At 34.2% G+C, this 72089-nt stretch overlaps 1 protein-coding gene across 1 annotated transcript; it reads left to right on the top strand.

The window, feature by feature from the left end:
* The first annotated feature begins 23775 nt into the window (after positions 1 to 23775).
* Positions 23776 to 29818, top strand: LOC101889722 (putative mediator of RNA polymerase II transcription subunit 26). Its single transcript, XM_059124841.1, has 3 exons — positions 23776 to 24678; positions 28355 to 29149; positions 29810 to 29818. The coding sequence occupies exons 1-3, from the start codon at positions 23776 to 23778 to the stop codon at positions 29816 to 29818; spliced, it is 1707 nt and encodes a 568-aa protein (XP_058980824.1).
* The last annotated feature ends 42271 nt before the right edge of the window (positions 29819 to 72089 follow it).

The following is a 72089-nucleotide window of genomic DNA, read 5'->3' as shown; positions in this document are numbered from 1 at the left end:
CTCGAAAAATATCGTTGTAAAAATATATTAATATACTCAATAAAATTGTTTCCGTAAAAAAAATCGTGTCTGTGATTTTAATATATATAAACATGTTTTTGCAAGAACTAAATAATTGTGATATATCTCTTGATGGTGTTAGTACAAGTGGTTTTCATTTTCCAGTAAAAAATTCTGGCAGTGATGTTGTAATTCTGGCAGTGATGGAAGTGGCAAGCTATCGAAGAAATCCCAAAACAAAATGAAGCAAAAAATTAATAATTTGAATAAAGTACTTCGTGAACCTCAATTTAAAAATATTATTAGTGAAGATGGTAGTGTTTTGCCTCCATCTTCAGTTATGTATAAAAATATAAGTGATTCTCTAGACTGTGACAATAAATCCCGATGATTAGAGTTGTATGATGAGACGTAATCTTTTGGTTTGGAAAAGGCAATCGTTGGTATGGGGATATCCTGTTCTACAATCCGCTCCTCTTTTCTTCTAGCCATACCTCCCCATGCAGCTTCTTTAATAGTTTTTTCTATTTCTTTCAAGTGTTTTGCTATAAATTTATCAGCACGAAGAGGCAGACCAATATTTCGAAACTGTCGGTGCTTCAAGTCGTTAAAATATGACTCCACTCTAGCCGATGTTGCATTTACGTTACCGCGTTTTCTAACACTTCGCATTATTTCCGTGAATATAGGAAAGTATGGCAATAGGATTTTTATTTTTTTTGCGAATTCGGGCAACATGTATCCATTGACATCATCATCGATATCCGTTATTTGCTTTTTGGACTTTTCTTCAATTTCTGCATAGGTATGTGCGATGTGATTATATAGATTCGGTGATTCCGCTTGCTCCTCAAATTCAATGTCCATTTCTTTGTTTTCTCATGATACACATTGCTCTTATATACAGAGCGCGAACGCCACCTTGGTGTTTCGAAGAACATTTCCATCTGGCAATAATATTGGTGAAGTGGCATATATCCAAGCGTAATAAACACGGCGGAAATATTTTTGAATTACCCTTAATTATTTCGAAACATGTTTCAACATAATGTCGTAAGCTGTTTGATTTTGAATAAACGCGAGCCGCGGCACCCAAAAGCGCTTTGTCAAAATCACAAATAATTTCGTTTGGAATCGGTGTTTTATTTAGTTCCATTTGGCACAATCTTTGGAATTCCAAAAACCAGTTCATTATTGTAACTGTTGTTTTGACCGTAATAAGCATTTTACACACAGGGACCGTACGTTTGTTGATTTCTATAACCGATTGAAATAAAAATATATGAGAAGAATGTTCTCTGTTCGGTAGTGTTATTGATTTTACTACACTTCCCGTTGCGTCTGTAATAAGAGTTTCATAAAATTTAGAGAATAAAACCATTTGTTCTCTCGACCAATAAAAAACTGTAAATGGATCCAGTCCTATGTTGTGTATTTTTCCAGAGTACTCCATAGTATATTTTAAATTGTACACTCCCTCTATAGCGCTTGTTCCAGAAATTTTAAATAGTCTATCTGAAGCTTCTCTTTTAGCTTTTCCCAATATATAGTTTTTAAAAAGATTTGGCGGGCTGTTATCGCCTATTGTTTGAATAAGGCGATGCGCTTAATTTCGCCGATATTGAGAAGGCAACAAATTTTTATCTAGCAAATTATTACCAACAGCTTTTCGCAAAGTACCGCGAATGGACCTTTTTTTTAAATGCCTTACATCGCAATCAAAATCGGAAATGATACATTCCATTTTAATTGGTTCGTTGTCTAAAGGTTCCGTAAAAATTTTACCCTCAAACCTACATGGACACTCTGAACATTGACCATTTACTGACAAAAAAAAACCGGATGAAGACACTTGCGAACTTTTAAAACTTAACGCGCACGGGATTTTAGTATAGTTATGAATTTCTTCATAAAGTACGTGGGTCCACGAATTACTTTTCAAAGATCTAATGACGCGAGAACCGGTTCGGAAATTATGTGCTTTGATTTCTGGTTTCATACTTGGCCAAATTTCTGTAAGATCTATTGTAAATCTGAAACAATTATTGGATGTGGAATCAAGAGAGGTATTTGTCGGGAACGATGAGTTGCTAGGAATCTCTATATTAAAAAAGTCCAATAATTCTGAATAAACATTGTATCGGTTCAATTTAAGTATAGTATATATATATTTAGGTTCCAATTTATTGTCACAGTCTAGAGAATCACATTTCTCAAAAAAAAAAAAGATCCAGAACTTACTTTCGAAATGGATTGGCGTACCTCCCAAAAATTTAGAATTTATATGCCCATATCTATTGATCGATTACAGATACAGTCTACAAATTTAGAATGAATGAGGATTTGATCAGAAAATATATTTACCAAATTATATTGAAATCGGTTCAGATTTGGATATAGTTCCATTACATATGTTTTCGGCCGATTTCATGTATTTGATGCATTAAACACGCTGTGTACGCCACATTTCAAGGAAATTTGCAATATGTGATGGATTTGATCTAGCAAGTAAACAAGCAGTAAGTTCGGCAGTGCCGAACTTTGAATACCCTCCCTCAAAAAAAAAAAAAAAAATAAATAAATAAATAAAATCCATTAAAAATTCTGTTAAAATCTTTAAAATATATAATATCGAAAGGTAGGAAGGCCGATATATGAGGGGATATATAATACTGTGGACCTATATAGACAAATCTATGTCTAGGGGTAAAGTACTCACTAGGAACTCCCTGTGTGGATTTTCAGAGAATTCCATTGGGAAATGTTGCTAAAGTCATCAAAATGTATGTGTAAATGTGTATTTTCAGACAATACTATTGGAAAATATAGCTAAAATCATGTGAGCACAATTCAGCACAACTTGCAGATTTCAAAAATTACACATATTACAAATGTTATTCATTTTTTTAATTTTTAGCGAGTAACGAGTAAAGGTGGAAATTCGTTATGTGTGGACGAAAAATTGTGCTAAGTGAGCACAACTCAGCACAATTTACCGCATCTCGACATTTGAATTTTTACAAAAATTACAGCAATATTTCTGAAAAATACTGTTTTTTTTCGAAATTGCCATATCTTGAAAACGGTTGAAAATATTGAGAAAAAATAAACGGCACAAGTTAGCACAAATCAAGCGCGACCCAGCACAACTTTAATTTTTTCGAAATTCGAAAATTGCAATTCTGACATACTTTCGAAATTATCGTTCTTTTTTTCGAAATTGGTAAGAGATATCGAAAAAAATTTTAACGGCACAAATGGGCACAAACGACGACTCAGCACAACTTTAATTTTTTCGAAATTCAAAAATTGCAATTCCAACGGACACCACATACATTATTTACCGAATTTGTTTCAAAATTGGTATTCAAAGTTCGTAATGGATACAACAGCATTAGACATAAAATGGGCCATGTAGGTCCACGTCTTCGTATAGCCCCCATATAACGGTACCCCTGATGTTCGGTATTTCGATGATTTTAGCGACATTATTTACAGGATTTATTTCAAATTTTGTATTTGAAGTTCGTAATGTATACTACAGCCCATGCCAGAAAATTGTCTGTGCAGGCTTATGACAAAGTTATGACAGAAAATTGACTGTGCGGGTACACATCTTCGTAAGCCCCATATAATGGTACCTCACGATATTCGGTATTTTAATGATTTTAGCGACATAATTCACCGGAATTGTTTCAAATTTGGGGTTTGAAATTCGTTATGCATGCTACAGCCGTTTTTAATGCTACACAGTTTTTATACCCTCCACCATAGTATGAAGGGTATATTAAGTTCGTCATTCCGTTTGTAACTCATCGAAATAATCATTTTAGACCCAACAAAGTATATATATTCTTGATCAGTGTAAAATTCTAAGACGACTTAGCCCTGTCCGCCTGTCCGTCTGTCCGTCTAATCACGCTACAGTCTAAACGAATTAAGATAGGAAGCTAAAATTTTGCACAAATCTCTCTTTTGTCTGCTGGCAGGTCTAGTTCGAAGATGGGCTATATCGGTCCACGATATCGTATAGCCCCCATATAACGGTACCCCCGATATTCGGTATTTTGATGATGTTAGCCACATTTTTCAATGGAATTGTCTCAAATTCCACAAAAGGAGTCCCTTGTGAGCATTTTACTCCTTGAGAGAGAATTGTCTATACAGGTCCACGATATCGTACATCCCCCATATAACGGTACCCCCCGATATTCGGTATTTTGTTGATGTCACCCACATTTTTCAACGGAATTGTCTGAAAATCCACACAAGGAGTTCCTTGTGGGTACTTTATACCTCGGCAGAGAATTATCTATATAGGTCCACGATATCGTATAGCGGCCATATAACGGTACCCCCCGATATTCGGTATTTTGATGATTTTAGCCACATTTTTCAACAGAATTGTGTGAAAATCCACACAAGGAGTTTCTTGTGGGTACTTTATACTTCGGCAGAGAATTATCTATATAGGTCCACAAAATCGAATAGTCCCCATATAACGGTGCCCCAGATATTTGGTATTTTGATGATTTTATCCACATTTTTAATGGAATTGTCTGAAATTCCACAAAAGAAGTCCCTTGTGGACATTTCTCAAAAAGAATTGTCTATAAAGGTCCACGATATCGTATATCCCTCATATAACTGTACCACCCGATATAAGGTATTTTTATGATTGTCTGAAAATCCACACAAGGATTTCTTTGTGGGTACTCTATGCCTCGGCAAATTATCTATGTAGGTCCACGATATCGTACATCCCCCATATAACGGTACCCCCCGATATTCGGTATTTTGATGTTTTTGGCCATATTTTTCAACGGAATGGTCACAAGGGGTTCTTTGTGAGCACTTTACCTTTGCTTTTTTACATGTTTTTATTCAAGTTTTGCATTTGAATATTGTAATGGTTTATGATAAACATCGTATATACCCTAATATATCGACTAAATTGGTTTTTTTTTAAGATTTCAACAGAAGTTTTAAGGGATGTTATTTGTTTGGAAATTGCGAAAATCGTTCTAAATGGTGGGGGTATTCAAAGCTCGGCCAGGCCGAACTTACAAATTCCTTATACCCTCCACCATAGTATGGAGGGTATATTAAGTTTTTCATTCCGTTTGTTACACCTATGACAGAAAAATGACTGTGCAGTCCACGTCTTCGTATAGCCATCTTATAATGGTACCTCACGATATTCGGTTCTTTGATGATTTTATCGACATTATTCACCGGAGTTCTTTCAAATTTGGTATTTAAAGTTTGTAATGGGTACTACAGCCTGATACAGAAAATTGTCTCTGCAGTTCCACATTTTAGCGACAATATTCGCCGGAATTGTTTTATATTTGGTATTTGAGGTTCGTAATAAATACTACAGCCTAATACAGAAAATTGTCTGTGCAGGTCCACGTCTTCATAAAACCCTCATATAATGGTAGCCCCCGATATTCGGTACATCGTTGATTTTAGCGACATTACTCACTGGAATTGTCTCAAATTTGTTATTTGACGTTCGTAATGGATACTACAGCCTATGACAGAAAATTATCTGTTCCAGCCCACGTCTTCATATCGTCCCAATGTAACGGTACCTCCCTATATTCAGAATTTTCATGATTTTAGCTACATAATTCACCGAATTTTTATACCCACGACTAAATTGGTTTTTTTTAGATTTCAACGGAAGTTTTAAGGGATTTTATTTGTTTGGAAATAGCGAAAATCGTTCTAAATGGTGGGGGTATTCAAAGCTCCGCCAGGCCGATCTTACAAATTTCTTATACCCTCCACCATAGTATGGAGGGTATATTAAGTTTCTCATTCCGTTTGTTACACCTATGACAGAAAAATGACTGTGCAGTCCACGTCTTCGTATAGCCCCCTTATAATGGTACCTCACGATATTCGGTTCTTTGATGATTTTATCGACATTATTCACCGGAGTTCTTTCAAATTTGGTATTTAAAGTTTGTAATGGGTACTACAGCCTGACACAGAAAATTGTCTCTGCAGGTCCACATTTTAGCGACAATATTCGCCGGAATTGTTTTATATTTGGTATTTGAGGTTCGTAATGAATACTACAGCCTAATACAGAATTGTCAGTGCAGGTCCACGTCTTCATAAAACCCCCATATAACGGTAGCCCCCGATATTCGGTACATCGTTGATTTTAGCGACATTACTCACTGGAATTGTCTCAAATTTGTTATTTGACGTTCGTAATGGATACTACAGCCTATGACAGAAAATTATCTGTTCCAGCCCACGTCTTCATATCGTTCCAGTGTAACGGTACCTCCCTATATTCAGAATTTTCATGATTTTAGCTACATAATTCACCGAATTTTTATACCCTCCGCTATAGTAGTAATACCTCGAAATATACCTTTTAGACCCCACAAGGTATATATATTCCTGATCAGTATAAAATTCAATGTCGATTTAACAATGTCCCTCCGTCTATCCGTGTCTCCGACTGTGGAAATCACTCTAGTAACTAAAAACACTAAATCTAAAAGTTTTATTTGATTTGCCAAAGGTTTCATTTCGGTTGCAAAAGGTTTCACTTCGAACGCAAAAGATTTCATTTCCGTAGCAAAAGGTTTCATTTCCACTCTAAAAGGTTTAATTTCCATTCCCATGAGTTTCATGTCAATTGCAAAAGGTTTCATTTAATCTGAAAATGCTATATTTGTTTTTCGTACTTTCTCTAACATGGCGATAATATTGGGTTATGCAAAGAATAAATATAGTCGGAAATTGATTTCGCACAATAATATGTTTAAATATATTTATTTAAAAAGTATATTTCGTATATAGAATCAGAATGAGGAATATATATATATATATATATATATATATATATATATATATATATATATATATATATATATATATATATATATATATATATATATATATATATATATATATATATACTATATATATATATATATATATATATATATATATATATATATATACTATATATATATATATATATATATATATATATATATATATATATATATATATACATATATATATATACTATATATTCTAGCGTTGGGTACCGTTACATTGGGACTATATGAAGACGTGGGCTGGAACAGATAATTTTCTGTCATTGGTTGTTGTATCCATTACGAACGTCAAATAACAAATTTGAGACAGTTCCGGTGAATAATGTCGCTCAATAAAGTACCGAATATCGGGAGGTACCGTTATATTGCGGCTCTACGAAGACATGGACATGCACAAAACACTTTTCTGTCTTAGGATTTAGTATCCTTTTTAATTTCAAATACCAAATTTGAAACGATTTCGCTAAATAATGTCGCTAAAATCATCAAAATACCGAATATCGGGGGCTACCGTTATATGGGGGCTATATGAGGACGTGGACCTACATTTCTCATTTTTTGACTTAGGATTACGAATCCATTACGAACTTCAAATACCAAATTTGAAACGATTCCGGTAAACAATGTCGCTAAAATCATCAAAATATCGAATATCGGTGGGTACCGTTATATGGGGGTTTTATGAAGACGTGGACGTGTACAGACAATTTTCTGTATTAGGCTGTAGTATCCATTTTGAACTTCAAGTACCAAATTTGAGATAATTCCGGTGAATAATGTCGCTAAATCATCAATATACCGCATATCGGGAGGTGCCATTACATGGGGGCTATACGAAGATGTGGGTCTCAAAAAACACTCTCATTTGTTTTAAATATCATAATAATCAACAATATCGTCATTTACAACTGATTCAAAATGTTAATTTAGCAGAAAATGTTAAAACATTTTTTTAAGTGTCAAATACGTTTTAGCTTGCCAGAACTAAATCAAAAACTATGAATTTCTAAGGCAAGAAATATATTAAATTAAATTTATTAAATTTTAAATTAAATTTATTTGTTTTTAATCCTTCTCATATAACACACTTCTTTAATACATTCTTTTTAAATGATGTCTGTAAAAAAACAAATTCCATACTATGGAGGGTATATTAATTTTGTCATTCCGTTTGTAACTCCTCGAAATACTCATGTCAGACCCAACAAAGTATATATATTCTTGATCAGCGTAAAATTCTAAGACGATTTAGCATTGTCCGTCTATCTGTCTGTGTGCCTGTCTGTTTGTCTGTCTGTCTGTTGTAATCACGCTATCTTTCGAATAAATTGAGATAGATGGCTAAAATTTTGCACACATGTTTATTTTTCCAGTAGGCAGGTTAAGTTCGTAAATGGGCCATGTAGGTCCACGTTTTCATATAGCTCCCATAAAACGGTAACTCCCCTATATTCGGTATTTTGATGATTTTAGCGACATTATTTACCGGAATTGTTTCAAATATGGTATTTGAAGTTTCAAATGGATACTACACCCTAAGATAGAAAATTGTCTGTGCAAGTCTATGTCTTCGTATAGCCCCACATAACGGTACATCCCGATATTCGGTATTTTATTGATTTTAGCGACATTATTTACTGGAATTCTTCATCTTTGGTATTTGAAGTTCGTAATAGATACTACAGCATAAAACAGAAAATGGGCCACGTAGGTCCACGTAGGTCGTCTTCGTATATTCCCATATAACTGTACCCCACGATATTCGGTATTTTGATGATTTTAGCGTCATTATATACCGGAATTGTTTCAAATTTGGTATTTGAAGTTCGTATGCTACATCCTAGGACAGAATGAGCCATGTAGGTCCACGTTTTCGTATAGCCCACATATAACGGTACCTCCCGATATTGAGTATTTTGATAATTTTAGAGACATTATTTACCGGAACTATTTCAAATTTGGTATTTGAATTTCGTGATGAATACTACAGCCTATGACAGAAAATTGTCTGTGCAGGTCCACGTCTTCGTATAGACCCATATAGCGATACCCCCCGATATTTGGTATTTTGATGATTTTAGCGACATTATTTACCGGAACTATTTCAAATTTGGTATTTGAATTTCGTAATGAATACTACAGCCTATGACAGAAAATTGTCTGTGCGGCACCACGGAAAGAGTTGAAATCGTTCGATTTAAATTGGGATCCATTGTCGCTCACAATATGTTCGGGCACCCAAAAAATATGAAAAATGTCTTTGAGAAGGAATTCTTGAATGGGCTTCGATGCAAACTGTCAACGGAAATAACCAATGAAATTTGGTAAGATGGTCCAAAACTATTAACAAGCCAATGTAACCACTCTTTGACCTTGGGTATGGACCTAGAATATCCACAAACATCCGTTGGAATGGTCGTACAATTGTCACTGGTTTTCCCATTTCCGGACGAAGAATAGTATTTGGGTGTTTGGACCCTTTGCATATTTCGCACTGCTCTACATATTATCGGACGTCGGATACTAAACCAGGCCAGTAAAAATTTCGCCGAATCAGATCGACGGTCTTACCCATTCCGCCATGTGCAGAGATTGGTGAAATATGGGCTCTAGAAATAACTGATTTTCTTAAATGAGAGGTACCCATAGTTTCCAAGATTTTTCTTCTTGGGAAGGGTCTCCATGCCATGCTGTAAGTACGCTAGTAGACAGACTCTCGCAGCCAATGCCTGAAGAGGAATTGGTGGAAATACTATTGAGAAATTTAAGGCCAGAAATACGCCATGAACTCATTTATGTTCCCGTATTTACCATTGCTCATCTACGCAATTTAGTTCAAAAACGCGAACATAAATGAGTTCATGGCGTATTTCTGGCCTTAAATTTCTCAATAGTATTTCCACCAATTCCTCTTCAGGCATTGGCTGCGAGAGTCTGTATACTAGCGTACTTACAGCATCGTAGAACATTTCAAATGTCTCTCCAGGTTTCATTTTCCTCGATCGAATTTCTTCCTTGATGTCAAAACCCGATGCGTCGGAAAGAGTTGAAATCGTTCGATTTAAATTGGGATCCATTGTCGCTCACAATATGTTCGGGCACCCCAAAAATATGAAAAATGTCTTTGAGACGGAATTCTTGAATGGGCTTCGATGCAAACTTTTTCAACGGACATAACCAATGAAATTTGGTAAGATGGTCAAAAACTATTAACAAGCCAATGTAACCACTCTTTGACCTTGGGTATGGACCTAGAATATCCACAAACATCCGTTGGAATGGTCGTACAATTGTCTCTGGTTTTCCCATTTCCGGGCGAAGAATAGTATTTGGGTGTTTGGACCCTTTGCATACTTCGCACTGCTCTACAGATCGACGGTCTTACCCATTCCGCCATGTGCAGAGATTGGTGAAATATGCTCTCTAGAAATCTGCATCCAAATCTTAAAAAAATTTAGAAGATAAGTGTTGTTAGAGTTATTAGTACGTGAAATAACGACATAAAATATAATTAACTAATTAATTGAAGGCGAAATTGCGTCACATATTCCACATTTCGTTGAAATTGGAATTATCAATATTAGTGATAATGCATTGTGGGTTATTATTTTTTGTTTGAACTTGAGTTCTATTATGATGCTAGTACTCTTATAGCATTTTCAGATTAAATGAAACCTTTTGCAATTGAAATAAAACTTTTTGCAACGGAAATGAAACCCATTGCAGTGGGAGTGAAACTTTTTGCAGCGGAAATGAAACCTTTTGCAACCGAAATTAAACTTTTTCCAAATCAATAGCAAAACTGCTCTATCTCCATAATCAATAAAAATGCGAAGCGGGAATCCTTTATTAGGTAAGATTAATAGTATATTATAACTATAAAACATTGTAGTAAAGGATAATTTCGCATTTCAGTCCTGCCCATACCTAAAGGCCAAAATATGTTTAATTTCTCTTTTTAGCATTAAGCATTTGGAATTTAATAATAAGGAAATATTTTATATCAAATCAATAAAAAACCATTATTTATTACAATAATTGAAAATTTAAGAAATAATATAAAAATTTAGATGTTAATAATCAATAAAAATTCTTCTTTAACTATATATCAGTTATAATTAGTTGATTTAATTTTAAACCTACTGAAAACCTACTAAAAATGTTTTGTTATTTTTCCCTCTATAAATCTAAAAGTTTTATTTGATTTGCAAAAGGTTTTATTTCCACTGCAAAAGGTTTCAGTTCCACTGCATAGGGTTTCATTTCCGCTGCAAAAAGTTTCATTTCAATTGCAAAAGGTTTCATTTGATCTGAAAATGCTATTAGCAGCGGAAATGAAACCTTTTGCAACCGAAATAATACTTTTTGCAAAGCAAATGAAACTTTTAGATTTATAGAAGGAAAGATTACCAAAAATTTTAATTTTTAGTAGGTTTAAAATTAAATCAACTAATTATAACTAAGATATAGTTAAAGAGGAATTTTTTATTGATCATTAAAACCTATATTTTTATAACATTATTTCTTAAATTTTCAGCTTCCATAAAAAGTTTAAAAATGTTTTTAAGGTATTTCCTCCAAAAGACCTGAATTATACACCTTTTTTAACCTCCTCCATGGAAAGGAGGGTATATTAAATATGCCATTCCGTTTGTAATACCTCTAAATATTCGTCGCAGACCCAATAAAGTTTATACAATCATGATCGAAGTTGATTTAATGATGTCCACCCGTCTGTCTATCTCTATTGAGATTTGATGAAGAGCTTTGAAAATTGGCACAACATTGTATTGTGTCTAGGATGTTTGGTATTGAAATTCATAATCTCCATAATCCATAAAGCTGTGAAGCTGGAATCCTTTATTAGGTAAGATGAATAGCATACTTTTACTATAAAATATTGAAGTAAAGCTTAATTTCGCATTTCAGTCCTGCCCATACCTATAAAGGCCCAAATTTGTTTAAATTTCTATTTTTAGCGTTAAGCATTTGGAATCTAATACTATGGAAATATTTTATATCAAATCAAAAAAAAAAAACCATTTGTTATTACAATAACTAAAAATTTAAGAAATAATAAAAAAATGTAGATTTTTATAATCAATAAAAATTCCTCTTTATCAATATATTAGATATAATTAATTGATTTAATTGTAAAACTTCTAAATATAACAAGCTAAAACGCAGTAAGTTCGGCCGGGCCGAACTTTTAATACCCTCCACCATTTGCAACGAATTTGGAAATTTTCAAAAAATAATATCCTTAAAAAATTCTGTTAAAATTTTAAAAATACCAAATATAGCCGTTATATTGGGGTCTATACGACGTGGACATACATATGCATTGTTTGTCATAAGCCATTACCATATTCAAATTCGAAACTGGACCCACACCGACAATTTTCTGTCACAGACTGTAGTTCCCATAACGAACTTCAAATAACAAATTTTAAACAATTCCGGTTAATAATGTCGCTAAAATCATCAAAATACCGAACATAGCGAGGTGCCGTTATATGGGGGCTATACGAAGATGTGGACCTGCACAGACAATTTTCAGTCTTAGGGTGTAGTATCCATTTGGAACTTCAAATACCATATTTTAAACAATTCCGGTTAATAATGTCGCTAAAATCATCAAAATACCGAACATAGCGAGGTGCCGTTATATGGGGGCTATACGAAGATGTGGACCTGCACAGACAATTTTCAGTCTTAGGGTGTAGTATCCATTTGGAACTTCAAATACCAAATTTGAAACAATTCCAGTGAATAATGTCGCTAAAATCATCAAAATACCGAATATAGGGAGGTACCGTTATATTGGCGCTATACGAAGACGTGGACCTGCAAAGACAATTTTCTGTCTTAGGGTGTAGTATCCATTTGGAACTTCAAATACCAGATTTGAAACAATTCCCGTGAATAATGTCACTAAAATCATCAAAATACCGAATATCGGGAGGTACCGTTATATGGGGGCTATACGAAGACATAGACTTGCACAGACAATTTTCTATCTTAGGGTGTAGTATCTATTTGGAACTTCAAATACCAAATTTGAACCAATTCCGGTGAATAACGTCGCTAAAATCATCAAAATACCGAATATAGGGAGGTACCGTTATATTGGGGCTATACGAAGACGTGGACCTGCAAAAACAATTTTCTGTCTTAGGGTGTAGTATCTATTTGGAACTTCAAATACCAGATTTGAAACAATTCCCGTGAATAATGTCGCTAAAATCATCAAAATACCAAATATCGGGAGGTACCGTTATATGGGGGCTATACGAAGACATAGACTTGCACAGACAATTTTCTATCTTAGGGTGTAGTATCCATTTGGAACTTCAAATACCAAAATTGAAACAATTCCGGTGAATAACGTCGCTAAAATCATCAAAATACCGAATATAGGGGGTTACCGTTATATGGGAGCTATATGAAAACGTGGACCTACATGGCCATTTACGAACTTAACCTGCCTACTGGAAAATAAACATGTGTGCAAAATTTTAGCCATCTATCTCAATTTATTCGAAAGATAGCGTGATTACAACAGACAGACAGACAGACAGACGGACATCGCTAAATCGACTTAGAATTTTACGCTGATCAAGAATATATATACTTTGTTGGATCTGACATGAGTATTTCGAGGAGTTACAAACGGAATGACAAAGTTAATATACCCTCCATAGTATGGTAGAGGGTATAAAAAAGTTTTGCTTTTTTCCTTCGATAAATTTAAAAGTTTCATTTGATTTGCAAAAAGATTTATTGCGGTTGCATTTCATTTCATATCCGCTGCAAAAGGTTTCATTTCCACTGCAAAAAGTTTCATTTAATGTGAAAATGATATATATGGTTGTATTGCATTACTTCAAAAGATTCATGTGTAAATTTATTATTTCAATACTTCTACTGTGGTTAGAGATAGTTAGCATGTTTTAATACAGTCTTTTATCGTACAATTTAGTCTTGTTTGGCAATTTTTTATGCGCATTTACGGTTTGGTTCATGTTTTTACATAATGATATTTCATTAATTTATAGCATTGGATATACAATTATCCTGAATTTATTTTACATTTTTATACCCTCCACCATACTATGGAGGGTATATTAATTTTGTCATTCCGTTTGTAACTACACGAAATACTCATGTCAGACCCAACAAAGTATATATATTCTTGATCAGCGTAAAATTCTAAGACGATTTAGCAATGTCCGTCTGTCTGTGTGTCTGTCTGTCCGTCTGTCTGTCTGTTGTAATCACGCTATCTTTCGAACAAATTGAGATAGAAGGCTAAAATTTTGCACACATGAATATTTTGTCAGTAGGCAGGTAAAGTTCGTAAATGGGTAATGTAGGTCCAATTTATCATATAGGCCCCATATAACCGTACCTCCCGATATTCAGTATTTTGATGATTTTAGCGACATTATTCGCCGGAATCGTTTCAAATTTGGCATTTGAAGTTCGTAATGAATACTACAGCCTAAGACTGAAAATTATCTGTGCAGGTCCACGTCTTCGTGTAGCCCCCATTTAACGGTACCCCCGATATTCGGTATTTTGATGATTTTAGCGATATTGTTTACCGGAATCGTTTCAAATTTGGTATTTGAAGTTCGTAATGGATTCGTAATCCTAAGTCCAAAAATGAGCCATTTAGGTCCACGTCCTCATATAGCCCCCATATAACGCTAGCCCCCGATATTCGGTATTTTGATGATTTTAGCGACATTATTTAGCGAAATCGTTCCAAATTTGGTATTTGAAGTTCGTAATAGATATTGCAGCATAACACAGAAAATGGGCCATGTAGGTCCAAGTCTTCGTATAGCCCCCATATAACGGTACCATATACGGCATTTTAATGATTTTAGCTACATTATAAACAGATTTTTCTTCAAGTTTCGCATTTAAATATTGTAATAACTTATGACAAAAGTCGACTATGCAGGCCCACGTCGTCGTATAAGCATTCGGCATTCTTAAGATATTAACAGAATTTTTAACGGATTTTATTTTTTGGAAATTCCCAAATTTGTACCAAATTGTACCGTCTGTCCGTCTTCGGATAGCTCCCATATAACTGTACCTCCCGATATTCGGTATTTTGATGATTTTAGCTACATTATTTACCGGAATTGTTTCAAATTTGGTATTTAAAGTTTTTAATAGATACTACAGCATAAAACAGAAAATGGGCAATGTAGGTCCACGTCTTCGTATAGCCCCCATGTAACGGTACCCCCCGATATTCGGTATTTTGATCATTTTAGCCACATTATTTACCGGAATTGCTTCAATTTTGGTATTTGAAGTTCATAATGGATACTACATCCTACGACAGAAAATAAGCCATGTAGGTCTACGTCTTCGTATAGCCCCCATATAACGGTACCCCCCAATATTCAGTATTTTGATGATTTTAGCGACATTATTTACCGGAATGGTTTCAAATTTGGTATTTGAAGTTCGTAATGAATACTACAGCCTATCACAGAAAATTGTCTGTGCAGAACCACGCCTTCGTATAGCCTCCATATAACGGTACCCCCGATCTTCGGTATTTTCATGATTTTAGCGAACCTATTTACCGGAATTGTTTCAAATTTCGCATTTGAAGTTCGTAATGAATACTACAGTCTATGACAGAAAATTGTCTGTGCAGGTCCACGTCTTCGTATAGCCCCCATATAACGGTACACCCCGATATTCGGGATTTTGATGATTTTGGCGACATTATTTATCGGAATTGTTTCAAATTTCGCATTTGAAGTTCGTGAAGTTCGATATAACAGCCTATGAAAAAAATTTTCTGTGCAGATCCACGTTTTATAACCACCTTGGTACCTCCCTATATCCGAGGATTTTGACGGCTACATGATTTTAACAGAATTTTAAAATCCTTTTATTTATTTATTTTTTTTTTTTTTGAAAATTGTTAAATTCGTACCAAATGGTGGAGGGTATTCAAAGTTCGGCCTGGCCGAACTTACAGCTTTTTTACTTGTTTTTTTTTTTTAATCACAACAGAAGTTTGTCTTAAACGATCTGGTAGCCTCCAATAATACAGCTTTCCCTCAACTCGAAGAGGCTACCATTTCATATCTTTGCTGTCATTATTGTTTCGTTGAATTGTAACAAAAAAAAAAAGAAAATAAAATTGCTGCGCCCCATTTTATACCCTCCACCATACTATGGAGGGTATATTAATTTTGTCATTCCGTTTGTAACTCCTCGAAATACTCATGTCAGACCCAACAAAGTATATATATTCTTGATCAGCGTAAAATTCTAAGACGATTTAGCCATGTCCGTTTGTCTGTCTGTTTGTCTGTCTGTCTGTTTGTTTGTCTGTCTGTCTGTTTGTCTGTCTGTCTGTCCGTCTGTCTGTTGTAATCACGCTATCTTTCGAAAAAATTGAGATAGAAGGCTAAAATTTTGCACACATGTATATTTTGCCAGTAGGCAGGTTAAGTTCGTAAATGGGCCATGTAGGCCCAAGAAATCATATAGCCCCCATATAACGGTACCTCCCAATATTCGGTATTTTGATGATTTTTGCGACATTATTCACCTGAATTGTTTCAAATTTGGCATTTGAAGTTCGTAATGGATACTACAGCATAAGACAGAAAATAATCTATATAGGTCCACGTCTTCGTATAGCCCCTATATAATGGTACCCCCCGATATTCGGTATTTTGATGATTTTAGCGACATTATTTAACGGCACCGTTCCAATTTTGGTATTTGAAGTTCGTAATAGATGCTGCAGCATTAAACAGAAAATGGGCCATGTAGGTCCACATCTTCGTATAGCCCCCATATACCGTACCCCCCGATATTCGGTATTTTGATGATTTTAGCGACATTATTTACCGGGATTGCTTCAAATTTCGCATGTGCAGTTCTTAATGGAGACTTGAGCCCATGCCAGAAAATTGTCTGTGCAGGTCCACGTCTTCGTATAGCCCCCATATAACGGTACCCCCTATATTCGGTGTTTTGATGATTTTAGCTACATTATAAACAGATTTTTCTTCAAGTTTCGCATTTAAATATTATTATAACTTGTGACAAAAGTTGCCTATGCAGGTCAACGTCGTTTGCAGGTTAACGGATTTTATTTTTATACCCTCCACCATACTGTGGAGGGTATATTAACTTTGTCACTCCGTTTGTAACTCCTCGAAGTACTCATGCCAGACCCAACAAAGAATATATATTCTTGATCAGCGTAAAATTCTAAGACTTTAGCCATGTCCGTCTGTCTGTCTGTGTGTCTGTCTGTCTGTCTGTTCGTCTGTCCGTCTGTCTGTCTGTTGTAATCACGCTATCGTAAATGGGTCATGTACGTCCAAGTTATCATATAGCCCCCATATAACCGTACCTCCCGATATTCAGTATTTTGATGATTTTAGCGACATTATTCGCCGGAATTGTTTCAAATTTGGCATTTGAAGTTCGCTATGAATACTACAGCCTAAGACAGAAAATTGCTTGTGCAGGTCCACGTCTTCGTGTAGCCCATATATAACGGTACCCCCCGATATTCGGTATTTTGATGATTTTAGCGACATTGTTTACCGGAATCGTTTCAAATTTGGTATTTGAAGTTCGTAATGGATTCGTAATCCTAAGTCAAAAAATGAGCCATGTAGGTCCACGTCCTCATATAGCCCCCATATAACGGTAGCCCCCGATATTCGGTATTGTGATGATTTTAGCGACATTATTTTCATTATAGTTCGTAATAGATACTGCAGCATAAAACAGAAAATGGGTCATATAGGTCCAAGTCTTCATATAGCCCCCATATACCGTACCCCCCGATATTCGGTATGTTGATGATTTTAGCGACGTTATTTACCGGGATTGTTTCAAATTTCTCATGTGAAGTTCGTAATGGATACTTCAGCCCATGCCAGAAAATTGTCTGTGCAGGTCCACGTCTTCGTATAGCCCCCATATAACGGTACCCCCCATATAAGGTATTTTAATGATTTTAGCTACATTATAAACAGATTTTTCTTCATGTTTCGCATTTAAATATTGTAATAACTTATGACAAAAGTTGCCTATGCAGGCCCACGTCGTCGTATAAGCATTCGACGTATTTTTTGGAAATTGCCAAATTTGTACCAAATGGTGGAGGGTATTAAAAGTTCGTCCCGGCCGAACTTACAGCTTTTTTACTTGTTATGTTTTAAGTCAGTTTTTTATTTATTCAAAAACTGACTCGTCACCAAGACGAACATTTTAGAATACAATAAATCCTTTTTTTGTTTTGTCATCTGAAACAAAATAAATCAATATCGACTGCATTTGCTTCTACTGCTTTGCAAGTTTGAAGGAGTTTGCCAAAGCTTCCTTTCTCTATACGCTACAATCCGTTAAACTGCTAACGGTTACAAAATTTTACGTGGTCCTATCGAGCCGTCGATAAAATTAAAGAAAGCTTTGTAGTTGCATTTCGTCTACCGCATATTATCTATCTTCTTTGGACACCAAATTATACAAAAAATGGAAAAGAGGTGCGTAGATTATATTTTATTGTGAGAAAATAGGGTTTATATATTTGTTGGGGAAAATAGCAGTTTGAAGTAAACGCAAATTTCAAACGATTGTTTCGCAAACTTAAAACTCAAGTCCAAGTCGCAAATCGCATAAATGCAATTAAATGCTCGTTACAAGAGTATATTACCCGCATAATAGCTAGAAGAAAGAATACAAGAAAATGGAATAATATTGATTTGCAGAAAAGATTGTGCAACTACCGTTCGAAGTTGTTATTGGTCTTGTAACACGAAATCCCATTTCACTCTTTTCGTTAGAATTTGTTTGTGGGATATCCACGTCATTCCCATTTTTTACGTTGTACCTTTCTTTGTCCCAAAGCCCACAAGCATAGGTTTCGCAAAGCAAAAAAGGAAAAAGAGTATCCATTAAGTGCAATTGAGTTCTCTTAGCCGCCACCGCTATATAAACAAGCAACCACACGAAGGGAATTCGTCGAAAAAAAACCGACAAATTGATAACATAAAAATCTCTTTGAAAACTGTCAAATGTTTATGTATGCAATTGTCACTCTACAGTACAACATAAACACTATCTTCACGCTCGTTGCGCGCAAATGTGAAGCGCTGCTTGAAACCACACGTTACATCAACTCATCTACCGTTGCAAGGGGGCTATACGAAGACGTGGACCTGCACAGATAACTTTCTGTCATTTCGAACTTCAAATGCCAAAGTTGAAACAATTCCGGTGATTAATGTCGCTAAAATCATCAAAATACCGAATATGGAGATGTACTTATATATGGGGGCTATATGAAAACGTGGACCTACATGGCCCCTTTTTCGAACTTAACCTGCCTACTGGAAAAATAAACACGTGTCCAAAATTTTAGCCTTTTATCTAAATTCGTTCAAAAGATAGCGTGATTACAACATACAGACAGACGGACAGGCAGACGGACAGGGCTTAGAATTAGAATTAGGGGATATACGATATTATGGACCTATATAGACAAATCTCAGTCTGGGGGTAAAGTACTCACAAAGAACTCCTTGTATATAATTTCAGTCAATTCTGTTTAAAAATGTTGCTAGAATCATCAAAATACCGAATATCGGGGGGTACCGTTATATGGGGGCTATACGATATCATGGACCTATATAGATAATTCTTTTCTAAGGAATAAAGTACCCACAAGGAACTCCTTTTCAGATAATTACATTAAAAAATGTGTCTAAAATCATCAAAATACCGAATATCGGGGATACCGTTATAAGGAGGATATACAACATCGTAGACCTATGTAGACAATTCTCTTTCAGGGGGTGAAGTACTCACAGGGAACTCCTGTGTGGATTTTCAGACAATTTCGTTGAAAATTGTGGCTGAAATCATCAAAATACCGAATATCTGGGGTACGGTTGTATGGGGGCTATACCATATCGTGGACCTATACAGACAATTCTCTTTCAGGGAGTAAAGTGCTCATAGGGAACTCCTTATGGTGATTTTCAGACAATTCCATTAAAAAATGTGGCTAAAATCATAAAAATGCCGAATATAGGGGCTATACGATAGCGTGGACCAATATAGCCCATCTTCGAACTTGACCTGCCTGCAGACAAAAGACAGATCTATGCAAAATTTTAGCCTCCTATCTTAATTCGTTATGACTGTAGCGTGATTACAACAGACGGACAGACGGACTAAAATGATGAGTTACAAACGGAATGACGAACTTAATATACCCTCCATACTATGTATAGAGGGTATAAAAAATGAGGTTGTACACATTTGTTTCCACAAAAGAAAACATATACAGAAATATGTAAGGTGCCTTTAGAGAAAGTAGATAAATAACAAAAGAAGAAAGAATAACAATAAAAATCAGTATACAAGGAGATAGTTGATAAAATACATACAGAACACAAAAGATTAAAAGGGGAACCAAGAACAGCAAAAAACAAGTAAAAAAGCTGTAAGTTCGGCCAGGCCGAACTTTGAATACCCTCCACCATTTGGTACGAATTTAACAATTTTCAAAAAAAAAAATAAAACAAGTAAAAAAGCTGTAAGTTCGGCCGGGCCGAACTTTGAATACCCTCCACCATTTGGTACGAATTTAACAATTTTCAAAAAAAAAAGAAATAAAAGGATTTTAAAATTCTGTTAAAATCATGTAGCCGTATATTAGAGTCTATATGGCGACGTGGACCTGCATAGGCAACTTTTGTCACAAGGCAACTTATATCACAATATTCAAATGCGAAACTTGAAAAAAATCTGTTTACAATGTAGATAAAATCGTCAAAATCCTCGGATATAGGGAGGTACCAAGGTGGTTATAAAACGTGGATCTGCACAGAAAATTTTTTTCATAGGCTGTTATATCGAACTTCACGAACTTCAAATGCGAAATTTGAAACAATTCCGATAAATAATGTCGCCAAAATCATCAAAATACCGAATATCGGGGTGTACCGTTATATGGGGGCTATACGAAGACGTGGACCTGCACAGACAATTTTCTGTCATAGGCTGTAGTATTCATTACGAACTTCAAATGCGAAATTTGAAACAATTCCGGTAAATAGGTTCGCTAAAATCATGAAAATACCGAAGATCGGGGGTACCGTTATATGGGGGCTATACGAAGGCGTGGTTCTGCACAGACAATTTTCTGTGATAGGCTGTAGTATTCATTACGAACTTCAAATACCAAATTTGAAACCATTCCGGTAAATAATGTCGCTAAAATCATCAAAATACTGAATATTGGGGGGTACCGTTATATGGGGGCTATACGAAGACGTAGACCTACATGGCTTATTTTCTGTCGTAGGATATAGTATTCATTATGAACTTCAAATACCAAAATTGAAGCAATTTCGGTAAATAATGTGGCTAAAATGATCAAAATACCGAATATCGGGGGGTACCGTTACATGGGGGCTATACGAAGACGTGGACCTACATTGCCCATTTTCTGTTTTATGCTGTAGTATCTATTAAAAACTTTAAATACCAAATTTGAAACAATTCCGGTAAATAATGTAGCTAAAATCATCAAAATACCGAATATCGGGAGGTACAGTTATATGGGAGCTATCCGAAGACGTGGACCTATATGGCCCATTTTCAATACCAAAAGTCCTGCAGACATAGTACACATTTGAGTAAAATTTTATCAACCTACTTCATTTCGTTCGGAAGCTAGAGTGATTTCCACAGACGGACGGACGGACAGACGGACGGACATTGATAAATCGACATAGAATTTTATGCTGATCAAGAATATATATACTTTGTGGGGTCTAAAATGTATATTTCGAGGTGTTACAAACGGAATGACAAACTTAATATACCCTCCATACTATGGTGGAGGGTATAACAAAAGTACGTTGGGTACAGTACACCAAAGCAAGAGATAGAAACATACAGTGATTTGTAGTAAGATAACTTTTGTCGAAAAATTTTATGAAACTGTGCTATTCATCAACGGAAAGAGCTGAGAGGTTAGTAGTGGATACACAGGAAACATTAAAACTTTGGAATACTGAAACAATACTTGGATAATCCTAATTCCCGTCCACTGCTGTGTCATCGTATCCTCTTGTCAGAACACTAGTTAACCGGAGTCATCGACGCGAAACACCTATCGAAAAAGGTTATCTGTATGTAGAATATATTACTCGATTCGAAACATTTCATATTGCATGACCATTAATTTTCATATTACGAGTGACTACATTAAAAGCAAACTGAGCAATTAGCGATATACCATTGACACCATATTTCAATAGTCTTTACTGGAAGTCTAAACAAAAAAACATATCGTGATCGTTCACATTTGTTATTTGAGATTTAGGGTTTTCGTACTCTAATGTTCTCACACCTTACTTTACATTGTTTCTTATTGCAATTCTCGTTTATAAATGTTTAGTCTTAAAATATTTCCCAAAATTAGATCTAAATATTACCCAAAAAGTTAGCGTGAAACTGTTGACTTTTCAGTCAAGGTTGGAAATTCACACATCTTAATATTCTGATTAGAATATTTATCTACAAGTAGAAGCTTCAACTAAAATAGAGAATATTTTGTAAAGTTGGGGTCATTTTGTTTTTTTAAATGAGTACACATAACGATGTTGCTGGAAAAATTCCACTAAAATTCATTTTCTTCTCTGATCAATTTGTCACATTTTGTGCCAACTTCCAACAAGCACCTATTGAGAACCATACAGCTTCTCGTTTGCAGATGGTATTGGATGACTAAGAAAGACGATGGAAGCAACTTGTTCAAATATATGAAAGTGAAATGACGTCCGAAGACGCCACCTTAACCAAAGACATGAGTGTCTCCATTAATTCCAAATTTAGCGAAACCTGTAAATCATACAAAGGATGCAAAGCTTTTATTCTGAATCAGTATATGTGAGGTCTTCCTTCTGGCTCAGGTAAGATAACGATAAGGTAAATAAGAAAAAGGGGAGGGGGTAAACATCAATGGACACCTGTGTAAATAAGATAGGGGTAGGGGTGGGGGTAAACATCAACGGGGCACCTTTGTAAATGAGATAAGGGGAGGGGGATTAGCGGTAATAAGTTATGACAAGTTCGGATCGATCTAGTTTTAAGTGAGGATTTATTTCACACCTAGAACAATTCAAGAAAGGGAAGGGGATTAGGGGGGCAATTACTAAATAGACATAGATCAACCCAAGTGACCATTTTGAGTAAATATTGCTACATAGGAATGTTTACATATACGATCCTATCTAGGGAAAAAACATTCAAGTGTTTTTTTTTCTAATTTTGTTTGTGTGTTTTTATTGATTGTGGTTAAATGTGCAATATTATTTTCGAATGTTTTTTTTTGTTTTAATAGTACAATATCAATAGACCGATCCCGGTCCTGTTGAAAAAGACTTGTATGCTGAAGAAAAGTGGCGCTCTTTTCTGCTGAGATTATTGTTTTTACATACCTCACAGTTTTTTTTTTTATCAACCCTTTATTTGTTTTTGCTGTTTTAACTAGAAAATTACGAGTGTTTTCTTTTCACACCTGCTTCAATAGGAAGACATTTCAAAGTCATTTTTAAGATGTGAGACCATTTTAAAGATTGAAATATTTCTTTCGTAAATATCATAAATTTTCGTGATTTTTAATAATAGGTATCAAATTATCCATATGTGTATGCTAGTGTGTGCATTATTGTTGTAAACTGAAATGAATTTTTTTCCTTTATTTATTTTAAATGAAAATCTTCATTTTCTGTTGAGACTTCGACGAAAAACCACGCTCCCTACAAATTTTTTAAATTTGTTCTCTGAATAAAAAAAAAGAAAAAAAAAATCAAAAATGAATTCAATGGGTTTAAAATCCAATATTTGCGCTGTAGAATTTGTTAACGGCATGGAATATCAAAAACACTGCGAACTACATATGTTATGTAATTTATGTAATCAGATGTTCATAAATTCTCAAGCATTAGAATTTCATTATGGAACTCATCACAATCAGCAACAACAATGTCAATATAATTTTGAACAATATCGTCATGCTGGACAATACAATAATCATGGGCAATATAAATATTCTAGAGAATATAATCAACAACTACAATCATATCAAAATAATCGCTATCATCCATATCTTTTACATCAACAACGGAAGAAAGAACTTCATAGATCACAGCAGCAACAACTTGATCAACAACAGGACCAACACAGTTTTCATCATCAACAGCAACAATATCAAACATACCAACAACAATACAATATTAATGAACAACAGTCGCAATATCACCATCATCAGCAAATGGAAAATATCGAAGGAAATGAGCAGCAACAATGTAACCAACAACAACAAATGGACAATCACGAAGGAAATGAACAAAATATTCAACAACAGATGTCTGAAAGAAAGAGGCAATCATATGTCTTTATGTATTGCGATTCGTGCAACATAAATGTGCGAAAAAATCTGTGGTTTAATCACTGTAGAACAAACTCTCACAAAGAAAAAAGTTGTACCGTCATTGATCCTAGAATGGTATTGATAAATAGTGGTTTTCAAAATCGCATTAAAACTTATCAATATAAGTGCGAAGAAACTACAATCAATATTGATGATTTCTTTTCGAAATCTAAAGATGCAATAACAAATATGATTAAACATGCTGTGGAAACGTACGCAGTTTTAAAATTTAATATAGAAGTCGTTGGTGAATATGCAAAGATATTTGAGGATGAAATCAAGGTTGTAAGCATGGGGCATATAACCAAAATGAATCAAATAACACACTCAGATGATGTTGATGAAATATTCAATACACATGCAGACTCTATAAAGAATAAGATGTCTGAATTTCAAGAAAGGGATTCTGGATGGGCTCTATCTAAAATATTGTGGCTGGAGTTGAACCTAAATAAATCTGCTCCAATTAAAGGATCGCAGTATATTAATACTCCTAAATCGTTGCGACATAAAAAAGCGTGCTGGAACTTAAAAAATAACGATAAATTCTGCTTCAAATGGTGTTTAATTGCTGCAATGGATAGTACTCCGAATAGAAATCCAACAAGGACTTCATCATACACAATTCCGGACATAAAGGCAGAAAAAATCACCCTCCGAAATGGTGTTACTCTCAATTTCGAAGGAATGAATTTTCCAGTTGAGCTGAAAAAAATATCAGAGTTTGAAACCAACAATCCAGAGATAAGCATAAATGTATTCGGATACGATAAAGAAGTTGTTGGACCCTTATACCACACAAAAGCGGAAAAGGCGAATCATGTGAATTTAATTTTACTGGCGGAGGCAGATAAGGCTCACTTCATATTAGTAAAGCATGTTTCAAGGTAAATATAATATAAACAATGTATCAACTTGTGTATTTAACATGTTGGTTTCTTTCAGATTGATTAGGAGTCAGCTTACTACTAATAGAAGAAAAATATCAATTTGTAATAGCTGTTTCTACTGCACCCCCAGAGAAGACCTTATGATTATTCACAAAAAGTATTGTAGTCGTGTCGTCACAAAAGTATTTTAGAATTTAAGAACTTTAGAAAACAAATGGACGTACCATTTGTTATTTATGCAGATTTTGAATGTGTTTTAGAGACTGTAATAGCAGGTGGGGAAAGAATTAAGAAGCATATTCCATGTGCATATGGATTCAATATTAAATGTTCATTTGATAGTAATTTAGATGTATATCATCACTATACTGGTGAGGATGCAGCTCAGAAATTTATAGAGCAATTAGATGTTTCCTGTAGAGAAATTTACAATAATTACTTGTCTCTTAATACGCCAATGAAACCGCTATCATCTATCGAGCAAAGTATATTTGACTCAGCAGTAAATTGCCATATTTGTGATAAAAATTTATGTGATGATAAAGTTCGTTATCATTGTCACGTAACTGGTAAATTTAGAGGGGCAGCTCATAATGTATGCAACATTAATTATACGGTAGCACAATTCATCCAAATATTTTTCCATAATTTTTCAGAATATGATTGCCATTTGTTTGTTAAAGAGCTTTTGACCACTATAGAGGGAAACACCACTATAATTCCTCTAACAAAAGAAAAATATATTTCTTTATCGACATAGTACACATTTGAGTAAAATTTTATCAACCTACTTCATTTCGTTCGGAAGCTAGAGTGATTTCCACAGACGGACGGACGGACAGACGGACGGACATTGATAAATCGACATAGAATTTTATGCTGATCAAGAATATATATACTTTGTGGGGTCTAAAATGTATATTTCGAGGTGTTACAAACGGAATGACAAACTTAATATACCCTCCATACTATGGTGGAGGGTATAACAAAAGTACGTTGGGTACAGTACACCAAAGCAAGAGATAGAAACATACAGTGATTTGTAGTAAGATAACTTTTGTCGAAAAATTTTATGAAACTGTGCTATTCATCAACGGAAAGAGCTGAGAGGTTAGTAGTGGATACACAGGAAACATTAAAACTTTGGAATACTGAAACAATACTTGGATAATCCTAATTCCCGTCCACTGCTGTGTCATCGTATCCTCTTGTCAGAACACTAGTTAACCGGAGTCATCGACGCGAAACACCTATCGAAAAAGGTTATCTGTATGTAGAATATATTACTCGATTCGAAACATTTCATATTGCATGACCATTAATTTTCATATTACGAGTGACTACATTAAAAGCAAACTGAGCAATTAGCGATATACCATTGACACCATATTTCAATAGTCTTTACTGGAAGTCTAAACAAAAAAACATATCGTGATCGTTCACATTTGTTATTTGAGATTTAGGGTTTTCGTACTCTAATGTTCTCACACCTTACTTTACATTGTTTCTTATTGCAATTCTCGTTTATAAATGTTTAGTCTTAAAATATTTCCCAAAATTAGATCTAAATATTACCCAAAAAGTTAGCGTGAAACTGTTGACTTTTCAGTCAAGGTTGGAAATTCACACATCTTAATATTCTGATTAGAATATTTATCTACAAGTAGAAGCTTCAACTAAAATAGAGAATATTTTGTAAAGTTGGGGTCATTTTGTTTTTTTAAATGAGTACACATAACGATGTTGCTGGAAAAATTCCACTAAAATTCATTTTCTTCTCTGATCAATTTGTCACATTTTGTGCCAACTTCCAACAAGCACCTATTGAGAACCATACAGCTTCTCGTTTGCAGATGGTATTGGATGACTAAGAAAGACGATGGAAGCAACTTGTTCAAATATATGAAAGTGAAATGACGTCCGAAGACGCCACCTTAACCAAAGACATGAGTGTCTCCATTAATTCCAAATTTAGCGAAACCTGTAAATCATACAAAGGATGCAAAGCTTTTATTCTGAATCAGTATATGTGAGGTCTTCCTTCTGGCTCAGGTAAGATAACGATAAGGTAAATAAGAAAAAGGGGAGGGGGTAAACATCAATGGACACCTGTGTAAATAAGATAGGGGTAGGGGTGGGGGTAAACATCAACGGGGCACCTTTGTAAATGAGATAAGGGGAGGGGGATTAGCGGTAATAAGTAATGACAAGTTCGGATCGATCTAGTTTTAAGTGAGGATTTATTTCACACCTAGAACAATTCAAGAAAGGGAAGGGGATTAGGGGGGCAATTACTAAATAGACATAGATCAACCCAAGTGACCATTTTGAGTAAATATTGCTACATAGGAATGTTTACATATACGATCCTATCTAGGGAAAAAACATTCAAGTGTTTTTTTTTTCTAATTTTGTTTGTGTGTTTTTATTGATTGTGGTTAAATGTGCAATATTATTTTCGAATGTTTTTTTTTGTTTTAATAGTACAATATCAATAGACCGATCCCGGTCCTGTTGAAAAAGACTTGTATGCTGAAGAAAAGTGGCGCTCTTTTCTGCTGAGATTATTGTTTTTACATACCTCACAGTTTTTTTTTTATCAACCCTTTATTTGTTTTTGCTGTTTTAACTAGAAAATTACGAGTGTTTTCTTTTCACACCTGCTTCAATAGGAAGACATTTCAAAGTCATTTTTAAGATGTGAGACCATTTTAAAGATTGAAATATTTCTTTCGTAAATATCATAAATTTTCGTGAAATCATGTTTTTAATAATAGGTATCAAATTATCCATATGTGTATGCTAGTGTGTGCATTATTGTTGTAAACTGAAATGAATTTTTTTCCTTTATTTATTTTAAATGAAAATCTTCATTTTCTGTTGAGACTTCGACGAAAAACCACGCTCCCTACAAATTTTTTAAATTTGTTCTCTGAATAAAAAAAAAGAAAAAAAAATCAAAAATGAATTCAATGCGTTTAAAATCCAATATTTGCGCTGTAGAATTTGTTAACGGCATGGAATATCAAAAACACTGCGAACTACATATGTTATGTAATTTATGTAATCAGATGTTCATAAATTCTCAAGCATTAGAATTTCATTATGGAACTCATCACAATCAGCAACAACAATGTCAATATAATTTTGAACAATATCGTCATGCTGGACAATACAATAATCATGGGCAATATAAATATTCTAGAGAATATAATCAACAACTACAATCATATCAAAATAATCGCTATCATCCATATCTTTTACATCAACAACGGAAGAAAGAACTTCATAGATCACAGCAGCAACAACTTGATCAACAACAGGACCAACACAGTTTTCATCATCAACAGCAACAATATCAAACATACCAACAACAATACAATATTAATGAACAACAGTCGCAATATCACCATCATCAGCAAATGGAAAATATCGAAGGAAATGAGCAGCAACAATGTAACCAACAACAACAAATGGACAATCACGAAGGAAATGAACAAAATATTCAACAACAGATGTCTGAAAGAAAGAGGCAATCATATGTCTTTATGTATTGCGATTCGTGCAACATAAATGTGCGAAAAAATCTGTGGTTTAATCACTGTAGAACAAACTCTCACAAAGAAAAAAGTTGTACCGTCATTGATCCTAGAATGGTATTGATAAATAGTGGTTTTCAAAATCGCATTAAAACTTATCAATATAAGTGCGAAGAAACTACAATCAATATTGATGATTTCTTTTCGAAATCTAAAGATGCAATAACAAATATGATTAAACATGCTGTGGAAACGTACGCAGTTTTAAAATTTAATATAGAAGTCGTTGGTGAATATGCAAAGATATTTGAGGATGAAATCAAGGTTGTAAGCATGGGGCATATAACCAAAATGAATCAAATAACACACTCAGATGATGTTGATGAAATATTCAATACACATGCAGACTCTATAAAGAATAAGATGTCTGAATTTCAAGAAAGGGATTCTGGATGGGCTCTATCTAAAATATTGTGGCTGGAGTTGAACCTAAATAAATCTGCTCCAATTAAAGGATCGCAGTATATTAATACTCCTAAATCGTTGCGACATAAAAAAGCGTGCTGGAACTTAAAAAATAACGATAAATTCTGCTTCAAATGGTGTTTAATTGCTGCAATGGATAGTACTCCGAATAGAAATCCAACAAGGACTTCATCATACACAATTCCGGACATAAAGGCAGAAAAAATCACCCTCCGAAATGGTGTTACTCTCAATTTCGAAGGAATGAATTTTCCAGTTGAGCTGAAAAAAATATCAGAGTTTGAAACCAACAATCCAGAGATAAGCATAAATGTATTCGGATACGATAAAGAAGTTGTTGGACCCTTATACCACACAAAAGCGGAAAAGGCGAATCATGTGAATTTAATTTTACTGGCGGAGGCAGATAAGGCTCACTTCATATTAGTAAAGCATGTTTCAAGGTAAATATAATATAAACAATGTATCAACTTGTGTATTTAACATGTTGGTTTCTTTCAGATTGATTAGGAGTCAGCTTACTACTAATAGAAGAAAAATATCAATTTGTAATAGCTGTTTCTACTGCACCCCCAGAGAAGACCTTATGATTATTCACAAAAAGTATTGTAGTCGTGTCGTCACAAAAGTATTTTAGAATTTAAGAACTTTAGAAAACAAATGGACGTACCATTTGTTATTTATGCAGATTTTGAATGTGTTTTAGAGACTGTAATAGCAGGTGGGGAAAGAATTAAGAAGCATATTCCATGTGCATATGGATTCAATATTAAATGTTCATTTGATAGTAATTTAGATGTATATCATCACTATACTGGTGAGGATGCAGCTCAGAAATTTATAGAGCAATTAGATGTTTCCCGTAGAGAAATTTACAATAATTACTTGTCTCTTAATACGCCAATGAAACCGCTATCATCTATCGAGCAAAGTATATTTGACTCAGCAGTAAATTGCCATATTTGTGATAAAAATTTATGTGATGATAAAGTTCGTTATCATTGTCACGTAACTGGTAAATTTAGAGGGGCAGCTCATAATGTATGCAACATTAATTATACGGTAGCACAATTCATCCAAATATTTTTCCATAATTTTTCAGAATATGATTGCCATTTGTTTGTTAAAGAGCTTTTGACCACTATAGAGGGAAACACCACTATAATTCCTCTAACAAAAGAAAAATATATTTCTTTATCGCATACGGTGAATATGAATCCTTATAATAGACACAAGACGTTTGAATATAGATTTTTGGATTCAATTCGTTTTATGGCTAGTAGTTTAGATGCTTTAGCTAGCTACTGTACAGATGGAGATATGATATCTATTAGAAAACATTTCACCAATGATAATGAATTCAATCTCATGAGGAAAAAGGGTATATTCTGTTATGAATATTTAAATTCCTTTGAGAAGTTGAACGATACTACCCTTCCTCCAATCGAGTCATTTTATAGTACATTAAATGATAAAAGGTGTTATATAGAGAATATGAGCATGCTATAAAGGTGTGGCAAACATTCAATTGTAAAACTTTACGTGATTACATGGAGTTATATTTAAAGGTTGATGTTCTACTTCTTACTGACGTTTTTGAAAATTTTAGAAAGTCATGTAAAAATGTTCATAAGCTTGATCCTTGTCAGTATTATACAGCACCGGGATTATCATTTGATGCTATGCTCAGGCAAACAAAAGTAGGTCTTGAATTATTAACCGATCTAGACATGTTTCATTTAATTAAGAATGGTATTAGAGGTGGTCTGACACAGTGCTCAAGGAGGTACACTAAAGCGAACAATAAATATATGAAGAATTTTGATCAAAACTCTCCATCAAGTTATTTATTATATATTGATGCGAATAATCTCTACGGTTGGGCTATGAGGCAATATCTCCCTAATGGTAATTTTCAATGGGTCAAAAATGATGATATAATAAGAGATGCTAGACAAATTCAGAACTTTAAAGCAAATTCAAACATTGGTTACATATACGAAGTGGATCTAAGTTATCCAAAAACGTTACATGATAAACATAATGATTTGCCTTTCTGTTCTGAAAACAAAAAAGTTGGGGGTTCAAAATATGACAAGCTGATTGCCGATTTTGATCCAAAGAAATCGTATAGCATGCATTATATGACTTTAAAGCAATGCTTAGATAATGGTCTGGTTTTGGATAAAGTTCATCGCGTAATTTCCTTTGATCAGTCTCCATGGTTAGCTTCATATATAGATAAAAATACTGAAGAAAGACAAAAAGCGGACAATGATTTCTTAAGGAATTTATTTAAACTTTTTAATAATGCAGTATTTGGAAAAACTATGGAAAATATAGATAAGCGGAAAGATATAAAGTTAGTAAATCATTGGGAAACAACTAACCGAAATAAATTAGGAGCTCAATCTTTGATAGCTAAACCCAACTTCCATAGCGCTACACAATTTTGCGATGATCTTTGGGCAATCCAAATGGAGAGACTCTGTGTAACTTACAACAAACCTATATATTTAGGGTTTTGTATATTAGAGTTAGCAAAATGGAAAATGTATGATTTCCCTTACGGTTATATGAAAAATAAATTTGGTGAGCGCGTAATTCTAAATTATATGGATACGGATTCATTCATATATACTATGTATACTGAAGATATCTATGAGGATATAAGAGCAGATGTTGATCAATACTTCGATACATCAGCTTACCCTGAGGATAATGTGTATAACATACCCCGACGAAATAAAAAAGTTATAGGTATGATGAAAGACGAGAATTGTGGAAAAATTATGCTTGAATTTGTTGGTTTAGGATCAAAAATGAACTCGTATACGGTAGATGATGGCGTGGAAGTTAAAAAAGCTAAAGGTGTAAAAAAATGTGTCATTAGGCGATATAACATAGAAGATTATAAGAATACTCTATTTAATGAAGTCATAGTTAGTGATACCGTGTATACTTTTAGATCTAAGATGCATGAAATTTATACAAGTGAGTTATCTAAAATTGTATTAAGTTTTAAAGATACTAAAAGAATGGTTCGCCAAGATAAGGTGAACACATATGCTTGGGGTCATGTAGCTATAGAGCGTGAAAAAAAACTTTACAAATCTATTGAATGAAGCAATTGATATTGATAATTTATTTTTTTGTTAAGATTAATGTATTTCACATATATGTATATGTTTATATCTATATAAAAAAAAAAAACGAAGAAATAAATAAACAATATAAAAAATATTTTTAAAATGTCTTTTTTTTTTCTTTATTAAATTATCAATTAATTAATGAAATGAGTATAGAATATTACAACATTTTTCGAACAATTCCATTTAAAGGATTATAGTCGATTAATCGATCATGAAGGATTAAGCAGTAAGCAGCTACACCAGCTGGAATTTGTGAATTAGTTTCAAATTCCACTTGAACATCTATTGGACCGCTTTTGACTACTTCGTTTTGGTGGCTTACATCAATTACAACAATTGGGTTTTCTTTAAACTCTTCCCATGATAATATTGGTTGTGGTTCCCTTAAAAAGTAGTTTTGTTGAAATTTCGGATACATATCGTAAAGTACGGCATATCTGTTTTCATCAAACTTCAGATTTAAATCATCGTACGGATATGCTTCTGAATTCAAATGAACTTTCACGTTTACCAAATTTGAGTGAATAAATTTTCCTTCTTTTTCTAGAGCGAGTAATATAAAGCGTGGACGTTCTCTATTAGTCGACAATTTTACATTCCAATGACATTTAGTTGCACCCTGAAACGTTGGATTAAAATGACAATCCCAACTTCGAAATGCAATAGGAAGAGGTTTTCCATTATTTATTATTCTCATAATCTGCAGCTTTGATGAATCTGCTAAGCGTACACGAGGCATCTTCCATGTTATATTATTTATTTCTACATTTAGCTTCTCGTTCGAATCGGTAGAATAACATGCATTTTGATTACTCGAACTACGCAGCATAATAAGATCATGTTTACTATTTAATATTACTTTATTATAGTCCTCTGCAAACCCCAACAGCATTTTAAGTGGAATACAAAAATTAAACATGTTCCTATTTAAATCAGCACCATTAGTCCATCCAGCATTCTTCATAATATTACTCTCAACACTTGTAAGAGAAACAAAATTTTTTATAGTGCTCGATGCTCCTAAATAGCATGTACGATCAATTTCGATACCATTTAATTCATATCGTATTTCATCAAATAAATATGCTACGCAGTTATTACGTAAACGAGCATTATCCGTTAGTGTTCCATCTGATGATGTTATTACACCTTCAACGTAGATGTAACTCTCACTTGGCAAGACATATAAATCTCGATTTTGTATTGTAATTCTAATTTCATCATTATTCTTAAAAGAACGAATGTAGGGTACATAGCTGTGATAATCTTTTTTGATTATGCTGTCATCAGAATACGGTGCGTCTTCAACATTATGTATTTCAGACATTTTCCTTTAAGTGTATTTTAACGGATTTCAAAAATTTTTTATTTTCCTCCGTCAGTCCTCGTGTTTTAGGTTTGATAACCTTTATAGGAATGCGAGACTCTTTCTGTGTTTTAATATATTTATTATATATAATCATTTTGATATAGGTCTCAAATGTAGCCGAAGAGTAGTTTCTTCACCGCGAAAATTAATTAGGCGTTGTTCTTGATCAGCAATCCAAATTTTTAGGCAACTTATTTCTTTCACATTCACAGGTAAATAAATCAAATTACGAGGTATTTCATCTATTTTATATCCAGGGGAAACATTTATTCCGAATTCATGTAAAGTATGTACAGGTGTATTATTCATATATGCTCCCGTAGTTATATTACACTGGATTTGAATTGCGTTTACTCGCAAAATATTTACTGGGAGTTGTGAGCAATGTCTTCTACCTGGTGGTAAGATACCGCCCTCGAATCCAAATAGTAAGCTTATAGAACGGTGCTGATTAAAATCGATTGAGTCATGGGAGGAAAATATTTCAAGCTGTAGTGTGTTGTTATTAGCTACAATTTCAATGGATTTTGTATTGTTTTCGTTTTTATATGATGTTTTAATATAGTCAGCTATATCCTCAAGTTCATATGAACCAATAGGAATCTCTATTATTTGTCCTCCAATATGAAATAGATTATTATCATAATCAACATTAGGTATAGAATTATATGAATGAAAATCAATTAAGGCACACTCATAATCTCCTATCACCTGAATTGGCGGAAAATAATCTGCCGTTAAAACGGATGATTTTCCCGTTAGAGCCAATGTTATTGACATTATGAGTGTTTGTTTATAAATGAAAACACACTTTTCATTACTTTATTTTTATAAATTTTTATTTAAGTTTTTTCTTTTTTTTTATAATATATCATTTTTATTTATCCATGAGTTATGATGGTTTGTAAACCCCAACCATTTTACATATACCTTATCACCTTTTGATTTTAAGACCTTTTCTACCAGGTACGTATTTGGGAAACGAGTAGGTTTAATTTCTTCGTTGTAGAATCCTCCCTTGATAGGATTACCCTCATAATCCTCCAAAATATATGTCACAGGATTTGTAATTTGAATCGATTTTATGCGAAAGATTTCAGTGCTATAGTTTGGTGTATAACCCTTTTCAAATATATTTTTATATTTACTTATTCGAACATAATCTCCAACACGATACTTTGGTTTAGGAAATGTTTTAATGTGATTGTAAACTGAATCTAGCAAAATTTGTTCATTGCTTTTGGTTACATCAATGGGTCGCATATTTATAGTTCCATGTTTAGTTTGATTGTATTCATGAATCAGCTTTCTGTAGATATCAATCCAATGATATGTACCATTATAAGAAAATTCTCGAAACATTTTATTTTTTAAGGTTCGGTTAAATCTTTCAACAATTGAGGCTTTCATAACACTATATGTAGAATAGTGATATATTGCGTATATATCTGCTAACTTCTTAAATTCTTTGTTAAATAACTCTTTTCCATCATCCGTTTGTAAGTTTTTAGGTACTCTGCCAGCAATCAAAATTTTTTTTAAATGCCGCGCATACATCTTTCGCGCTTTTTGCTTTAATCGCTTCAGCCCAAGCATATTTTGAGAAGGTATCAATAACAGTTAGCAAATATTTATATCCTTTATTAATGGGTGAATAATTACCCATTTCAACCAAATCTGCTTGCCATAAATCATCAATACCCTTTGTAATAACTCTTCGGCGAGGAAAACGTTTCCTCGCTTGAGAATGGAGTTCATTTACTATAGTCCTTCTTTCCATATTTATTTATTGAGAATTTTATTCAATATAATACTGTGTGGCATTGACATTGGCGATATAACGCTCTTATCATTCCCAAAATGTTTTATTTCTTTTTTTAGGTGATTTATTTCATTAAATAAATTTCTTATCTCTGTTGATATTTCTCTTCTTAATATTTCTTGCGAATGTAGGATTTTCTTTTGTACAAAAGCTTTGTTGACTGCGTCGTTGTCTTCCGATGGCGGCGCCAAGTTTTTAATTTTTTTTATTTTGGATATCGAGGTTGTAATGCTGGTCAATATCAATTCCAAAAACTTTTGAAGCATTTTTTCTCAAATTACTAGAGTTTGAGTAGTGACCGAATTTATCGACGCTCATTGCATAATTGATACTTATTGTCCCCCGTCAGTATATTATATTGTCTTCTCTTAACTCTTCAATTATTGATATTATTTCATTGTCCTGATTTGTATGACCTGCATTTTTGGAGGCTATTAATAATTTTAAACGTTCAACCAACTCATTTGGATCGTTCCAATATATATAATTTGGTTTCTTTAGATTAACGTTCATTAATCCTTCACCTGTGTGAGTTGATTGAAACAGTTTTTTTATAATCTTTGTATACTTCGGACCTTTATTACCTCTAATTTGTCCGGTTGATTCATAATTTCTCCGGTGTACACACGTATTCTCTAGAATTTTCTTATATATATCTAATTCAAATTTATCAAAGCCAGTAGGATTTTTGTGGAATAAAAGATTGTATAGACCGCTTGATAAGGCCCATGTTTGATTCCCAATTTTTATTTTGTCATCAACAAAGTACATTTTACTGTTACCGAATTTCCAATCACCATTTTCGTCTTTCTGGGGACCGTATATATTATCGTATGTATTATTTTTAAATAAGGATGTAAGACTTTCCACTCCCTTCTTATACTGCCAATCTTCTCCTTTCTCCTCCTCCTCTTCAGAATAGAATGTTTCATCATCGTCATTAGAGTCATCTTTATGTTCACTTTTGGCAACAAAGTTTTTTTCTAGTTTGAGTTCGTTTTCCTTTTTAATATTTTTTTCATTTTTAATGGCGTTTATCGATTTTTTTTTGTTTCATTTAAATTTAAATGTGATAATTTAACAACATCATTTAATGGTTTTATAATGGGTTTAAATGTATACTGTAGTCGTCTTCCGATGTCATCCTCTCCTTCTTTAATAGATTGAAATTTTTTCCTCAGAATACTCCTTGATTTAATGAGTTCTTTTAAAACATTCTCATCCATTGTTTTTCTTCCAGTCATTATTAATATTTTTCAACAGAACAGAGGTAATCGTAAACTGATCGGTTTATGGTAAACAGATCGCTTTGCAGGGTAGGAACAGCAGAGTTTATGTAAACAGGGCGGTTTATTATAAGCAGGTCAGTTTGAAACAGGATCGGTTTACAGTAAACAGGTCAGTTTGAAACAGGCCGGTTTGCAGTAAACAGATCAGTTTGAAACAGGGGCGGTTTATTATAAACAGGTCAGTTGGAAACAGGGCGGTTTATAGCAAACAGGTCAGTTTGAAACAGGGGCGGTTTATAATAAACAGGTCAGTTTGAAACAGGGCGGTTTACAATAAACAGGTCAGTTTTAAACAGGGCGGTTTATAATAAACAGGTCAGTTTGAAACAGGGGCGGTTTATAATAATCAGATTAGTTTAAAACGGACTGCTTTCAAGGAGAACAGGTCAGCTATGAACGTTTTTTTTTTTTTTTTGAAGCGGGTTCGATTGAATATAGATGTGCTTTATTCGAGATATTATAAGACGTTAAATCCTTTTCTATAGCGACCGTTAGTTATGGTATCATCTTTACTTATAACCAAAAATCCATATTTATCGCTCCAACATTCTCTACATATAGCAGTAAACTTGTTGAATGACATATCGCCTCCAATGTGCTCATTAAAAATGTGTTTCATGTTGATATTATCCTGTTTGAAAGCTATTATGAAGTTGGCATTATCTCTAATAAGATGTTTTGGAATTCGTGTATATGTTTGACATAAATAGAAGGAGTCTATATTTCTATGTCTACCCATACAAAAGTATGCGCGTATGTTGTTTTGATTTTCACAAGCGACATCATCAAAGATCATTATCGAATTTTCCTTCGCCTCATTTGGTCGTAGAACGTCATTGTTTTCAGCATATGTGTGAAATCCCATTCCCTTAATGGGTGTAATTAACTCTTCCAAATACTTATATTTTGGCTGTTGAAGAGATTTTGAATATAAGTATATATTTTTAAATTTTAATCCGTTAGGGCTTTCAATTAAACTAATCATGATATTAGTTTTTCCGCAATTTGATGGACCTACTATTACAGCTCTAATGGAATTAGGTAATAAGGGACTATGTTTACGCCTATCGTTATTACGATTATTAAAATCAAAGTTTTTCACATTAATATTCGTATCTTGTTTCACCAAACGCATTTTGGAGACTGTGTATTACTTTGGATGCTTCATAAAATTTATAAGATTTATTTTCTTTTAGATTACTGATTAACATATAAAATGGTTGTTTATTATAAAAACTTAATTAATTATAAACGAATCATTTGAGGAAGAGGACTATTGAATAACACTATTGACGCACTACCATTCGAGCTTCATTTACCTGGATATGAATTTTGTGGCACCGGTACAAAATTGGAAAAAAGATTGAGAAGAGGCGATAAAGGAATAAATGGTTTAGATTCAGCTTGCAAACTACATGATATTGAGTATTCCAAAACTAATGATATAAACGCAAGGCATAAAGCGGATCAAGACCTAGCTGAAAGGGCTTGGCAACGAGTGAAAGCAAAAGATAGTAACTGGGGTGAAAAGATTAATGCTTTTTTAGTTAGCAATACCATGAAGGCTAAATCAAAATTAGGTATGGGTATAACTAAAAATGTTGAATGCAGAAAAAAGCTATTTTCTTCGACTGTTCAAAATGCAACTTCAATCCTAAGAAAAGAGAAACCACGCGATATTAATAGTGCCATAAAAATTGCTCGTAAAACAATAGGACAAGCATTTAAGGGTAAAAAATCCAATATAGTTATTCCCAGGGTTATACGAGTACCAAAAATTGGAGGATTTCTTCCTATAATACCAATATTAACAGCACTGAGTGCTGTAGGTGCATTAGCTACAGGAGGCTCATCAATAGCGAAAGCAGTTAACTCAGCCAAGAATGCTCAGAAGAAACTTGAAGAAAACATTCGTCATAATAAATCTATGGAGAACATCGCCATTGGTACGGCCTTTACCTCAAACCATTTAAAAATGGGATGGGTATTGTATACAAAAAGAAATCTTGGACAAAAAACTTCTAAGTCAGCTACCCAATAGACCTTTAACGGATATTGATATTAAATTGTTTGGAAAGAAATATATTCCAAATTTTAGAGGAGTTTACATGCGGGATAAACTACCTTATAAACCACGTAACATAGAATCTGGAATTATAAATCTTGATTCTCATAATGGACCTGGCACACATTGGGTAGCATACTATAGAAATAAGACGAAAAAACTATATTTTGATAGCTTTGGTAATCTTCAACCTCCCGTGGAGATATTAAAATATTTAGGAACAGATGTATCTTATAATTATGTAAGAAAACAAAAATTTAATACATTTAATTGTGGTCATTTATGTTTAGAATTTTTATTGAATAAAAATGTTTCTAATTTATGTAATTAAAAAATATATATGTATTCTAGTCTAATGATAATAAAAATTAAAAAAAAAAAAGTTTTGAATTTTATTTAATATGAAATATATTAATGCACTAAAATTAAAAATGATATAAGTGCTAACGCTGTTATAAAAATGAATAAGCATTTCAAGCTATTAAATTTCATAGATATTTTTGTTTCTTTGAAATATAAATCTTTTGAAACATTATATTTATGCATTCCACATACATCATAACTTCTTTCTGGTAATAAACTGTTAAATTCGCTTTCACATATCGGTACATTATTGGTTTTACATCTTCTGATAAGAGGACAGCTGCTAGACCAACGCATATGTTCAGCAAGGGGTAAATCTGTTTCTTTCCAAGAAGATATTTCAACTCGACAGAAATAGCTTATAACTCTGTCAGCTTCGCCAGTATAATAAAATCCAAACATTGCCATCTCGCTGGGGTTAGGATTTTTTAATGGCCATGAGTGAAATGTCTTTAATCGTTCATTTTCTTTATGGAAATATTTTTCTATGATATTTGGCGTTTTTAAATTTCCAATATTGAACCGATGCATTTTAATGGTGAAAGCTGGATTACGTACTAACTTTCTTTTACGGTAGAATTCAGCATTTATAGAAAAATCTATCATTACTACATAGCATTAAATAAAAATTGGTGTTGTTTTAAAATATATATTTCTTTTATTTACTTAATCTATGTGTTTACATTTTTTTTTATTTCTATTCATGTATTAGATGCATATTGGGAGTAAAAAAACTCTGTTGGTAATATGTGTTGTAACTCCAACTTATATGACATATTATCATTCCCTTCATGCAAATGTGTTTTTGTGATTGAAAATCCTCCTTGACTTAATTGTGTTATGGCATCATCTCCTAGGGAAAGGAATCTTGCAGGCAGATATAGAATTGAATCATCCAATTTCAATACTATCTTGTTTCCATATTTCGTTTGCGTTTTATATGCTCCTACAATTGCATATTGCTTATTTATTTCCATTTCCTTCATACTAAGGGTTTTTTTGTAGTTCAGACTATTGAAGGAATTAATTAAATCCATGCTTTCTGAGTCTTGATATTACACTGCGATATTTTACTCAACATCACCAGCTATTTATATTCAAAAGATTCACTGTCTTTCTCTTTCCCTCCTACATAAAATATGTTTGCACCTTTTCTAACCCCATAAATGTAATTTAAAATTTTTTATAAATATTTTAATAGGATCATCATCCTTTAAATCTTCAACCAGAATTTTTAATTGCTCTATATTATTAGAGATAGTTGAAATTAAATGTAGTAATAAATTATTTTGTTTTGGCTCAGAATCATTTCCGTTTGTATGGGGAGTCTCCGCACGGAATTGTATCAGCCATTCATCATCATCCTGAATGGCTGCCAACTGCTGTCCGTTTTCAAAGATCTCGTCTGCTTGACTTATTTCACCACTTCTATAGCATTAGTAGTGTTCAATATGTCTTGGGGGAGGAGGGGGAGATAGTAATCAACAACACGTTGATAGACTTCTTGTGTTGTCTGTTCTTCCTCGCAGGGCTCCCCAGAGAATGCTAAAAAGTCCTCTGACATATCACCTGATAAAAATATGTCATTTATTATGCGGAGGTCTTCATCAATTAAGTCTCCAATCCTTTCGTCTTCACGGAATTCAATCGAATCTCCTTCATTACCATTAAGCCCGCATGTAGGGGCTTCTTCATTTCTTCTGGCGACTCTCTCGTTTTCTTTTTTAAAATATTTTTCCACCTCTTCATCCACATCAAAGTCCTCAAAAAACTCTGCGTCACTCCACTCGCATTGTGAAAATTTCCTTGCTGTCATTATTGTATACGGAAAATGTTTTTGAAGACTGAATGACTTTCTACAAATTGTGCGCTGTTTTAAACGTCCTAGACGAAGCATTATTTCCGATAAAAACCCTAAATACAATTCTAATCTTACATTTTCATTTATATTATCTCAAGATTGTATCATTTACAATTAGAATTTTATCCTATCAAATAAGGATAAAGCAAGTAACTATCCAACTGTAAATATAAACTAGGACGTTGATATGAAGCACACAAACAAAAGTGGAAAAACACTTGAATGTTTATCCCTAGGCACGATCGTATATGTAAACATTCTTATACAACAATATTTACTCAAAAATGATCACTTGAGTTGACTCTAGTTCCCACGCGTGTGAAAAAAATCTTTTCTGGTCACACGTCTAAAAAAAAATGTCTACCTAATTAAACAGTTGTTTAAAGGAATCACTAGTAATTTTTTAGTTAACAACAACGTAAACAAACTATAGGTGTGAAGAAAAACCGCACACACAAGTCAAACAAAATTATCTAACTCCACGTCATTTTTACCGCAACTCAAAAATGTTTGTTGGATTGCTCTATGTCTATTTAGTAACAACATAAACAACTAGGATTTGTTTTCTTACTACACACAACTCGAACACAAGAACATTAATTTATTGCCCCTAATCCCCTTCCCTTTCTTGAATTGTTCTAGGTGTGAAATAAAACCTCACTTAAACTAGATCGATCCGAACTTATCATAATTTATTAGCGCTTACCCCCTTCCCTTTCTTATAACCCTTACACAGAGGATTTGTTTTCTTACTACACACAACTCGTACACAAGAATATTAATTTATTGCCCCCCTAATCCCCTTCCCTTTTTTGAATTGTTCTAGGTGTGAAATAAATCCTCAGTTAAAACTAGATCGATCCGAACTTGTCATAACGTATTACCGATAACCCCCTTCCCTTTCTTATAACCCTTTACACAGGTGACCATTGATATCCCCCTCCCCCTATCTTATTTACACAGGTGTCCATTGATGTTTACCCCCCCTCCCCTTTTTCTTATTTACCTTATCTTATCTTACCTGAGCCAGAAGGAAGACCTCACATATACTTGAATCTTATACATATTGAGGAACAGAAAATGGAAAAAACTACAACACAGTCTAATGTTTTAAGAATAACTCAAATGATACCAACTTATCACTGAAAATACCACCATGCGACACTGATGTATTCAGTGGAGGCTATGTCAAGGGACCAAGTTTCCGAGATATGCTTTCGGAATATTCCGAAAAGGTTAAATCCCTACGAAATTTACAGTATACTATCAATAAGTGCATGTCCGGACCTACAACATTTCTGTCATTTCGTGGGATCTCATCTTGGTATACTGGGTTTCCTCAAAGCTTCCGGAGGAGACATTGACTGCTTGGGAAAATTCACTTTCAAATCATAAGGAAATGCCATCATGGGATCAATTAGATGATTTCATATCAAAAAGATTAGATATGATCGAGTCCATATATGACATGAGGAAACCATCCAACAACAACCACAGTTCCCACAAAGTCAATGCGTACAATGCATCTACTGACACATCTCATAAGGCATGCAAAGAATGTCACCAGGATCAATCTTTGCGATCTCGCTTCAAGTTTTGTGCCTTGTCATATTTACAAAAAAGAAAATTTGTTTCTGAAAACATCTGCGAAACTGCTTGTCATATGGACACACTTCTAAAAAATGTTAAAGTAAATACTCATGCCAAGTCCGTTACATTCTGATGGAGGCAATCATTTTCAATCAAATTCGCAAGTTCCAAGATCAGCATCCGCGTCTTATCACATTGAGGCTCTCGACGATGAATTGCCTACCACACCAGTGACCGCTTACACCAATACATTTAGTGTTCAAAATAATTTCTCACAATCTGGTAAAAAAACTGTTTTACCTACAGCCTTGGTGGAGGTAGAACATCAAGGTATTAATTTCACTATTAAAACCTTCATCGACCAGGGATCAAAAGAGTCCTTTGTTGCTAGCCGCATTATAAATCGTTTCAAAATTCTGACAAAGAAATCACATACCATGATTTCAGGTCTGGATGGAATGCTTGGAACAACACTGAAGCCCTAATATGTATCTCGGAGCTTCAAAGCGTGTCGCTCTGGGTCAATTTCTAAGGATGAAAAAAATCCTTAAGTGAAATCCCGAGCTAGCCGCCGAATACAATAAGGATCTTTCTGAATATGTATCGCTTGGTCACATAAAGCAAACTTCAAGTGTAGAAATAGCTGACAACGAACACTTCTTATCCTATTACCTGCCACACCATGCTGTAGTTAAGCCTCAAAGAATATCAACAAAGATCAGTGTCGTTTTTAACGCTTCCAAGAGAACTGAAAACGGTGTCTCGCTGGCCCCACCGTACAAAATGACTTAATGAATGTGGAGAAAATGGAGACTTTTCAAATACGTTTTTAATGGAGACATACAAAAAATGTACCGCCAAATTCTTAAGCGGGGGCGGCTTTCTACACAAAAAGAGAACTTCAAATCATTCACAGATTATACAAAATATACACCCCCCCCTAGTTTCTTACGGAAATATTAGGCGAAACGGAAATATTAGGCATTCAACAAAGTGTCGCATGTAGAGTTACCAAATGTTTCAATAACAAAACGTAAGGTTATGTCTATTGTAGCGAAGTAATTCGACCCGGCAGAGTGGTTAATTCCAATTATAGTGGTTGCCAAAGTCTTGATGCAAAACTTATGGGTCGATGGAACCCATTGGGATGAGGAGATTAAGTCGCATTCCTTTGAAAGATGGAGTTCCTTTATTTAGAATTTCTCCGATATACAGAACATAAAAATTCCTCCTGAAAACAAATCTCAAATACATGGTTTCTGTGATGCTTCAGAGAAAGCATACTGCGCATGTATATACATCCGATCCACTTCTGCACAAAACGTTACATACACTACTCTATTTGTTTCAAAAAGTAAAGTAGCACCACTCAAAACTGTAAGCCTGCCCAGACTTGAGCTGTGTGGAGCAGCAATGTTGTCAAAGTTAGTAAAAAAGTCACCGAAAATCTAATTGTTGCGTATCATGAAGTCCATTTGTGGACTGATTCAACCATTACAATGGCATGGATCAGTAAACCACCTTACCATTGGAAAACATTTGTAGCCAACAAAGTTTCGGAAGTTCTAGATAATGTCGATAATCCAGCTGACCTTTGCACTCGTGGATGTTCTGCCATCGAATTAAAATCCAGTAATTTGTGGAAATTACTCTAGCTTCGTTCGGAAGCTAGAGTGATTTCCACAAAGCGGAACCATATAACGGTAGCTCCCCCGACATGCGGTATTTTGATGATTCTACCGACATTATTCACCGGAAATGTTTCAAAATTTGTATTTAAAGTTCGTACTGGATACAACAGCATGAGACAGAAAATGGGGCATGTAGGTCCACGTCTTCGTATAGCCCCCATATAATGGTACCTCACAATATCCGGTATTTTAATGATTTTAGCGACATTATTCACCGGAATTGTTTCAAATGACAAAAAATAGTCTGTGCTGGTCTAAGTCTTCGTATAGCACTAATAAAATTTTACATCCCTATATTCGAAATTTTGATGATTATAGCTACCTTATTCACCGATTTTTTATTCAGGTTTTGCATGTGAATATTGTAATGGTTTATGATAAAAGTTGTCTATGCAGGTCCAGTCGTCGTATAAACCCTAATATATCGACTACATTGGTTTTTTTAAGATTTTAACAGAATTTTTAACGGATTTTTTTTTTTGGAAATTGCTAAAATCGTTCTAAATGGTGGAGGTATTCAAAGCTCGGCCCTGCCGAACTTACAACTTTTTTATACCCTCCACCATAGTATGGAGGGTATATTAAGTTTGTCATTCCGTTTGTTACACCTATGACAGAAAATTGACTATGCAGTCCACGTCTTCGTATACCCCCCTTATACTGTTACCTCACGATATTCGGTTCTTTGATGATTTTATCGATATTATTCACCGGAATTGTTTCAAATGTGGTATTTAAAGTTTGTAATGGGTACCTTGCATGTCTACATCTTGATCTTGCATGTCTCCGTCTTTCGTATAGCCCCCATATAACTGTACCCCCGATATTCGGGTTTTTGATGACTTTATCGACATTATTCACCGGAATGGTTTCATATTTGGTGTTTGAAGTTCGTAATGAATACTACAGCCTGACACAGAAAAATGTCTGTGCAGGTCCACATTTTAGCGACATTTTTCACCGATATTTTTTCAAATTTGGTGTTTGAGGTTCGCAATGAATACTACAGCCTGAGACATAAAATTGTCTGTGTAGGTCCACGTCTTCGTATATCCCCCATATAACGGTACCTCCCGCTATTCGGTATTTTGATGATTTTATTTGGTACTTAACGTTCGTAATGGATACTACAGCCTATGACAGAAAATTATCTGTGCAGGTCCACGTCTTCACATAGCCCCAATGTAACGGCACCTCCCTATATTCGGAATTTTCTTGATCTTAATTACATCATTCACCGAATTTTTATACCCTCCGCCATAGTATGGAGGTTATATTAAGTTTGTCTTTCCGTTTGTAACACCTCGAAATATACATTTTAGACCCCTTATGTGCCTTGTTGCTTGTTGTTTATGTCCAACGCGCACATTCAGTTTCTCTTACGCATGTATGTTGTTGCTACCTGTTTATGTCTAACGAGTGCATTAGCTGCCCTTGCGCATGCATGTTGTTGCTTGTTGTTTATGTCCAACGCACAGTGACCTAATGGTATGTTGTTTTGATGATGCTGATGATTCGACACAAACAACTATGAGGGGCAATCGGCCAGGCAAAGAAACAACGAGGTCCTTTCTATTTAAGGCATGGATTAATTCATGAATTCAAGTATATATATTTAGAATAACATAATAAAAAAATAACAGAATCCAAACGATTAAAAATAATAGTAAAAAAAGAATATAATAAAAATAAAAAAAAAAAAAAATTAAACACCGAGCTGTGTGGACGGAAACGAGTTGGCGACTTCCGTCGTCACAGACTTCACATTCATTTTCCCTATTCATCAAATATGGAATTATTCACCGGAATTGTTTCAAATGACAAAAAATAGTCTGTGCTGGTCTAAGTCTTCGTATAGCACTAATAAAATTTTACATCCCTATATTCGAAATTTTGATGATTATAGCTACCTTATTCACCGATTTTTTATTCAGGTTTTGCATGTGAATATTGTAATGGTTTATGATAAAAGTTGTATATGCAGGTCCAGTCGTCGTATAAACCCTAATATATCGACTACATTGGTCTTTTTAAGATTTTAACAGAATTTTTAACGGATTTTTTTTTTTTTTTTTGGAAATTGCTAAAATCGTTCTAAATGGTGGAGGTATTCAAAGCTCGGCCCTGCCGAACTTACAACTTTTTTATACCCTCCACCATAGTATGGAGGGTATATTAAGTTTGTCATTCCGTTTGTTACACCTATGACAGAAAATTGACTATGCAGTCCACGTCTTCGTATACCCCCCTTATACTGTTACCTCACGATATTCGGTTCTTTGATGATTTTATCGATATTATTCACCGGAATTGTTTCAAATGTGGTATTTAAAGTTTGTAATGGGTACCTTGCATGTCTACATCTTGATCTTGCATGTCTCCGTCTTTTGTATAGCCCCCATATAACTGTACCCCTCGATATTCGGGTTTTTGATGACTTTATCGACATTATTCACCGGAATGGTTTCATATTTGGTGTTTGAAGTTCGTAATGAATACTACAGCCTGACACAGAAAAATGTCTGTGCAGGTCCACATTTTAGCGACATTTTTCACCGATATTTTTTCAAATTTGGTGTTTGAGGTTCGCAATGAATACTACAGCCTGAGACATAAAATTGTCTGTGTAGGTCCACGTCTTCGTATATCCCCCATATAACGGTACCTCCCGCTATTCGGTATTTTGATGATTTTATTTGGTACTTAACGTTCGTAATGGATACTACAGCCTATGACAGAAAATTATCTGTGCAGGTCCACGTCTTCACATAGCCCCAATGTAACGGCACCTCCCTATATTCGGAATTTTCTTGATCTTAACTACATCAATCACCGAATTTTTATACCCTCCGCCATAGTATGGAGGTTATATTGAGTTTGTCTTTCCGTTTGTAACACCTCGAAATATACATTTTAGACCCCACAAAGTATATAAATTGGTATTTAAAGTTTGTAATGGAAATAATAGCATAAGACAGAAATTGGGCAATGTAGGTCCACGTCTTCGTATAGCCCCCATATAATGGTACCTCACGATATTCGGTATTTTAATGATTTTAGCGACATTATTCACCGGAATTGTTTCAAATGTGGTGTTTGAAGTTCGTAATGGATGCTACAGCCTATGACAAAAACTTGTCTGTGCAATTCCAAGTCTTCGTATAGCACTAATAAAATGGTACCTCCCTATATTTGCATTTGAATGTTGCAATGGTTTATGATAAAAGTTGCCTATGCAGATATATATATAATATATCGACAACATTGGTTGTTTTAAGATTTTAACAGAATTATTAACGGATTTTATTTTTTCTTTTTGGGAAATTGCCAAAATGGTTCTAAATGGTGGGGGTATTCAAAGTTCGGCCCGGCCGAACTTACAAATTTTTTATACCCTCCAACATAGTATGGAGGGTATATTAAATTTGTCATTCCGTTTGTTACACCTATGAAAAAAAATTGACTATGCAGTCCACGTCTTCGTATAGCCCCCTTATAATGGTACCTCACGATATTCGGGTTTTTGATGACTTTATCGACATTATTCAACGGAATGGTTTCATATTTGGTGTTTGAGGTTCGCAATGAATAATACAGCCTGAGACATAAAATTGTCATATTACGGTACCTCCGCTATTCGGTATTTTGATGATTTTATTTGGTACTTGAAGTTCGAAATGAATACTACAGCCTAAGACAGAAAATTTTCTGTGCAGGTCCACGTCTTCATATAGCCCCCATATAACGGTACCCCCCGATATTCGGTACATCGTTGATTTTAGCGACATTATTTACCGGAATTGTCTCAAATTTTGTATTTTACGTTCGTAATGGATACTGCAGCCTATGACAGAAAATTTTCTGTGCAGGTCCACGTCTTCATATAGCCCCAATGTAACGGTACCTCCCCATTTTCGGAATTTTCATGATTTTAGCTACACCATTCACCGAATTTTTATACCCTCCGCCATAGTATGGAGGGTATATCAAGTTTGTCTTTCCGTTTGTAACACCTCGAAATATACATTTTAGACCCCACAAAGTATATATATTCCTGATCAGCATAAAATTCTATGTCGATTTAACAATGTCCCTCCGTCTATCCGTGTGTCCGTCTGTGGAAATCACTCTAGCTTCCGAACGAAATGAAGTAAGTTGATAAAAATGTACTTTTGGTATTGAAAATGGGCCATGTAGGTTCACATCTTCGTATAGCCCCCATATAACGTTACCTCCCGACATGCGGCGTTTTCTATACCATCCATCCTAGATACTATACAAATGTTCTGCCAAATTTTAAGGTCTACGTCAAATAATGTGGTTTGTATCGTGATTTCAACAGACAGACATTCAGACGGACATCGTTAAAGCGACTTAGAATTTTATGCTGATTATGAATATACTTTATGGGGTCTGCGATGAATATTTAGGGATGTTAAAAGGTGGAGGTTATAAAAATAAAGTTATTCATAATCGAACAGTGTGGCTTTTTTGTTCGGGATACCGTAGTATTTTGTTTTTGCAAAATAGTCTGGCTTTATCCCTTTATTGTTGTTTTTATAAAAACAACGTTTGTTTATTAGTGGAGAACGATGGTAATGTTTACCAGGGGGTAAGGCAGGGAATACCTAGGTTTCGGAAAGAGCCACCAATCCTCATCAGTTCCCTTGTTTTTGCCTGGGATATTCTCCCCAGAAGTTATTTTAAAAATAACTTCTATGACAAAAAACATTTTTTTTTACCCAAGTGACGAGATCGTAAGCTCAATAGAAGAGGAACCAAAGAATTAAATAAAACTAAAATTCTCTTGGAAAGTCTTCTAAATCTTACAACCGCACTTATAAACATTTACATCTTTCTCCACTTGTTATGCTTTCGTTCAGCCTGAACGAAGTAGCATAACCATGTAAGTTGGTTTTGTCTGTTACAACAAAAACCCCTTCGTCGACCGTGCCTTGTCCATTAATAGAACAGTGTGGCTTTTTTGTTCGGGATACCGTAGTATTTTGTTTTTGCAAAATAGTCTGGCTTTATCCCTTTATTGTTGTTTTTATAAAAACAACGTTTGTTTATTAGTGGAGAACGATGGTAATGTTTACCAGGGGGTAAGGCAGGGAATACCTAGGTTTCGGAAAGAGCCACCAATCCTCATCAGTTCCCTTGTTTTTGCCTGGGATATTCTCCCCAGAAGTTATTTTAAAAATAACTTCTATGACAAAAAACATTTTTTTTTTTACCCAAGTGACGAGATCGTAAGCTCAATAGAAGAGGAACCAAAGAATTAAATAAAACTAAAATTCTCTTGGAAAGTCTTCTAAATCTTACAACCGCACTTATAAACATTTACATCTTTCTCCACTTGTTATGCTTTCGTTCAGCCTGAACGAAGTAGCATAACCATGTAAGTTGGTTTTGTCTGTTACAACAAAAACCCCTTCGTCGACCGTGCCTTGTCCATTAATAGAACAGTGTGGCTTTTTTGTTCGGGATACCGTAGTATTTTGTTTTTGCAAAATAGTCTGGCTTTATCCCTTTATTGTTGTTTTTATAAAAACAACGTTTGTTTATTAGTGGAGAACGATGGTAATGTTTACCAGGGGGTAAGGCAGGGAATACCTAGGTTTCGGAAAGAGCCACCAATCCTCATCAGTTCCCTTGTTTTTGCCTGGGATATTCTCCCCAGAAGTTATTTTAAAAATAACTTCTATGACAAAAAACATTTTTTTTTTTTTTTACCCAAGTGACGAGATCGTAAGCTCAATAGAAGAGGAACCAAAGAATTAAATAAAACTAAAATTCTCTTGGAAAGTCTTCTAAATCTTACAACCGCACTTATAAACATTTACATCTTTCTCCACTTGTTATGCTTTCGTTCATAATCAATAAAAATGCTTCTTTTAATAGTTAGTTGATTTAATTTTAAATCTACTAAAACTAAAAATGTTTTTTACGTTTCTTTCTATAAACGCAAAAGGTTTCATTTTTGTTGCAAAAGGTTTCATTTGCACTGTAAAAAGTTTAATTTCCATTCCCACGAGTTTCATTTCAATTGCAAAAGGTTTCATTTAATCTGAAAATGCTATATTTGTTTTTCATACTTGCTCTAGCATGGCGATAATATTGGGTTATGCAAAGAATAAAGATAGTCATAAATTGATTTCGCACAATAATATGTTTATTAAAAGAAAGTATATTTCGGGGTTCAATAGAATCAGAATGAGGAATATATATATATATATATATATATATATATATATATATATATATATATATATATATATATATATATATATATATATATATATATATATATATATATATATATATATATATATATATTAAAAATTACCTGTCTATTATAGTAGAGATAAATAACAACACATATTGAATTATGGTATAGAGGATAATTATAGATTACTACTCACTATTGGACTTGTAACGCCACTATTTCCTCCGTGGGCTGGGGTAAGCTCGCGGCGGCCAAGGGTACGTCACAGAAATTTATTTGAATCAGTGACCAGAGTAAAGAAGAAGCAGTTTTATTTGCCGGTTGAGGAACAGTTCGTCTAATTTATTATTACTCGGGATTTTTGACAGAGTTTTTTTGCTGAGTTCTAACGAGAATATTCCGCAGGCTTGGCGTCAAGACCTTTAACGGGACTTGGTAGCTATGCTCAGGGCTTCCTGGGGCTCGGAATGGCAAATAGACGTGGGGTGGAATACACATGTCGAGACGGGATCGCTGGTAGTGGTGAATTTAAATATGTGGCTTGGAAACACACACCTCGGACCAAAATGACACCTGGTCGGCAGTACGAGTGGCCATTACCATCTTTAGCATATGCATATTGTTGCTACATGTTTACATCTAACGCACGCATTAGATTCCTCGCTTATGTGCCTTGTTGCTTGTTGTTTATGTCCAACGCGCACATTCAGTTTCTCTTACGCATGTATGTTGTTGCTACCTGTTTATGTCTAACGAGTGCATTAGCTGCCCTTGCGCATGCATGTTGTTGCTTGTTGTTTATGTCCAACGTACAGTGACCTAATGGTATGTTGTTTTGATGATGCTGATGATTCGACACAAACAACTATGAGGGGCAATCGGCCAGGCAAAGAAACAACGAGGTCCTTTCTATTTAAGGCATGGATTAATTCATGAATTCAAGTATATATATTTAGAATAACATAATAAAAAAATAACAGAATCCAAATGATTAAAAATAATAGTAAAAAAAGAATATAATAAAAATAAAAAAAAAAAAAAAAAAAATTAAACACCGAGCTGTGTGGACGGAAACGAGTTGGCGACTTCCGTCGTCACAGACTTCACATTCATTTTCCCTATTCATCAAATATGGAATGGCGAAAAATTATTTCCGTTTCAATTTTAAAATTGAAACATATCTGACACATGAGTATGTCTGTTTTTACATATTCATGTTTCGTCAAATTAAAAGAAAAATGTAATCATATATGAACATGAGATTACCTTAGTAATTGTACCTTGAAAACACTGTTAGATGGAGTATGTACGAAAAATAAAATAATTTCGTAAATAAGTGTGGTTCGAGTTATTAGTACGTGAAATAACGACAAAAATATAATTATCTAATTTATTTGAAGGCGAAATTGCGTCACATATTCCACATTTCCTTGAAATTGGAATTATCAATATTATTGATAATGCATTGCGGGTTATTATTTCTTGTTTGAATTTGTGTTATATTATGGTTCTAGTACTTTTTATAGCATTTTAAGATTAAATGAAACCTTTTGCAATTGAAATAAAACTTTTTGCAGCGGAAATGAAACCCATTGCAGTGGGAGTGAAACCTTTTGCAGTGGAAATGAAACCTTTTGCAGCGGAAATGAAACCTTTTGCAAATCAAATGAAACTTTTAGATTTATAGAAAAAAACATAACAAAACATTTTTAATTTTAGCATTTTTAATATAAAGAAATCAACTAATCATAACTAAGTAATATCTATTTTTATACCCTCCACCATAGTATGGAGGGTATATTAAGTTTGTCATTCCGTTTGTAACACCTCGAAATATACATTTTAGACCCCACAAAGTATATATATTCTTGATCAGCATAAAATTCTATGTCGATTTATCAATGTCCGTCCGTCTGTCCGTCTGTGGAAATCACTCTAGCTTCCGAACGAAATGAAGTAGGTTGATAAAATTTTACTCAAATGTGTACTATGTCTGCAGGACTTTTGGTATTGAAAATGGGCCATATAGGTCCACGTCTTCGGATAGCTCCCATATAACTGTACCTCCCGATATTCGGTATTTTGATGATTTTAGCTACATTATTTACCGGAATTGTTTCAAATTTGGTATTTAAAGTTTTTAATAGATACTACAGCATAAAACAGAAAATGGGCAATGTAGGTCCACGTCTTCGTATAGCCCCCATGTAACGGTACCCCCCGATATTCGGTATTTTGATCATTTTAGCCACATTATTTACCGGAATTGCTTCAATTTTGGTATTTGAAGTTCATAATGGATACTACAGCCTATCACGGAAAATTGTCTGTGCAGAACCACGCCTTCGTATAGCCCCCATATAACGGTACCCCCGTTCTTCGGTATTTTCATGATTTTAGCGAACCTATTTACCGAAATTGTTTCAAATTTCGCATTTGAAGTTCGTAATGAATACTACAGCCTATGACAGAAAATTGTCTGTGCAGGTCCACGTCTTCGTATAGCCCCCATATAACAGTACCTCCCGATATTCGGTATTTTGATGATTTTAGCTACATTATTTACCGGAATTGTTTCAAATTTGGTATTTAAAGTTTTTAATAGATACTACAGCATAAAACAGAAAATAAGCCATGTAGGTCTACGTCTTCGTATAGCCCCCATATAACGGTACCCCCCAATATTCAGTATTTTGATGATTTTAGCGACATTATTTACCGGAATGGTTTCAAATTTGGTATTTGAAGTTCGTAATGAATACTACAGCCTATCACAGAAAATTGTCTGTGCAGAACCACGCCTTCGTATAGCCCCCATATAACGGTACCCCCAATCTTCGGTATTTTTATGATTTTGGCGACATTATTTATCGGAATTGTTTCAAATTTCGCATTTGAAGTTCGTGAAGTTCGATATAACAGCCTATGAAAAAAAATTTTCTGTGCAGATCCACGTTTTATAACCACCTTGGTACCTCCCTATATTCGAGGATTTTGACGATTTTATCTACATTGTAAACAGATTTTTTTCAAGTTTCGCATTTGAATATTGTGATATAAGTTGCCTTGTGACAAAAGTTGCCTATGCAGGTCCACGTCGCCATATAGACTCTAATATACGGCTACATGATTTTAACAGAATTTTAAAATCCTTTTATTTTTTTTATTATTATTTTTTTTTTTTTTTTTGAAAATTGTTAAATTCGTACTAAATGGTGGAGGGTATTCAAAGTTCGGCCTGGCCGAACTTACAGCTTTTTTACTTGTTTTATTTTATTATATTATTTTTAATTACTCAGCTTCCATAAAACGCAAGTGTAGGTGCAGAAAGTTTAAAAATTTTTTTTCAAGGTCTTTTCTCCAAAAGACGCCAATTAGATGCCTTTTTATAACCTCCTCCATGGAAAGGAGGGTATATAAAATTTTCCATTTCGTTTGTAACACCTCCACCATAAAGTATATATTATCATGATCAAAGTTGATTTAATGATTTCCAACTGTCTGTCTAATGAAATTACATTATTGAGATGAAATTTGATGTAGAGCTTTGTAATTTGTCACAACATTGTATTGTGTCTAGGATGTTTGGAATTGAAAATGATACCAGGATGTTTGAATAAGGCATTATATTGTGTACGCGATAGAGCGAACCATTCAATAGCCCATATAGCAGGACTGCTCTATCTCCATAATCAACAAAAATGCGAAGCGGGAATCCTTTATTAGGAAAGATTAATAATATATTATAACTATAAAACATTGTAGTAAAGCTTAATTTAGCATTTCAGTCCTGTCCATACCTAAAGGCCAACATATGTTTAATGTAGATATTAATAATCAATAAAAATTCCTCGTTAACTATATATCAGTTATAATTAGCTGATTTAATTTTAAGCCTACTGAAATTAAAAATGTTTTGTTATTTTTCCTTCTATAAATCTAAAAGTTTCATTTGATTTGCAAAAGGTTTTATTTCGGTTGCAAAAGGTTCCATTTCCACTGCAAAAGGTTTCAGTTCTACTGCATAGGGTTTCATTGCCGCTGCAAAAAGTTTCATTTCAATTGCAAAAGGTTTCATTTGATCTGAAAATGCTATATATGGTTGTATTGCATTACTTATTGGTGTTGTAACACCAAATCCCATTTGACTCTTCTCGTTAGAATTTGTTTGTGGGATATCCACGTCATTCCCATTTTTTACGTTGTACCTTTCTTTGTCCCAAAGGTCACAAGCATAGGTTTCGCAAATCAAAAAGGAAAAAAGAGTATCGATTAAGTGCAATTGAGTTCTCTTAGCCGCCACCGCTATACAAACAAGTAACCACACGAAGGGAATTCGTCGAATAAAAAAAACCGACAAAATGATAACATCAAAATGTCTTTGAGAACTGTTAAATGTTTATGTATGCAATTATCACTTTACAGTACAACATAAACACGATCTTCACGCTCGTAGCGCGAGTTATCAGCTGTGGTTTTGAACACACTGCTTATCCCTTGTGGAATTAAAACACACTTGTTTTGTGTTTGGTTGTGGTCTTAAGACAAGCATAGGTTCGAAAACCGACAAATTGATAACATCAAAATGTCTTTGAGAACTGTTAAATGTTTATGTATGCAATTATCACTTTACAGTACATCATAAACACGATCTTCACGCTCGTAGCGCGAGTTATCAGCTGTGGTTTTGAACACACTGCTTATCCCTTGTGGAATTAAAACACACTTGTTTTGTGTTTGGTTGTGGTCTTAAGACTGAATTTTTATTTGTTGCTTTTAAAAATTTTTAATTCGATGTAGCGAAATTGTTTTGCTGACGCTGCATCGAATGATTATCTGGGAATGTGGATACGAAACAAAAGTTTTAAATATCATTTGGAACTTTTGTGTTACGCTTTATTTGACAAAAAATAAGTGGCAATGGCCGGGACGTAACTCCTCCACCCCTTGCCAGAAATACTCCTCGATTTCTTTTTTTTATACATATGAATCTTCATACTTAGCTTAACAAACATACAGGTAAATTACATATTCTTATTTTAATTTACAATTATGAGACATATATATTTTTTTGTTATTTCTTCTAAACTAATTTAATTTATTTTTGTTGAGTGTTTTACAGGATTATCAATATTAATTTTAACAGAGTTCTTATTGTTTATTATGCGATAAAAAATAATTAAAATTTTTACAATTATAATCAATAAAGTTACATCTTGTTAAATTTTGAGTTTACATTTGGTCATTATCAACCCTGAAAATTGAAGTCATATTGTTAAGTTTATATCTACAACTGTTATAAAAAATACAATGCTTGCTCTTCTTTAGTTTTTTTATAGTTACATTTTCTTCATATTTGTATGGAATGCCGTTTATATTAATTATTGTCTCTTCATCACAGTTTATCTCTATTTTATTATTGTTTGGAATAGGAACGATAGTTTTAAGCTCCGCTTTTATAAAACTTTCCGGTACTGATGTAGCTATAACTAAAGAATCGTCTCTACAAAGTATAATACCCACTTTCAAGAGTTAATTAGTAACAAGTTAAAAAGCAGTAAGTTCGGCCGGGCCGAACTTTTAATACCCTCCACCATTTGCAACGAATTTGGAAATTTTCAAAAAATAAAATCCTTAAAAAATTCTGTTAAAATTTTAAAAATACCGAATATAGCCGTTATATTGGGGTCTATACGACGTGGACATACATATGCATTGTTTGTCATAAGCCATTACCATATTCAAATTCGAAACTGGACCCGCACCGACAATTTTCTGTCACAGACTGTAGTTCCCAAAACGAACTTCAAATACCAAATTTTAAACAATTCCGGTTAATAATGTCGCTAAAATCATCAAAATACCGAACATAGCGAGGTGCCGTTATATGGGGGCTATACGAAGACGTGCACCTGCACAGACAATTTTCAGCCTTAGGGCGTAGTATCCATTTGGAACTTCAAATACCAAATTTGAAACAATTAAGGTGAATAACGTCGCTAAAATCATCAAAATACCGAATGTAGGGAGGTACCGTTATATTGGGGCTATACGAAGACGTGGACCTGCAAAGACAATTTTCTGTCTTAGGGTGTAGTATCCATTTGGAACTTCAAATACCAGATTTGAAACAATTTCCGTGAATAATGTCGCTAAAATCATCAAAATACCGAATATCGGGAGGTACCGTTATATTGGGGCTATACGAAGACATAGACTTGCACAGCCAACTTTCTATCTTAGGGTGTAGTATCCATTTGGAACTTCAAATACCAAATTTGAAACAATTCCGATGAATAACGTCGCTAAAATCATCAAAATACCGAATATAGGGAGGTTACCGTTATATGGGAGCTATATGAAAACGTGGACCTACATGGCCCATTTACGAACTTAACCTGCCTACTGGAAAAATAAACATGTGTGCAAAATTTTAGCCATCTTTCTCAATTCATTCGAAAGATAGCGTGATTACAACAGACAGACAGACGGACAGACAGACAGACAGACAACAAACAGACAGACAGACAGACAGACAGACAGACGGACATCGCTAAATCGACTTAGAATTTTTCGCTGATCAAGAATATATATACTTTGTTGGGTCTGACATGAGTATTTCGAGGAGTTACAAACGGAATGACAAAGTTAATATACCCTCCATAGTATGGTGGAGGGTATAACAAGTAAAAAAGCTGTAAGTTCGGCAGCACCGAACTTTTAACACCATCCACCATTTGGTGCAAATTTTTCCATTTCCAAAATCTTTAAAACACCGAATGCCTATAAGACGACTTGGACCTGCATAGGCAACTTTTGTCATAAGTTATTACAATATTTAAATGCGAAACTTTTAAGAAAAATCTGATTATAATGTAGCTAAAATCATCAAAATACTGAATATAGGGGGTACTGTTATATGGGGGATATACGAAGACGTGGATCTGCACAGACATTTTTCTGGCATGGGCTGAAGTATCCATTACGAACTTCACATGTGAAATGTAAAACAATCCCGGTAAATAATGTCGCTAAAATCATCAAAATACCGAATGTCGGGTGGTACGGTATATGGGGGCTATACGAAGTATAGCAGTATCTATTACGTATCGCAGTATCTATGGTGGAGGGTATTAAAAGTTCGGCCCGGCCAAACTTACAGCTTTTTTAATTGTTTTATTTTGTAAACTTGCCTTCAATGTTTATTGTAATTTTAAAACACGTAAAATATCTTGACCAATTATGGCATTATTTTTTTATACCCTCCACCATACTATGGAGGGTATATTAATTTTGTCATTCCGTTTGTAACTCCTCGAAATACTCATGTCAGACCCAACAAAGTATATATATTCTTGATCAGGGTAAAATTCTAAGACGATTTAGCCATGTCCGTCTGTCTGTCTGTGTGTCTGTCTGTTGTAATCACGCTATCTTTCGAACAAATTGAGATAGAAGGCTAAAATTTTGCACACATGTATACTTTACCAGGAGGCAGGTTAAGTTCGTAAATGGGCCATGTAGGTCCAAGAAATCATATAGCCCCCATAAAACGGTACCTCCAGATATTCGATATTTTGATGATTTTTGCGACATTATTCACCGGAATTGTTTCAAATTTGGCATTTGAAGTTCGTAATGGATACTACAGCCTAAGACAGAAACTAATCTATGTAGGTCCACGTCTTCGTATAGCCCCTATATAATGGTACCCCCCGATATTCGGTATTTTGATGATTTTAGCGACACTATTTAACGGAATCGTTCCAAATTTGGTATTTGAAGTTCGTTATATATACTGCAGCATAAACCAGAAAATGTACCATGTAGGTCCACGTCTTCGTATAGCCCCTATATAATGGTACCCCCCGATATTCGGTATTTTGATGATTTTAGCGACATTATTTAACGGAATCGTTCCAAATTTGGTATTTGAAGTTCGTAATATATACTGCAGCATAAAAAAGAAAATGGACCATGTAGGTCCACGTCTTCGTATAGCCCCCATATACCATACACCCCGATATTCGGTATTTTGATGATTTTAGCGACATTATTTACCGGAATCGTTTCAAATTTCGCATGTGAAGATCTTAATGGATACTTCAGCCCATGCCAGAAAATTGTCTGTGCAGGTCCACGTCTTCGTATAGCCCCCATATAACGGTACCCCCTATATTCGGCGTTTTGATGATTTTAGCTACATTATAAACAGATTTTTCTTCAAGTTTCGCATTTAAATATTGTAATAACTTATGACAAAAGTTGCCTCTGCAGGTCCACGTCGTCGTATAGGCATTCGGTATTTTTAAGATTTTAACAGAATTTTTAACGGATTTTATTTTTATACCCTCCACCATACCATGGAGGGCATATTCATTTTGTCATTCCGTTTGTAACTCCTCGAAATACTCATGTCAGACCCAAAAAAGTATATATATTCTTGATCAGCGTAAAATTCTAAGACGATTTAGCCATGTTCGTCTGTCTGTCTGTGTGTCTGTCTGTTGCAATCACGCTATCGTAAATGGGCCATGTAGGTGCAAGTTATCATATAGCCCCCATATAACCGTACCTCCCGATATTCAGTATTTTGATGATTTTAGCTATTCGCCGGAAATGTTTCAAATTTGGCATTTGAAGTTCGTAATAGATACTGCAGCATAAAACAGAAAATGGGCCATATAGGTCCAAGTCTTCATAAAGGCCCCATATACCGTACCCCCGATATTCGGTATGTTGATGATTTTAGCGACATTATTTACCGGAATCGTTCCAAATTTGGTATTTGAAGTTCGTAATGGATACTTCAGCCCATGCCAGAAAATTGTCTGTGCAGGTCCACGTCTTCGTATAGCCCCCATATAACGGTACCCCCCATATAACGGTACCCCCATATAACGGTATGATACGGTATTGTAATGATTTTAGCTACATTATAAACAGATTTTTATTCAAGTTTCGCATTTAAATATTGTAATAACTTATGAAAAAAGTTACCTATGCAGGCCCACGTCGTCGTATAAGCATTCGGCATTCTTAAGATATTAACAGAATTTTTAACGGATTTTATTTTTTGGAAATTGCCAAATTTGTACCAAATGGTGGAGGGTATTAAAAGTTCGTCCCGGCGGAACTTACAGCTTTTTTACTTGTTTGACTTAGGATTACGAATCCATTACGAGCTTCAAATACCAAATTTGAAACGGTTCCGGTAAACAATGTCGCTAAAATCATCAAAATACCGAATATTGGAGGGTACCGTTATATGGGGGCTACACGAAGATGTGGACCTGCACCGATAATTTTTCTGTCTTAGGCTGTAGTATTCATTACGAACTGGAAATACCAAATTTTAAACAATTCCGGCGAACAATGTCGCTAAAATCATCAAAATACTGAATATCGGGAGGTACGGTTATATGGGGGCTATATGATAACTTGTACCTACATGGCCCATTTACGATAGCGTGATTACAACAGACAGACAGACAGACAGACGGTCATGGCTAAATCGTCTTAGAATTTTACGATGATCAAGAATATATATACTTTGTTGGGTCTGACATGAGTATTTCGAGGAGTTACAAACGGAATGACAAAATTAATATACCCTCCATAGTATGGTGGAGGGTATAAAAATCAATTTTAAATTTTAAAATCTCTTGTGACGTAAAAATGATTGCATGTATAAATTTATTTTTATACCCTCCACCAAAACGGAACCCCCGACATTTGGTATTTTGATGATTTTATCCACATTTTTCAACGGAATTATCTGAAAATCCACACAAGTAATTCCTTGTAAGTACTTTACCCCCTGAGAGAGAATTGTCTATACAGGTCCACGATATCCTATATCCCCCATATAACTGTACCCCCCGATATTCGGTATTTTGATGATTTTACCCACATCTTTCAACGGAATTGTCTGAAAATCCACACAAGGAGTTCCTTGTGGGTACTTTATACCTCGGCACAGAATTATCTATATAGGTCCACGATATCGTATAGCCCCCATATAACGGTACCCCCGATATTTGGTATTTTGATTATTTTATCCACATTTTTCAATGAAATTGTCTGAAATTCCACAAAAGAAGTCCCTTGTGGGCATTTTACCCCCTCAAAAAGAATTGTCTATATAGGTCCACGATATCGTATATCCCCCATAAGACTGTACCCCCCGATATTCGGTATTTTGATGATGTTAGCCACATTTTTGAATGGAATTGTCTTAAAATCCACACAAGTAGTTTCTTGTGAGTACTTTATCCCCTGAGAGAGAATTGTCTATACAGGTCCACGATATCGTATATCCCCCATATAACGGTACCCCCCGATATTCGGTATTTTGAAGATTTTACCTACATTTTTCAACGGAATTGTCTGAAAATCCACACAAGGAGTTCCTTGTAGGTAATTTATACCTCGGCAGAGAATTAACTATATATGTCCACAATATCGTATAGCCCTTATATAACGGTACCCCCGATATTCGGTATTTTGATGTTTTTAGCCATATTTTTCAACGGAATGGTCACAAGGGATTCTTTGTACACAAGGGGTTCTTTGTGAGCACTTTACCCCCCGACAGAGAATTCTCTATATAGGTTAACGATTACGTAAAGCCCCCATATAACGGTACCCCGCGATATTCGGTATTTTGATGATTTTAGCCACATTTTCCAATCGTATTGTCTGAAAATCCACACACGGAGTTCTTTGTGAGCACTTTACCCCCTGACATAGAGTACTCTATATAGGTTAACGATATCGTATAGCCCCCATATAACGGTTCCCCCTGAAAGGTATTTGTCTATATAGGTCCACAATATCGTATATTCCCCATATAACGGTACCCCCGATATTCGGGGTTTTGATGATTTTAGCCACATTTCCCAATGGAATTGTCTGAAAATCCACACAAGGAGTTCCTTGTGAGTACTTTACCCCCAGACATAGATTTGTCTATATAGGTCCACAATAGCGTATATCCCCCATATATCGGCACCTTCCGATATTAGGTATTTTAAAGATTTTAACAGAATTTTCAATGGATTTTATTTTTTTGAAGATTTTCTAATTCGTTCCAAATGGTGGAGGGTATTCAAAGTTCGGCCCGGCCGCATTTACTGCTTTTGATACTATGTTACTATGATACTGATACTATGTTGTCCTGTATTTGATCTATTTTATGCTCTAGGGTTTTAAGTTTAGAAAGCTGATCTAAATAAAATAGTTTATTTAAAAAGTTATTATTATTCTTTTAGCTCATTAAATGACGAGTCTATTTCCTTTCGATCATTATCTACTGCTGTTTTCAAATGTTCCAATGACTTGTTCAGAGAATCATTGATATTAATTTGTTTATTAACGTTTTCTATAATATTGTGTGAATTTTGATCGATGATGGATAAGTAGTCAAACATTTCCTGCCGGTCCTCATCGTCCATTGTTCCAAACAACCATTTAGCTAACTGTCCACCCGCATTTATTAACCCTCTTTTAGTTCTTTGTTTCGGTGGCAGTAATGTTTTAATTTTTGATCCAATAAGATTAATTTCATTTTGGAGAACGCTCTTGCTATTAAAATCTAGACTTGCTATGTTTATACTGATGTTGTTCAATACTCCTTCTATTTCACTTATATTTATTATATGGATTACTGTACATGCTTCGTTTACCAATTCCACTTCACCGGTTTTAATTTCAATAAATCCATGGTTTTCATTGATTTGGCTGATTAACATAGTTGCCTAGCTCAACTGTACTAGAGACATTAGGAGAAGTACCATTATTAGGGCCTGAAAATTTGATAGGTTTTTTAATATTACACTCATTAACATTACGAAGTGGTTGTTTTCTGTACTTTGGCTGTTCTTTTGATTCTCCAGGCGGTCTCGAATTAAACTTTTTTCAATATATCCATAATGAACTCTATGCGGTGTTTCACGAATGGTTGAATGATAGGTTTTGTTATATATTTCTATGGCTTTCATTATTTGTTCTTTTATTGGAAGTTTTTCTTCCATATTAAGAGTTCTGATGTTTTCCGTAATGGTATTGTTTAACCTTTCTACATCGGAATTTCTAGTATGACTATTAGGTTTCGAGAAGTGTATATTAATGCCTTCTACTCTACAAAATTCCTTTGCATTAAAGTTATTAAATTCATTATCTCCTACAAGTTTTTTTCATTTTTCCATTAATTGAAATATACAGTCTCAACTTTTCTACTAAAGTTAGAATATTGGCAATATTATTGTCCAGGTCTATAAATATTCTAATGTTTCCACATACTATCTTGTATTCGGTTTCCTTTCTATTTACTAAAATTAATGGTGCCTTAAATCTGTTAACTACAGTATCTAAGATTGTAAAATGGTCATTAATATCTTCATTTTGCGAATATATTGTGGCTGCAGTAGAATCATTAATGTCTTCTTCTATATTTTTAATTTCATTGGTCTCCACGTCAATTCTACTTAAAAAGTCAGCAATTTTATTTTCTTTTCCCTTTATGTAATCTATTCTGGCATCATATTCGCCTAATTGGATAAACCACCTTTGAAGTCTTGGATTTAAATCCCTTGCAGGATTTTTTTTATTTGTAGCCACTTAAGTGGCTTATGATCGGTATGTAAATCAAATTCTCTCCCATACAAATATGGTCTAAAATACTTTACACCCCACACCACTGCAAGAAGTTCTTTTTCAATGGCTGAATAATTTCGTTCATGTTCATTTAACGTTCATGATGCAAAGCAAATTGGGTGTCCATCTTGAGAAAGGACTGCACCCAACGCAAAGTTACTTGTATCTGTAGTGAGCTTAGATTTTTTCTCAAAGTCCGGAAACCTTAAAATAGGATGTTCCGTAATCAATCTCTTTAGTTTATCAAAGGATACTATGTATTTTGGATCACTTGTATTAACTTTTTTTTTGTCTTTTTTTAAATAAGATATCATTGGAAAAGCAATGTCTGCATAATTTCTTATAAATTTTCTGTAGTAACCCGTCATTCCCAAAAATGATTTAATTTGCTTTTGGGTTGTCGGTAATTTTCAAATTGTTATTGCGCTGATTTTTTCCTTACTTGGCTTGATTCCTTCGGGAGTCAATACATGTCCCAAATAAGAACTTTCTTTTGATAAGAATTTACACTTATCAACTTGTATCTTAAGACCTGCTTCTTCAAGGACAAAAAATCTTTTTCAAATTATCAATGTGCTCTTGTAGAGAAGTACTAAATACTAGTACGTCGTCTAAATATACGACACATATTCTATTAATATAACCTCTTAATATTGAATTCATTAGCCTTTGGAATGTAGCTGGGGCATTCTTAAGCCCGAAAGGCATTGTTATAAATTCATAATGACCACAAGGGGTAGAAAATGCTGTCTTCTGTCTGTGTTCTGGCTTTACCATGATTTGATCTATAGTGGAAAAGTACTGAGCTTAACCCAATCTATCTAATATATTTTCTATATTAGGAATTGGATATTTGTCAGCGATGGTATTATCATTCAAGTTCCTATAATCTATAACTATACGCCATTTTTGTTCCAATGACTGTCGTCCTTTTTAGGTACAATCCAAAGTGGGCTGTTATATGGGGATGAACTCTCCTTTATAATTCCGTGTTTCAACATATCACTGATTTGACGTTCGATTTCTTCTTCACGTACTTTTGGATATCTATAAATTCTGGAGTAAATAGGTCTGTAAGTCTTAGTAATTATTTCGTGCTGTATTTCATGGGTAAACGTTAAGTTATCGCCGTATAAATAAAAAAAGTTTGCTCTATCACTTCAATAACTGCGAAATGGATTTAAATTCTTTTTGTTAAAATTTTTTTAATTAATGAGATTCGAAATCGGGCTTGAAATTTTTCCAATGTACATGCATCAAATATTTCGGGTGGGTAATCATTAAAAAATATTTTAAATTTGTATACCCTCCACCATACTATGGAGGGTATATTCATTTTTTCATTCCGTTTGTAACTCCTCCAAATACTCATGTCAGACCCAACAAAGTATATATATTCTTGATCAGCGTAAAATTCTAAGACGTGTGTCTGTCTGTGTGTCCGTCTGTCTGTCTGTCTGTCTGTCTGTCCGTCTGTCTGTCTGTTGCAATCACGCTATCTTTCGAACAAATTGAGATAGAAGGCTAAAATTTTGCACACATGTATATTTTGCCAGTAGGCAGGTTAAGTTCGTAAATGGGCCATGTAGGTCCAAGAAATCATAAAGCCCCCATATAACAGTACCTCCCGATATTCGGTATTTTGATGATTTTTGCGACATTATTCACCGGAATTGTTTCAAATTTGGCATTTGAAGTTCGTAATGGATACTACAGTTCTTAATGGATACTTCAGCCCACGCCAGAAAATTGTCTGTGCAGGTCCACGTCTTCGTATAGCACCACATAACGGTACCCCCTATATTCGGTGTTTTGATGATTTTAGCTACATTATAAACAGATTTTTTTCAAGTTTCGCATTTAAATATTGTAATAACTTATGACAAAAGTGGCCTATGCAGGTCCAAGTCGTCGTATAGGCATTGGGTATTTTTAAGATTTTAACAGAATTTTTAACGGATTTTATTTTTATACCCTCCACCATACTATGGAGGGTATATTAATTTTGTCATTCCGTTTGTAACTCTTCGAAATACTCATGTCAGACCCAACAAAGTATATATATTCTTGATCAGCGTAAAATTCTAAGACGATTTAGCCATGTCCGTCTGTCTGTCTGTCTGTTGTAATCACGCTATCGTAAATGGGCCATGTAGGTACAAGTTATCATATAGCCCCCATATAACCGTACCTCCCGATATTCCGTATTTTGACGATTTTAGCGACATTATTCGCCGGAATTGTTTAAAATTTTGTATTTAAAGTTCGTAATGAATACCACAGCCTAAGACAGAAAATTATCTGTGCAGGTCCACGTCTTCGTGTAGCCCCCATATAACGGTACCCTCCAATATTCGGTATTTTGATGATTTTAGCGACATTGTTTACCGGAACCGTTTCAAATTTGGTATTTGAAGTTCGTAATGGATTCGTAATCCTAAGTCAAACAAGTAAAAAAGCTGTAAGTTCCGCCGGGACGAACTTTTAATACCTTCCACCATTTGGTGCAAATTTGGCAATTTCCAAAAAATAAAATCCGTTAAAAATTCTGTTAATATCTTAAGAATGCCGAATGCTTATACGACGACGTGGGCCTGCATAGGTAACTTTTGTCATAAGTTATTACAATATTTAAATGCGAAACTTGAATAAAAATCTGTTTATATTGTAGCTAAAATCATTAAAATACCGTATATGGGGGGTACCGTTATATGGGGGGTACAGTTATATGGGGGCTATACGAAGACGTGGACCTGCACAGACAATTTTCTGGCATGGGCTGAAGTATCCATTACGAACTTCAAATACCAAATTTGGAACGATTCCGGTAAATAATGTCGCTAAAATCATCAACATACCGAATATCGGGGTGTATGGTATATGGGGGCTATACGAAGACGTGGACCTGCATAGACAATTTTCTGGCATGGGATGAAGTATCCATTAAGAACTGTAGTATCCATTACGAACTTCAAATGCCAAATTTGAAACAATTCCGGTGAATAATGTCGCAAAAATCATCAAAATACCGAATATCGGGAGGTACCATTATATGGGAGCTATATGATTTCTTGGACCTACATGGCCCATTTACGAACTTAACCTGCCTACTGGCAAAATATACAAGTGTGTAAAATTTTAGCCTTCTATCTCAATTTGTTCGAAAGATAGCGTGATTGCAACAGACAGACAGACGGACAGACAGACACAGACAGACGAACATGGCTAAATCTTCTTAGAATTTTACGCTGATCAAGAATATATATACTTTTTTGGGTCTGACATGAGTATTTCGAGGAGTTACAAACGGAATGACAAAATGAATATACCCTCTATGGTATGGTGGAGGGTATAAAAATAAAATCCGTTAAAAATTCTGTTAAAATCTTAAAAATACCGAATGCCTGTACGACGACGTGGACCTGCAGAGGCAACTTTTGTCATAAGTTATTACAATATTTAAATGCGAAACTTGAAGAAAAATCTGTTTATAATGTAGCTAAAATCATCAAAACGCCGAATATAGGGGGTACCGTTATATGGGGGCTATACGAAGACGTGGACCTGCACAGACAATTTTCTGGCATGGGCTGAAGTATCCATTAAGATCTTCACGTGCGAAATTTGAAACGATTCCGGTAAATAATGTCGCTAAAATCATCAAAATACCGAATATCGGGGTGTATGGTATATGGGGGCTATACGAAGACGTGGACCTACATGGTCCATTTTCTGTTTTATGCTGCAGTATATATTACGAACTTCAAATACCAAATTTGGAACGATTCCGTTAAATAATGTCGCTAAAATCATCAAAATACCGAATATCGGGGGGTACCATTATATAGGGGCTATACGAAGACGTGGACCTACATAGATTAGTTTCTGTCTTAAGCTGTAGTATCCATTACGAACTTCAAATGCCAAATTTGGAACGATTCCGTTAAATAATGTCGCTAAAATCATCAAAATACCGAATATCGGGAGGTACCGTTTTATGGGGGCTATATGATTTCTTGGACCTACATGGCCCATTTACGAACTTAAACTGCCTACTGGCAAAATATACATGTGTGCAAAATTTTAGCCTTCTACCTCAATTTGTTAGAAAGATAGCGTGATTACAACAGACAGACACACAGACAGACAGACGGACATGGCTAAATCGTCTTAGAATTTTACGCTGATCAAGAATATATATACTTTGTTGGGTCTGACATGAGTATTTCGTCAGATGGAAAACTAACGGCTAATGCTCGTTTACGTAATAACTGCGTAGCATATTTATTTGATGAAATACGATATGAATTAAATGGTATCGTAATTGATCGTACAAGCTATTTAGGAGCATCGAGCACTTTAAAAAATTTTGTTTCTCTTACAAGTGTTGAGAGTAATATTAAGAAGAATGATGGATGGACTAATGGTGCTGATTTAAATAGGAACATGTTTAATTTTTGTATTCCACTTAAAATGATGTTGGGGTTTGCAGAGGACTATAATAAAGTAATATTAAATAGTAAACATGATCTTATTATGCTGCGTAGTTCGAGTAATCAAAATGCATGTTATTCTACCGATTCGAACGAGAAGCTAAATGTAGAAATAAATAATATAACATGGAGGATACCTCATGTACGCTTAGCAGATTCATCAAAGCTGCTGATTATGAGAATAATAAATAATGGAAATCCTCTTCCTATTGCATTTCGAAGTTGGGATTGTCATTTTAATCCAACGTTTCAGGGTGCAACTAAATGTCATTGGAATGTAAAATTGTCGACTAATAGAGAAAGCCCACGCTTTATATTACTCGTCCTAGAAAAAGAAGGGAAATTTTTTCACTCAAATTTGGTAAACGTGAAAGTTCATTTGAATTCAGAAGACGATTATAATGATTTAAATCTGAAGTTTGATGAAAACAGATATGCCGTACTTTACGATATGTATGCGAAATTTCAACAAAACTACTTTTTAAGGGAACCACAACCAATATTATATTGGGAAGAGTTTAAAGAAAACCCAATTGTTGTAATTGATGTAAGCCACCAAAACGAAGTAGTCAAAAGCGGTCCAATAGATGTTCAAGTGTAATTTGATTTTGATTCACAAATTCCAGCTGGTGTAGCTGTTTACTGCATAATCCTTCATGGTCGATTAATCGACTATAATCCTTTAAATAGAATTGTTCGAAAAATGTTGTAATATTCTATACTCATTTCATTAATTAATTGATAATTTAATAAAGAAAAAAAAGACATTTTAAAAATATTTTTTATATTGTTTATTTATTTCTTCGCTTTTTATATAGATATAAACATATACATATATGTGAAATACATTAATCTTACCTAAAAAAATAAATGATCAATATCAATTGCTTCATTCAATAGATTTGTAAAGTTTTTTTCACGCTCTATAGCTACATGACCCCAAGCATATGTGTTCACCTTATCTTATCGAACCATTCTTTTAGTATCTTTAAAACTTAATACAATTTTAGATAACTCATTTGTATAAATTTCATGCAGCTTAGATCTAAAAGTATACATGGTATCACTAACTATGACTTCATTAAATAGAGTATTCTTATAATCTTCTATGTTATATCGCCTAATGACACATTTTTTTACACCTTTATCTTTTTTAACTTCCACGCCATCATCTACCGTGTACGAGTACATTTTTGAGCCTAAACCAACAAATTCAAGCATATTTTTCCACAATTCTCGTCTTTCATCAAACCTATAACTTTTTTATTTCGTCGGCGTATGTTATACGCATTATTCTCAGGGTAAACTGATGTATCGAAGTATTGATCAACATCAGTTCTTATATCCTCATAGATATCTTCAGTATATATAGTACATATGAATGAATCCGTATCCATATAATTTAGAATTACGCGCTCACCAAATTTATTTTTCATATAATAATGGAAATCATACATTTTCCATTTTGCTAACTCCAATATACAAAACCTTAAATATTTAGGTTTGTTGTAAGTTACACAGAGTCTCTCCATTTGGATTGCCCAAAGATCATCGCAAAATTGTGTAGCGCTATGGAAGTTGGGTTTAGCTATCAAAGATTGAGCTCCTAATTTATTTCGGTTAGTTGTTTCCCAATGATTTACTAACTTTATATCTTTCCGTGTATCTATATTTTCCATAGTTTTTCCAAATACTGCATCATTGAAAGTTTAAATAAATTCCTTAAGAAATCATTGTCCGCTTTTTGTCTTTCTTCAGAATTTTTATCTATATATGAAGCTAACCCTGGAGACTGATCAAAGGAAATCACGCGAACTTTATCCAAAACCAGACCATTATCTAAGCATTGCTTTAAAGTCATATAATGTATGCTATACGATTTCTTTGGATCAAAATCGGCAATCAGCTTGTCATATTTTGAACCCCCAACTTTTTTGTTTTCAGAACAGAAAGGCAAATCATTATGTTTATCATGTAACGTTTTTGGATAACTTAGATCCACTTCGTATATGTAACCAATGATTGAATTTGCTTTAAAGTTCTGAATTTGTCTAGCATCTCTTATTATATCTTCATTTTTGACCCATTGAAAATTACCATTAGGGAGATATTACCTCATAGCCCAACCGTAGAGATTATTCGCATCAATATATAATAAATAACTTGATGGAGAGTTTTGATCAAAATTCTTCATGTATTTATTGTTCGCTTTAGTGTACCTCCTAAAGCACTGTGTCAGACCACCTCTAATACCATTCTTAATTAAATGAAACATGTCTAGATCGGTTAATAATTCAAGACCTACTTTTGTTTGCCTGAGCATAGCATCAAATGATAGTCCCGGTGCTGTATAATACTGACAAGGATCAAGCTTATAAACATTTTTACATGACTCTCTAAAATTTTCAAAAAACGTCAGTAAGAAGTAGAACATCAACCTTTAAATATAACTCCATGTAATCACGTAAAGTTTTACAATTGAATGTTTGCCACACTTTTATAGCATGCTCATATTCTTTTATATAGCACCTTTTATCATTTAATGTACTATAAAATGACTCGATTGGAGGAAGGGTAGTGTCGTTCAACTTCTCAAAGGAATTTAAATATTCATAACAGAATATTCCACTTTTCCTCATGAGAGTGAATTCATTATCATTGGTGAAATGTTTTTTAATAGATAACATATCTCCATCTGTACAGTAGCTAGCTAAAGCATCTGAACTACTAGCCATAAAACGAATTGAATCCAAAAATCTATATTCAAACGTCTTGTGTCTATCATAAGGATTCATATTCACCGTATGCGATAAAGAAATATATTTTTCTTTTGTTAGAGGAATTATAGTGGTGTTTTCCTCTATAGTGGTCAAAAGCTCTTTAACAAACAAATGGCAATCATATTCTGAAAAATTATGGAAAAATATTGGGATGAATGCTACCGTATAATTAATGTTGCATACATTATGAGCTGCCCCTCTAAATTTACCAGTTACGTGACAATGATCACGAACTTTATTATCATATAAATTTTTATCACAAATATGGCAATTTAGTGCTGAGTCAAATATACTTTGCTCGGTAGATGATAGCGGTTTCATTGGCGTATTAAGGGTCAAGCAATTATTATAAATTTCTCTACAGGAAACATCTAATTGCTCTATAAATTTCTGAGCTGCATCCTCACCACAATAGTTATGATATCGATCTAAACTACTATCAAATGAACATTTAATATTGAATCCAGATGCACATGGAATATGCTTCTTAATTCTTTCCCCACCTGCTATTACAGTCTCTAAAACACATTCAAAATCTGCATAAATAACAAATGGTACGTCCATTTGTTTTCTAAAGTTCTTAAATTCTAAAATACTTTCCTCAACTGTGGGCATTTTTGTGACGACATGATTACAATACTTTTTGTGAATAATCATAAGATCTTCTCTGGGGTGCAGTAGAAACAGCTATTACAAATTTATATTTTTCTTCTATTAGTAGTAAGCTGACTCCTAATCAATCTGAAAGAAACCAACATGTTAAATACACAAATTGATACATTGTTTATATTATATTTATCTTGAAACATGCTTTGCTAATATGAAGTGAGCCTTATCTGCCTCCGCTAGTAAAATTAAATTCACTTGATTCGCCTTTTCCGCTTTTGTGTGGTATAAGGGTCTAACAACTTCTTTATCGTATCCGAATACATTTATGCTTATATCTGGATTGTTGGTTTCAAACTCTGATATATTTTTCAGCTCAACTGGAAAATGTATTCCTTCGAAATTGAGAGTAACACCATTTCGGAGGTTGATTTTTTCTGCCTTTATGTCCGGAATTGTGTATGATGAAGTCCTTGTTGGATTTCTATTCGGAGTACTATCCATTGCAGTAATTAAACACCATTTGAAGCAGAATTTATCTTTATTTTTTAAGTTCCAGCACGCTTTCTTATGTCGCAACGATTTAGGAGTATTAATTTACTGCGATCCTTTAATCGGAGCAGATTTATTTAGGTTCAACTCCAGCCACAATATTTTAGATAGAGCCCATCCAGAATCCCTTTCTTGAAATTCAGGCATCTTATTCTTTATAGAGTCTGCAGGTGTATTGAATATTTCATCAACATCTTCTGAGAGCGTTATTTGATTCATTTTGGTTATATGCCCCATGCTTACCACCTTGATTTCATCCTCA

The sequence above is a fragment of the Musca domestica genome, unplaced genomic scaffold, assembly GCF_030504385.1.
Source record: "Musca domestica strain aabys unplaced genomic scaffold, Musca_domestica.polishedcontigs.V.1.1 30, whole genome shotgun sequence".
NCBI classification, from domain to species: Eukaryota; Metazoa; Arthropoda; class Insecta; order Diptera; family Muscidae; genus Musca; species Musca domestica.
Note: the sequence above shows the minus strand (reverse complement) of the source record. Positions and strands in the feature narration are given on the sequence as shown.

Excerpts from the sequence above, each read along its gene's own strand:
- LOC101889722 (XM_059124841.1), top strand. The coding sequence starts at position 23,776 with ATGAATTCAATGGGTTTAAAATCCAATATTTGCGCTGTAGAATTTGTT. Across the intron at positions 24,679-28,354 it reads TTGAGGATGAAATCAAGGTT|ATGTTCATAAATTCTCAAGC; the intron begins GTAAGCATGGGG and ends TTATGTAATCAG.